Raw genomic sequence first — 60,948 nt, 5'->3', positions numbered from 1 at the left:
GTTGACTAATAAGTAAGTTATAGAAAGATTATTAGGAAGTGCAATTTTTTAAATTAAGGGTAGTGATCTATTAGGAATCCTAAGTATTTAGTAAGTTTTATAATGACTATACTGTTACGATTATTAAGAAGTACTTGTGCGTCCCAGTACTTTTTAATGCAATTACAGTGTTATTTTTGTAATAAAAGTGATTTAATTATAGCTTTATGTAAAAACTACTTATATAAAAACTTTATCTTATCATGCTGCAAAATGGGTAAAGATTATAAATACGTATCAAATTATGTAGAAACTAATAGTTGATATCAAACTAATAAGATACGGGAATTTAAAAAAAAACAAAGTCAATTAACTATTGTATCATCCAAAAATTTCGTTTTTATAGAAGTGAAAGTTTTATGTTTTTATAACAACTGCAAAAAATAAGAATACAATAATGATATTTTTTTGTCATCTAAGAATGAATCGAGATTCTCAAGCAATACCTTAAATTATGATCAATGTTGTACAAAAAATAGCGAAATATTCTCACAATTTCATGAAATTTTACGTGTTATATAATAAAGCGAGTTTATATTTAAGTGAATATTATAGGTAAAAACATATTTCTATGAACGTATCGAACATTTTCTGTAATGTATTTAAATGACATACATTACTTCCAATTTATAAAAAGAAATTGAATTCTTAACTGGCTTTCTTCTAATAACTTCAAGTAATCTAAGCGAACAATAATTTCATTGTCATACTAAACACAAAATGTAGAGAATGCGACATACTTTTTTTTTAGGTTTACTAACTAACATACCTTCTTTGTTCTAGGTTAAGACATACTTAACTATTTTTGAATTTAAAGTAATTAAATTAAATAGGAGTTTAATAAAACAGGACGTATTTCCACAATTCTATATTTTTCAGCTATACTCATCATCGCTATCTTTACTATGAAGATAAACATATAGACCACATCACACCACACTACAGAAAAAAAATCTTAATTGAAAAAAAAAAATTACCTAATCCGTGAAATTTTAAGAAATAAAATTCCATATATCTTTATTACAAACTAAACTGCAGTGTAATGTGAATATGGACAAACAATAAGTAAGTTTACATAATTGCACTTTTTTAGTCACTAAACAAATATATTAAGCGTAGTCAATAAATAATATCTGCTGTCTCATTACAAAATTTTTAACACATTTTTCACAAACACCTTCAGTATATTCTATGTATTTACAATGTACAGTAATGTACTCGTTAATTATAACTATATTTATTATATATTCAAATTGGCGTTTTGTATATATTAATTCAATTACAACTAATTCTACAAACATCCAGTTCAATGAATGAAATTATGTTTTAATTTTAATTAGTTTAATTATATTTCGAAACCGTTCATGATAATTTAATACGGACTAAATATTTGAATCGTTAAAAATAATTCTAGAATTATATTTAATTTCCTCTCTGCACACGAATTCACTATTCATTACAATAAATAAATTCATTCAGAAACATATGAATGCACTCTTAATACATTGCATCTGTTATTGTACATTATTATTTACGGAGTGATAATTATGAACCATAATTTTTAACAGAAATTTTTAATACACGCGAAATTTTTGACAGTTCTGTTTGTTTCACATTTTTTGTCATAGAAAATATACGGAAGTAGACTTGTTATGGACAAAAATACAAAAAAAAAAAAAGGAAATATTATTTTAGTTAAATATTAACGAAATGATTTACGACGTACAGATACGATCATACAAGTAAAAGTGATCAAAAAAGACATCTATTAAGTTCTCCGACTATATCTATCGGAAAATACTTGAAATACGCTATCTATTTAATTTTTTGGGTATAGTCTAACAATATTACTATATAGTATAGAGAATTGCATAAGACTTTAAATATCACTAGATGAATCACATCCAATAGAAATATGAACAATGAATATACACCGAAAAATAAGTTTGGTCCGAAATTCATTTTGAAAAAAAAATTTAACAAAATAATCACATCTGAATACTAGATATAAAAGTGGTTTGAATAATTTTTTACTTAAAATAAATAACCTATGGCTTTGTAATTTTGATTTAAAAACTAAATATTTTCATTATAAATTAAAGATAGTATTTAAATCATGGCTGTGGAAACTAATTTACTTTCACGAAAATAAATACCTTATTCTCCTTAAGTATAAGTAATATATTGTTTTATTTTAAGCACTCGATAATAATATTACAGTAAAGATATTGCTTATATTTGTTATCTTTGAATACATTTTTCTACACATCTTTACCAGTTACGTTAATTATATGACACTTTTTTTTCATGAAAACATACCACAGTTGCGTATTTGCATTGTGGAAATGATTGGAAACAAATATACATATCAAAGATTATGACATATTCCGCTTACTGTAATCGTAATAACAGCAAATTAAAACAAGTAAGAGTTAGTTCAAAGATGATGTTGTTAGTTTAATATGGGAATAGAAAAATCTAAACTAAACTAAACTAAAAACTAGGGTGCAAGATTCTAAGGAAGTGTAAATTTACCTATTTTAACTTATTTGGCAGTATTCAATTACCTTAAACATTCGACTTACTAATATAATTTGTAGTGTTAAATACGTGTTTTTAGTGGTAATGGTTAAAATAATTTTTGTAAGTAGTTTTACAAATATAATAAATTTACTTTTTATACACAAAGTTATATTTTGATATAAAGGAATTTTCTGAATAATAATTACATTTCATTTTTCTTTCACAAATATTCACAAATATTATTTATAATAACTCCATTTACAAACTATTATATTACAAATATTATTATTTATTTGTAGGTTAGACTTTTTCTTTATTTATTGTAACAATAAGCTACGAATTTTGATGAAGCAAAAAATAGTGATTACGAGCTAAAACAGAAGGAAGTTAAAGCACTTCAAATATTATGGTCACATATATATAACTATTAAATCATAATAACAATAAATAAACTGAATCAGTTGATGTTATTTCTAAAATCTTAAATATAAAATATTATGGACGTAAAAATGTCAAAATTCACCTCTTACACACAACTTTCAAATTGTTTGATACGGATCTTTATGAAAAATTTAAAAGTATAAGGCAGCTATCTAAAATACAATAATAACAAGACACTAAAATGAACACTGATTAATTGTTTATATAACTCGCCGGCTTCATCCGCATCAAACACTGAAAGAAAGCATTTCATTGATCATTACAAACATTTCATTTATAAATACCCCTCATTCACGCGATCAACTGCTAAGAGGAATGTAAACTGGTTTCTTTCTAATATTTTTCATTCCATAAAAATGGCCTAGAACTGTGTTCATCCTGGTTCTTGTTTTGGCTCCAGACTCGCTCTTCTCTCTTGTAATGCAGCCAAAAGAGCCTCTCTAACTTCACGTTCAGAACTTCGCCATAATCTAATCAGTTCTTCTTCAGATAATCGAGATAATTCAGATCTTGCACCCATTGGAGACACTCGGTTATAAGGCGGTGCAGATGAAATTTCCGATTCCTGAGTAACCATTATTTCCACACTCGCTCGATGACTTGGAGCGTCTATGGCTAAATAATTAGGAGAAGAATCAGACATGTCTTGATAAGATCTTGTAGAGGATCCTTCGGGTCGTCTAACCATCGGCGATGGTGTACGTAGTCTTGTATTAATATCCGGCGGGGAATTGGTTAGGAAACTGACATCACGACTTAATCTTCGACCAATATTAATACTAGTTTTTTCATATATTGAAGCAGAATCGGACCCTAAGACCGAATCAGTGCTAAATCTACGTACATTAAGACCCGCTAAACTGCACCTTTTTCTTTTGCTTCTTGGAGATCTATATTGTCTTGGTGACCTGCTTCGACGCGGTGAATGACTTGATACGTCGGGTGACGGTGAAAGAAATTTTGTCTCGGTTACATCTTCCGACAATTCTGAAGTTTCCACAACAGCATTTTCTTTAATGGAATCCAATGAAAGATCACGACCTTGTTGGACCCTATGAAAAATTTTAACTAAATATTATTTCTAACCTTAATACTAATAGTCCAAGATTCCAGAACGATGACACATAACTTATGTTCTCGTAGATGACAACTAAGGTTGTCAGGCGTCGTTTTTTTTGCAAACTAGTTTAGTGACACCTGGGCAAGTACCAGATAAGTAATATTATTTAAATATAACAGTAACTTATATTTAAATTTTAACTTTGACTTAGATTTTGTAAAAATGTTTATAAAATTACTTTAAATTTTTTTTTTATCAGATCACTCTGGAATCATACTCCAAAATATTTATAAACTTACCTTCTGATTTCTTGGATCATTTCAAAGAACTGTGCCTTGCTTTTTCTTCTTCTACGCTGTTCGTGTTCCTTCTGAAACAAATGTATCTCCTGTCGTAATCTGATAGTAGAAATAATGCTATTAAAAAGATTTGGCCAGAATTTAAAATTGTGTCTATTTATAAATTTAATTTTATACTAATAATAAGGTTAAATCTTACCCTTTTTACACTTTTTTGGAATAAAGATGTGAAATGACCCTGCCGAATAGTATTAACGAGCTCCCTCGCTGCGTGATGTGGTGATACAAGTTCGACGCAATTTATAAATCTGTACAGTTTCTGAAAGGAAAACTTAATTTCAAACTAATTTAAATAGTGAACATTGGAATCGTGGATAATCAAGCTTTTAGAAAGGCAATTGGAGTAGATTATGTCTAGTCTACAAAGATAAGTGGCTCGTTCCGTGTTAAAAGCTGTTGTTCTTCTCGACTTGCCTGACGTAATCTGAATAAATTCATCTGGCTCTCTAAAGACAAAGGATACATAAAACATCTGTGGATTTTAAACGGAGTAAAAATATCAGACCCTTAGAAACTTTGATGATTGAAGAAGGAAGAGAGTTTGCCTACGAGGCCTAACATTTTCAGTTCATAAATCTAGTCTAGCAACATTCTCATTTATTTTTATATTACAATGTAAAAAGCACGTATAATTATGAATACATTTTGTTTCATTTACCTGACTGAAAAACATTATATTTCGACTCCTCCAAATAGTTCCTTTCGGTTGATGGCGTAAAATAGGAAGCGTGTATTTGTAAAAAAGATGCTCCAAAATCAATATCAAGCATCCTACAATCATTCCTACTCCCAGTAATATAAATACACCCGCTACAGCCGCAACGCCTTAAAGTACAAACAATACAAATAGGTGATTGTATTACCAAAATAGCAATTCATCAAAATACAGTTATGCTATATAAAAACCTTAAATTTAAAAATAAATACATTTGCTATAGAAACTTTTTAAATATGTTACGCAATATTCATGAATTATATCGAATATTGCAAGCACTAATAAGACTGATAGGGAGCAAAATTACTCATAATTATGAAACAATTTCCAAAACACAAACACGATAGATTTGACAAACAACACCAGTTAATACCAAATGTAGTGCGATTGATGGCAGAACCTTTTGATAATTAATGTTTTATCCGATTGGAAGGTTGCCTAATGGACTGATATATAAGGTGACTTACTAATCCAATTGACCTCACCGATTAATCATAGTGTTTGCTTTATTATGTATTTATTATTCTATTTCCAATATTTTAACGAGTGAATTCTAAAAATCTTCTTAAGTTAAATTATTTAATTATAAAAATATATTAAATACTAGGTGAACAAAATACCACAACTTTCATTTTATAAGGACACGTTCTATATACTCCCCACCGGGGTAGATGACAAGCCTTAGTTATAATGTTTATCGTATCTAATTCAAGGAGTCAAACTTTAGACTTATATAGTATTCAAAGTACTTAATTGTTCTTAACCTTAAATTATAAACGTATTAGTATGTTTTAAACTACAATATTTACGTTGTTTCTGAAATTTAAATGCAGATTTCCTATATTATTCTTGTATATAGAAATTTTACTTCCATTTTCGTCTTATGAAATTCCTAAGCAAAAAAAATATATAATTTAGGGTTAAAAAATAATTTTTAAAACTTATTTCACAGCAAATTTGAGTTCAATTATATAATAAAATTTACTTGGAATTAAATTCACAACGCCAGTTCGATATTAAAAAAATATATATATTATAATACTTAACATATGTAAAAATGAACACGTTCATAATAGTGCACGCTTTATAGATTTTCATTTTATTTTTTCATCATACAAGTTTAAAACTCTTATAATAAAACCCAATGTTGCAACAAAAAGTTCGATTGTAGTTACAGTACGTTACGAGCGTCGCAATAACGCTGCTGTTAATATTAGTTCCAAAGGTTTATATCACGGACTCAATGGCAAAATGTCCAATTGTTCCACGCAATCGTGTTCGATAATTTTCATCGCACTCGTCTCGCTGTAGGCAATGCTATTTCAGAATCAATGTTACTTTCATTCTACTACTGAACTGTTACAAATCCAATACAGCACACAATTTAGGTAGGTTTAAATATAAAAGAAAACATTAAAAAGGATTGGTTGATAATAAATAAAAGAGATATGATTTAAACTAGTAACAATCGTACATGATGTTTTATTTCATTTCTAATATTCTTGTCACTGAAAAATATTATTCCAAAATAAGAAATAAATGCGTCTTACTCTCATTTTTTCAGCGATAAATCCCATGTTTAATATTTTAGGTCGTTGGTGGGAAACTTCCCGTCTGAGGGGTTGTATTAACGTCAGAGAGGCGATAAATCCTAATGAAATTTCCGGAGTAAGCGAAACGTCTGACTATCTTGTTATAAACATTATTAGAAATAGTGATAGTCGTTATTGATTATATTATTTTTTAATTTTTTTTAGTTGTTGATTGTTTCTATGTTTAATTTGATAGAGTAAATAAATTATATGTTATCCGAAATGTTTCTTAATCTAAAATATAAAAGTTCTTACCGAGTGGTTTTGGCTGTATTCCATAATCAGGACTTAGTTTGAAGCAAGGTAGAGCACCGTACCATTTCTCAGTTAAAATGTCCATGTAACCGTTTGATGAATATTTGGCTATTACAGCCGATATGCTGTCCTAAAATAATAGTTTGTTGTTATTTTATTTATAATAAATACATAGTTACTTCTAATTAATTAAAATACATATAAATTAAATCCTAATATGTGTATTGTAAAAAGTGTAATGAGTAAGTGAAAATAATAATATTTATTTTAGCAACTTTTTAAATATATAGAGTCAAGATTAAATGCCGAACAGACACTAAAAATATAAAGAACACGATCGATCACGCCATTAGGAAGCCTGTATGAGTCATTCATCAATCTTTCTTTTGCTAAAACCCGAAGTCGTTTCACTGTCACCGAGACCTATCTGCGTCCTTCATGTAAATTTACGTAGGCCTCGCTAATATGAAATCGTTACCGAGAGCACTCTATTACGGTTACCTAAGTTCCATTAAGGCTGTACTTAAACACATCGATGGTAGATGATAATTACATGTCATAAAAAGTTATATAATATAGTTCTTGATTAATTACCTTTAGAGGAAATCCTTTTGACATTCCTATTGCATAAATATCTTTAGTGAGAGCATGGTCTCCTACGCGTTGAAGCTTACAGCCGTGATCTGTGGCGCGATAATAGTCTAAAACAGGTGAGTCGGCTATCAAAAGGTCCAAACTTCCATTCCTATAATACAAGGTTGTTTTAAGGTTAAAGTGTTTGGACATAGATTAACTACAAATAAATAAGTTGGAAAACTATATTTTTGTATAATCTTCATCCATAAGTAATGATAGAATAATGTTTTGTCAATAATATTATGCTATCTTAATACTATTCTGTACACTGTTCACTATATAGTCTAAAAAGGTACAATATTAATTTCCTCACCTCAGCCGCTCAATTCCTTCCTCTATATTATGAAGGGCAAAACGACGCATTTGTTGCGCCCACAGTGGATTATTTCGTTGAATATAATATTCAGCTACTGAAGATTTTGCTGTGCCGACTCGTAAAGACAACCACTATAATACAAATAGCGACCATGATAATAAATAATAACTGCTTATAAAAAAATTAAAAAAAAAATAGATAAAAACCTACATTGCCTCTTCCTTGGTAGTCATCAACAGCATTATGAAAAAATAAACCAGCTATCAGAGCTGCTATATTAGCAGTGTAACTTGCGACAAATATCACAGAAAAGCCACCCCAAACATTGATTAGGAATTTATTAGGCCAGCTTTTTGGGGCTTTGAAAGCAACTAAGTGTCCACAAAGAAGTCCCCACATTACCCACAGTGCACTTGAAATACTAAAGTTTTTTGATCTTTGCCTACCCCACGGATTTAATCCAAATGGAGAAAGCCATTCGTATATTGCTACAGCAATAGCTGTAACATTAAGTGAGGTGAATATTGCAATCCACAATTCTGGAGAAAACGGCAACAAAAATGCTAAAAGTGGTATGTCTGGTCTTTGGTTTGGTGCTGCTAAAATAGATATTCCGCTAAAAAAATAAGGTTGGCTGAAGTCAACTACTTCTGCCCTAGCAGCCGACACGCTAAGGGCAGCAAATGACATGTGTGCAGCTCCAGACACCAAATCTCCAATAATACCATTCCATTTCCATATATCAGAATTGTCATCGGAATCCCCGTCTCCTGTCAAGCTATTTTGTTTATTATACTCATTTTTATCTATATCAATAAAGTCGTCGTCTCGATGCTTGGCCTGCGACTGGTCACTTGATCTGTGTTTTTTATCATTATTTTTATCTTCATTGAAATTACGAAATGGTTTTACTAATTTTCGAGATCCATATAGACCATCATCTACAATATATAAATGAAAATCAAATTCTAATTCTTCTGCGATATTTTCTAACAAATCCATTGCAAATCCATAGCAACAATGAGTGGCCATTTTCCAAATAGTTGACGGTTTAGGTGTTGGGAAAAAAAAATCTGTTGTTGTTTGATCGCCGTCTCTTTCTAATTCATTAAAAACAAGTGTAAGATTATCTCGATCAGACGTTTGTGGACGATGACACGGAAGTCCACGTAGACATTGACCATCTTCATCTAATTCACCTTCCATAACAAAGGGCGGAGCTAGAGCTGTAACTATGCGGAAAATAGTGCGAGCACCTGATGATTGGCCATGAGCAACTAGACGACCTCCTGGCCACACTATTGTATGAAGTCTTACACTGCGACCAAGAATATGGCCAACTTGTCTCCACTTATTACCACCATTGGGGTTTGATACTAAATTTAAAAAAGCGAACTCAGCTAATAAAGACGGCTCTGGGCGTTCAAATCCGCCTGCTAATGCTGCAGTTGCAGAGATTCTTATTTCTCTAAAACAAAAATATTGTTTATTGTTATACATTTAATTATACTACACAAAACAGATATACAAAACACAAAACAGATTTTATTCATTTTATTTTCATCCTCTTACTTTCATTAAAAGTCACTTAAACGTTTATATGTAAAAAAATATATGGATGATATGCATTTTAACAAAGAAGTCATTATAACGTAGTCACCATGAGTATTGTTTGAGAATTTCTATTGACCTACATCGCTGCCCTCATTTTGGGATGAAAAAAGTATCAGTTTCAAGACATGTCAATGGAAGGGCGTTATTTTGTTAAGTCAGCGTGCAAAGTCTGGCCGTCAGCCAAAATTCGCTTCCGTTAGTTTCGTCTGATTTATGATAATGTAATCAAATTGGATGTTACCCAGAAACATATTAAAATTCGTTAAATTATAAGCAACTGTAGATAGGAAAAACATGTTAATTAATTAATGAGATCTAAGATTTTCGCGAGTATTCATTTAAATGAAACTAGTATTATTCGGATTTACTACGCGGATTTTATTATTTAAAAAACTACATAATCCCGACGTTTCGGTTACTTTGCAGCAACCGTGATCACGGGCAGACGAGCCCGTGCCTCGCCAGCATCGCAAGAACCACCTGAAGCCACCCACAGTTGAACGACAACCTGCGATACTACCATATGTGAAGGGAGTTACTGACAGAATAGGCAACATCTTGAAGAAGGTTTCCATTAAAACTATTTACAAACCAAATAAGAAAGTGAGCCAATTCTTGAGACCAATCAAGAGTAACATTCCTTTACAACAAGCGGGTGTATACAAACTCGACTGTAACTGTGGCTTGTCATACATTGGACAGACGAAGAGGAGCATCGGTACAAGGGTTAAGGAACACATCTCGGACATCAAAAACAGGCGCGCGTCGAAGTCAGCAGTGTGTGAACACACAATGGACAAACCAGGCCACTACATTCGTTTTGATAAACCTCAAATCCTCGCTCGGGAAGACAAGTATATACCGAGATTAATTCGCGAGGCTATTGAAATTAAAAAACATCCCAATTTCAATAGAGAAGATGGCTGGAATCTATCAAACACCTGGGACCCCGTTCTTAAAAATATAAAATCCCATGTCCGAAACCTCAGGACCGTCCGCAGGACCTCAAGACACCGTGAGCGCATTCTGCCGGCATCCAGAACGGTACGCCAGAAAATTAAGAAATCGATGGCGGTAGATGATAAATAACAGGACCAACTGACAGACATTCACACCTCGTCTGCCCGTGATCACGGTTGCTGCAAAGTAACCGAAACGTCGGGATTATGTAGTTTTTTAAATAATAAAATCCGCGTAGTAAATCCGAATAATACTAGTTTCATGTTAATTAATTGTCTAAATCTTAGGGTCATCACATACCTAACATATTCTGAAATATTTTGTTATATACAACGTTCAAACTTATTAATTCTATTTAGTTAAAAAAGGTTACTAATAAGTTAACGTAAAGCTATAAATACTATTACATAAATATTTTATAACGATGTTAGTAACAGTCATAAACTTTAAATTCATTTTCAAAATATATTCCATGTAAATTATAAGAAATGTGAAATGAATACTAAATCCTAGATAACAGTGAATAAATTGCATAGAGAAACGTTTCTACAATTTAACCTGCCAGCTCGCAAGAAAGACGCAGTTAGTTGTCTCCAAAACATTACACCCCAAACCGACGAAAAATACTTTATATCATGTCGTTAAATTGCAAGACATGTTTGTATGTATGTATATGTAAACTTATATGTTTATAAATATGTACATAATTAAATGTTATTACGTACCATGAACTAACAAAATTTATTAAAAACCCCGAATAGAAGTCGGCCAAAAGTAAGTCATATCGGAAAACTTACTCTGATAATTTATAAATGTCTAAAACTCTTCCATTTCATGTCATAATATATATATAACAGTCCGATACTATGGGAGCTGAAAGGATACTTAGTTGGCGAGAATGAAAGCCATAAATCAAAGTGAGTGGTTCAGTTTGGTTTCATGCCTATCATAACTTATATTCCCATAAGCTTTAATAACTTAATATCCAAAAATCTTTCTTATATATTAATACTTACATGTTTTTCTGAGATCTTACGTTTATGTTTGGGTACTTTTGGAAGTTTAATTTTAGTTAAAAACAAATAATATTAGAAAAGATGTATTTATTTAAAATAAATTTATATAATGACATCTAAGACTTTCGCGAGTTTTATTCATTTAAATGGAACTAATATTTTTCGGATATACTACGCGTGCTTTATTTTTTGTTAAAACTATACACTCCCGATGTTTCGTGTACTTTTCAGCAACCGTAATCACGGGCAGACGAGATGTGACACAACCGAAACGTCGGGAGTATGTAGTTTTAACAAAAAATAAACCACGCGTAGTATATCCGAAAAATATTAGTTTCATTTAAATAAATTTATATATTTTCCAGTTAACATTAATTATTTTAATTTATTTTATTTTATTTTAGTTATAAATTATATAAATGGCTATTTTCATTGTTTTCCATTTTCTTGGCATGTATTGTTTACAGCATGAATGATTCAACTTTTACTAGACAGCGTTGTGTATCTATTAAATAAAAATAATAAGATAAAATATGCCCCACGTTGGCTTTTAATTTGGTTTACTAGTTACTAAACATCCACATAACAATAGTCACAATGCGGTTACTTGGAACTTTAATATAATTGCTTCATTCGTAAAGTGGAATCATGAATTCTTTATGTGAACATAAATCGGTACATACATAATTCTGTGTAAGGGATCAGGACCATAAAACGGAGAGTGTTGACGTGTAAAAGAGCTTTAAACTTTTTTATTCGAAATGCATCATAAGGATTTTTAGAGCCGAACAGTAAATGCAACAGTTTTAGCGTTACCCATTTTGATATTTATTTAAAAATCTGTGTTCGCGAATAAAGTCTCACTTAAATCGCTTATATCCTAAAAACTTAAACCAAATGGGACATAATATCGGTCTCACTGTATCGGATCTGTCTTTTTACTTTATTCCGATCGGAGACTTTCCGCTGGACTTCCCATCAGGAACTCTGACGTTATTCGGGGTGCTTTAATAAAATACGTGCCCTGAATTATAATGATTTGTTTGTCAAAAAGTAATAACAGCCTAAAACTATTGTTGAGTTGTAACTTAAAATAGCGCCCATGAAATCTGTTACTGCATTTAAAGGTTATATTTTTTTTGTCCTGAAATAAAAAGTCCGCCATTAAATTTACATATAAAAATTATATAAATTACAAGCAGACAATTGTAAATATGTATCATATAAGACGATGTCAACTTAAATTTTACTTGGGAACGATTTTATTATAAGTTTTAATAATGCACAATAAAAACATTTTCGTAACATTTTTCAAATATATACTTTTTTATTACAGTGAATAAAATACAAATGTGTTTAAAAACTATCAATTTTTATCACTGCATGTACATTTTGCAAAATAATCATGATAATGTTTTAGAATGAAATTTTTCTCCCCTAGAAAAAAACATATTTTTAATGAGACTTTTTTTTTAATATTTAAGTTATTTTAGTCTTTCTAATAAGCGAGAAAAGAAGTTTTTTTATATCATTATATTTATAAGACGATACCAGATAACCATATAGGCAAAGCCATAGAGTAATGCTAGTGTATATAGAAAAATCAAAATATTTACGGATAAAACTTTCGGTGTAATAAAAAGTCTATAAATTTTTTAAGAGCCATATAAGATTCAAGGATGATGTCGAAGTTTATATAAAGTTCTAGATTTTACCCACGGCTTCGATTGACCCAGATAAGCTTATATGTATCTAACCAAATGTGTCTAAGATTCAATATGGAAATATTACTTGTGATATCCCTTAGGAACAGCTATTTTATATGAAAGATAGCCTTTGGCCTTTCATAAACTTTAGGTGTATTTATGTAAAAATGTTAAAATAATTCCACAGTTAAAATTTTTGACATTTGAATACAATATTAGAAACTAAAAACATTAACATAGAAAAAATTTCGTAAAGTAACTACGTATATAAAAATATTGATGCAAGTCGAACACAAACAAGTTTAGATGACGATATTGTATTATTGAGATATGTTAAATGTTATTTAATGAAATAACTCAAATTACACTCGCAAGGTACTCTTAATCACCTCGGGAAAAGAATTTATCATAAGCCTCAGCTTGAATAAGCCGCTGTCTTATCTACGAATAATATTAACTAAGCGTAAGATGAAATAAAGAAGATTTAGGAATTTAAATTATGCAATTTCAATAGCAAATTTTTTTTAATTTTCAAAATAAACTTACTTAGAAAATTTTTATTTATTAAAATATAAATTTTATAAATACTTTCAAACGAAAATAACTCAGAAGAAATAAAATTTAAAAAACAAAATAATTTATACTTTTTTAATTCACACTATCAAGCTTTGTAAATATGTAAAAAGATTTTTAAAAAATCCATAAAAAAGCAACAATATATAATCATTACAGTTTTAAAGATATCAAATAACGATCTGTTACTATAAGGGGATTATCGTTTACAGTGTCATTGAAATAAGCTACATTTAGTTAAGCCAAAGTACATAAAAAAATGAGAGTAAAGCAATACTTTGCTTTGACATTTCTGTTTTATTTTATAACTTCCCCTCTCATCCTCCGGTTAGTTATTTCCAACACCAACTTCCTCTATTGGAGTCCACATAAAGTCGGATAGTTCGTACAAACTGTTTATTTACGCTTACGTTCGTTCGACAATCCTGTGTTTAGAGACGATTAAGAATTCGATCTCTGAAAAGACCTTAGCTTCCTTTGTACCTTTGGTGTGTACAATGAGAGGTTTTTGAATAATTACTTAAATTTGACAATAATTAGGATTCTATCATTACACTTGTGGACGAAGTATTGGATATTGTGAATATATATCACTTGGATAAATATAAGTCTAGGCTGCATGTTTCCCTACACAATTTTTCATATCTGTGCAAGGTAAGGAATAGTACTCTATTAAGCCTCTCCCAAAGATAGAGTTAAGATTATTAAAGAAAATAGAAAATTAAGAAAACATGTTTGAAAATCTGGCAATACAACTGGAAGTCCCCACATGTTGACAATGAATGGCGGGAACCAGTTTTCACAAGATGGACCGTTTGTTCATTTGATTTAGTAAAAAGTTAACGGTTAGATTAAATGGAATATTTCAACGTCCACACTTTTAGAGATGAGATTTATAGGAACAAAAAACTTATACCTTCCTATTCACAATATCAAAACTGTTTCTAAAATAAAACTGACGTGTAGGTAAATAGAGTGATAAAACAAACAGAAAGTTAAATAATTTAAGACCAGACAGTAGCAAAGATTATTTATTTAGATACCTTCATAGTTGTAGAAATTGTTATTCTTCTTCAAAAACACATAAATTAAAAAAGTTTTTACCCGAATAAAAACCTATTTCTTGAATTTTAATCCTAGAAAATTTCATTTAATAGAATATCTCGAATATTTTCTTTAAAAAATTTATATAGAACATAGTTTCAGTATGTTTAATGTTCTAATGCAGAAACAATCCGGATGTAACATCACATATAAAACTTGAATACATCAATAACTATGTACCATGAAAGTTATTCTTTATGAAATTCCTCGCTTGATTGTAAAAATTTCAAAAGCTGAGGCAGTTTTCGCTGAGGACAAGACTACGGTATCCTGTGTGTACGTTTAAAGTATAAAGTTGGGTACAGAATAACGAAGAAGTCAGAGGTATTTCTGTACATTATAATAAATTAAGTTTTTCGAAAGTATAAGTACAACTTATGTTACTTTTGAGTTAATTTTTGTAATGAATGAGTAAATGTTTCTTATCAAAAAAAATTCTTGTTCATTGAATAAAACATATTCAATGCCAAAATTAATTTAAATTTTCTAATTTAAAATATAAGGGTGGTATTTTGTTGAGAAAATGTAAGTTTGATAATTTTAATGTTTATCTAGCAAAGTCGAAGTGAATTTCAAAAATTCCAACAACCATCGCTTTTTGCTACCAAAGCAAAATAAAGCCTTTATTTTTTTTTATATTAAAGTATTTAATTCTATTTCTAACCAACAACCAAGCCTTTGAAACCTTAACACTAGCGGTGATAATATCTAACCTTCGCCTTTTAGATAAAGGGTGTAAAAGTAATCTTGGACCGTTGTCGGACTGGCTAGTCAATTTGCTTTTATGATGATGCTCCACACTTCTTACAATTCTATTCCTCAGTTTATGTATAGTCCTGTTATTTTTTAAATGTGACTGTCACTTATTGAAGGATGTTTCTTCGGGTAATACCATTTCACCGATTTTATTAAATATGATTAATACTTTTTTTTTAATATTTGTTAAAGTTCATTTATAATTAAATCTGTGATGTGTTCTATTTTGATTCGAATCATGTGTAAGATTTAAATTGCTAAATAAAATTTATTTTGAGATGTAAAATTTTCGCGAGTATTCATCGAAACTAATATTTTTAATAATTTTAATTACATACTCCGACGTTTCGATTACTTTGCATCAAGGGTAGACGAAATAATTAAAAACACGTAGTAAATCCGAAAACATTAGTTTTATCAAAATGTATTTTTCATGACTTCAACTGTAAATACGTTATATCATGCCTGAACATAAATTTGATTCTGTAAAAAGGTAAGCTAAAGTTTATGAATGTATGTAATTGTGAATAGACCTCTCGTCTTACACATCATAAGGTTTCAATTTCTATGAAACTTAGTTTAAAAAATATAATTAAAAAATTAACATATCTAGAAAAACTTATTACAGTCTGTACTTGTTTGATAAAAAGCAAGTTACAATCAGCATAAGTTGTTATTTGCTAGGTTGTTAAAGTTTACCGCTGCTTTAATTCATTCTGATAAAACTGATTTTCAAGGTAAAAGCAAAACTTAATTAAAAACATTTATCCACTAAATAGTGTGAAAACTTTGGAATTGAACCTCATTTATATGATAAGAGTAAAAGCATTTTCATTCCGAGTATTAAGCAAATGTTAAGTCAAATTTACATGAAGTATCGGTTTTGCTAAAATATTTTAATATAGGCCACTCTAGATAAGAAAAGTTATCCATAATAGCTATGAAACTTGATAAAAGCTAGGCAATAAAAAGTTTAAAAATGAGACTGAAATAATTTAACCAATTCTCAGACTTTTATGTGTTCATTATTATATATATTGTGTTGGTGTATATATTAATTACCTCACAAACTCCATGGAAAAGTCTGATGCAGCATCACTGGGTTCATCCCAACAAGATGCTGCTGCGTCGCTAAAAAATTGTGCTTGAGCAGACCACGCGTCGCATGCGCGAAGTACACGCCTGAGTGCTCCAACCATCATTCTGACAGCAGCCTTTGCAAAGGAGCTATCTAAATAATAGTAAAAAAAATTAATAACAAGGACTTCGTAATTAGGATGAACAAGATATTTGTACAAATATGTAAACAATTATCTTACCTATTCTCATAGACTGCGGATGTAATGCTAGTAACCCAACTGGGAGACTATTAAATACTTTTTTAATATCACTTTCGTCTCTACTAATTGGCTCCTCGTGGTCCATCGCAAATCGATTATTTCGTTTCTCGATTGCACCTCTTATATTACTCGTAGGAGTTTGCACCGTGGGATTCATAATGAAATCACTAATATCACTTGAAAATAATATTCTATCTCTTAGTTCTTGACTATCAATACTACTTACAGTATTCTCTTCTAATACTTCATTTTTATTATAAACTTTGTTTATATTTATACTATTTACATATTTGTTAAAAGATTCACTATTCAATTCATTAGAACTAGTCTGTTTACCCTTATTTATATCGAGCAAGGACAAATTTTCCCTCTCAATTGAGTTCTTTTCAATTTTAGAAGTTTCAACGCCTTTTTTCTTTATATTATAAGTCCTTACACTTTCACTAATATTGCGACTACCATTATACGAATGACTAAAATTTGTATATAATAATTTACTATTCATGTGCGTTTCAATTTTATTTGTATTTCTACTAACACGACGATAAATTGAATTCTTTGAAATATTTCTTACATGTCTACTTCCCATAATACTACTTTTGTTTGAAAATCTATTATTTTTTCTCGTAATTTTAGGACTATTTGCTTCTAATGAATTATTGTCTGAGTGATCTCGTTTGATACGCTCAAAATCATCAAATGTAAATGCTTCGTCTTTGTCTTTCAAGCTCTCCTTGAAATTTTCCTCTGCATATTTAGTACGATTTCCGATATTATGGAAAACATCAATTTCATTAGAAGCGTCGATCCATAACCAGAAAAAATGGCCATCAAGCATATTTAAGCGTTTGGCTTCGTCCATAATAAGCTTCGCATAATTAATATCGCAAATTAGAACAACCACACCCCGTGTCAGTCTCGAGACTTCGGCAAGTCGCCTTAAACAATATAGATTTATTTTAAAGTACAATATCAAATATTATATTAAATTTGCTTTACAAAATAGGTTTTATAAATACATTATTATTAAAATAGTACAAATAAAAAAACAACATTTTGTCTAGAATTGAAATATAATCACTTAACGACCATTATTATGAACTTCATTGAATGTGATAATTTTATTCCAAATATTATTACCATTGGGATAACTTTTTAGGTTAATGGATAGTATAAGAACGTAAAGAAAATCAAGAGGCTTACCTAAAGATGGCACGGCGTGTATAATTCGAAGGAAGCGAGAGCCATTTAGGATTAAGCGGTTGAGTTGTAAGGATTGAAGAGAGATCCTTCCTTAGCGATAGCGTTAAATATATGTTTTCTTCAGCAAGCAAAGTAAAGGTATGCCAATGGGTGTGCAGTAGAGTGGCTCTGTTGGAAAAATTACGAGTTACTTATATTTCTTAAACAATATTACATGTGGAAAAAAAGTTTCTTTATAATTCCGTTTTAAGTATAAACAATAATATTACTATCAACCTGAGTGCATGTAATGTTTCTCTTGCTGTTATCTCCAGTCGAACCTCCAAAGGCAGCAGTTCCTGTGAAGCAACCAAAAAAAAAATCTGAGACATAATAAAACATCTAGATAACTGCTGCTAGTGATAATGGGTGTTTAAAAATAGTCATTATGCTCAAAGACCAACAAACTTAAGGAATAGAAAGAAAAAGGTTGGAGAAAATTCTATAAATTCAAAGAAGAATTCAACAAAGTATTTCTCTTGGTACTTTAGATGGACCCAGACAACTTTATTCACTTCATGCGTTAGCATCTTATTCTGTATTTGAAGAAAGATTCCTTTTGTAGTAACAGTTACCGGCCTTGAATTCTTTACACAGTAAATGCATAATAAAATGTAAAAAATTTCACCAACACAACAAAACTAGCACTTTTTTTATAATTTCAATGCATATATTTTTATCATTGCTAACTTTATGCAATTTGCTAGGAATTGATTTAACATGAGCTAATTTGTGCATGAAGCCGTATCTTTAAAAAATATTTTAAAGTAAAATTGATGATTGGTCTCACACAATGAAGCTTATTAGTTGCAATATTGTAAAATTGCATTATTGCTTTATAGCATTCCTACACCTCACATGTCATTTTAATTCAAAGATAGCAATTGTAAACAGAGAAAAGTCAAAACTTCAGTTATATATAACTACCGTAATAAACTCAAAAGTCAGCTTGTTGTTTATTTACTCACATTAGCGATGGTATAGGCGAACCGCAAGTGAGATGGTGATGCGCGGATAACTGGAACACCTGCGCGGGAGGCTGTTGAAACCAGCGCAGCAGCAGCAGAGCCTCCACCACAAACAAGAAGCGCTGCAACCCTCCGCCCCTCCAGTGCTGCACACGTCTCTTCCAATACCCGCGCACTGAATCTGGTTAAAATTAAAAGAAACTGTTTGCGTATATGAGTTAGATATTATTTACAAATATGTGAAAGATGAAAACTTTATTAACGTAAACCAATATCAAGAAAGTTGCGTTGAGGTTAGCCATAAAAAGTTTAAAAGTACACCTCAATATATCCTCTTGATATCATGAAAATTCAATAAAAAACGCAAACAAAATGGGGTTATTTGAAGATCTCGAAGTACTCATGAGTGTAATACAATAGTGGATTGTACCGATATAACCGCAATTGTATCAGAGGATCATTAACAAGGATTACGATACTTCGCATTGACCTTTTCATGGATTGCAATGATACAGCGAGATTAATTTTCCCCTGTATAAGAGCATTAAAATATTTTTAAAAGCTGTACTGTACTATTTCAATCCACTGTCAGAGTTTAATTTACATTGGGGTTAGATACACTATTAATTTTTAAGGAAAATAGCATTTGGAACCATTAATACTTCATTTTTTATGTTAAAATATACATGCAACTAAATTATTGTAAGCATTAAAAGAACGCAGGTAACTATTTCCTTCGCTTAAAAATTAAAAGAAAGCTACAGATTATTAAATATGAGAAGCTTGTATTTTCAAGTAGAATGCTATATGTGATTACCCTGAAACACTCCTTCGTTAAAAATATTTATTATTATTAATACAAACACCCTGGACACAATTGATATAGAAATAATATCTTCGTATATATACAAGTGTTCGTATATTAGGTGCTACAAAACCGCACTACAAAGATAGCTTAGAGTCATTTGTTATCGTGTCTCAAATCGTTCGAGTTTAACATCTTTAAAGCAATCGCAATATAAAAGAATGACGAGGGAATATCCCAAGGTTTGGTCTTCGTTTCAAAGAGTTGCTAAAAATGGGAAGACTTTGTCATTTGAAATAAAAGATGTTCCGGAAGAGCTATGGATCGAAGCAGTTGAATTTATGTTGGGAAATTATATAAGAGAAGATGTTTGGTGGATTACAGCTGGTAATAAACTTTTTCATAATTAAATATTTATCTGATATATTTATATATAAAAGTGTAAATGCATTGTGTTGAACTTCACAAATTCAAATAAAATAATCTTATATTTGTAGTATTAAAGGCGAATTTTTAAATAAATATTTAACATAACCGAACAAAGCACTGTTCAGGACGTAAAGACTTTTTGCAATTAACTAAATCTCATCTAATGTTGTCGAGTGTTTCACGCAAGAGAATGTACAATTTTATTTTCGCTAAGAACCCTCGTCGCAGATTATTTTCCTACAAGTAAAAATACTTTGTCAGGTTGTTCAAATATCATAAATGCGTATAATATTCATCGTGACACATTAAACTGCTATTTTTCATACCTTATTAACTTGTTATTTTATTTTCCAGAATCTATCATACTCTTTCTGTTTATCTCTTTTGGTTTTTTGATAGTAATTTTATGGAACTTAACTTTTAAAATCATCCGCTTTATAGACATACAAATGTAAAATTAAATAACAAATAGCAATACCTAATAAAAACGATAACTTCTTACAAACAAGAAAATCTTTTGTTCTTTTAATCGAAAGACAAAGTTTCATAAAATATTTCTGTAATTATTTAGATACTAGTTATGTCTTGCGGGTTTGCCTCGGATGTCAAAGTATTCTTTTACGCTTTAAAACAATGATAGAGATCTTCTAAAACCTTAAAATATATCGTTTCCTCTTAAATCTAGGTAATATTAAATGAACACATATTATATCTAATCCGACACACTGACATTAAGCTCAAACATGCCAATCCGAACCAATAGTTACCCAAAGAGATTATAGGATTAAAGAGAATTCAGTGTCTGCTGTATACAAACAACCCTACTTAAATATCGGTTACGGTCAGTTACGTTTAACTTAATAACGTTCTAATATAAATTACAGGCTTTGTGAAATCTAATCTTTGCCAATGAATTATTTAAGATGAGAATTTAATTAAGACCGTATTAACATTACAAATACCTTTGCTTTTCAAATGCTATTACAATTTTTACGGGTGAAATATTTTTTTTTAATAAAAGTAACCTTCCTATTAAAATATGACAGTGTATTTATTTTTTTGTTAATCATACTTAATAACCTGAAATGGAATTGGAAATTCAATATAGGAAAATGATTCACTGCGAGTGACTCTATTATATGAAATTAATATGGCGTGAGGATAATTAATTAATGTCTTTTAAACTGACAGGTACAGCCGGGGACCCACAGGCTATAGAAGAGTATCGTGTGCTATTGACGTCTATTATAAAGTTGAAGATGAGTTTGGGATGCTTTCTTGTCGAGGAATCTGGTGATCGAGTCCTCGTTGGCATGAATATGTGTATGCCACAGGAAAAAGAACGCTTTGTGGAACACAATCCGGTAATATGAAATGTTATGAAAATGCCAAAGATTCTATGTATGTATGTTTCTTTGCTATTTACTCTTGCATCAACAATTTAACTACTTATCTCATGGGCTAATTATATTTAATGTTAGAAAATCAGGTAAAAATAGGGATGCCATACATATATTTATAACAAGTTGCAAACAAACTTGTATACATGCCCATATACATATGTCATTTAAACCCCGTTTCCGATGATTTTGTAGTACATAATTAAATCAACGAACTTATACATATACTAAAATATTTATACTTTATTATAAAGGACACATTATAGCATCCCTTTTAAACACATGCGAAATGTTATACGTTCCCTTATAAATTATAGTAATTCCAAAAACAAGATAACTTGATGGACGATAAAAAATATAAAAAAGATGAAAGTAGGTACGTATCTTTGTTTGTTTTTAAAGGAAATACAAAAGGTAGCAGACAAAATAATGGCAGACATTTCAAATTTCGTTTAGTAGAAATTATGATATGTTACAGCAAAAAGTGTAGTAAAATGCAACTCTTGAATAATAAATTCGTTACATGGAAATTAAAATTTGTACTTTCCATTCACCAATCATTTAAAATATTGATTTATATTCCATGGCTATAATTATAGCACATAAAAGCTCGAAAACAATACATTTTTGATTGAATCCTGCGTCCACTATATTTTACAGATCGCTTTTACTGGGAATTAAATAAAGCGAAAAGCAACAGATAATTATATAGTCCTAAATTTAGAAAAAATATGTTTATTACAATGAAAAGGTTCAACTAAATACGTCAACGTACATAAATATTGAACGAAAATTACGAAAAGCTTTCCTCGCGGATATATCCGTTGCCCTATCTATTCATTGCACGGAAATACCATAAATTCAAAACCTGCTTCACGGTAATAATTGTGAGAATAAAAAACTTTTATACTCTGATATGATGTATAGTATAGAAAATTTATACATATTTGTCCCAACTGAACAATTGTTAGTTTCCTTTTCTATAACGACCTTAACTAAAATTTAATAATTGTCAAGTGGCAAAATTCTTCATAGTTTTTATTTATTGATATAAACTATGTATATATTAATTGTAAAGATGTATGTCGAGATTTGATTTCGTAATTTGAAACAATGAAACTATCCTTAGAAATTTAAACAATTACTGAAAAACCTGTTTAAAACGATATAAGAAACTGCGAACAATACGACTTCATTACAAAGATTCAACAGAGCAGATATTAAAGGAGTAGTACAAAATACGCATTGTAAATATTTATGTAAACAAAGGTAGATAAAAATTCGTTTTCCATCTCATAAAGAACGCAATGATTCTTTATGAGAAACTAATGATTCTTTATGAGATAGGAAACTAAATTTAGCATAAATATTTAGATATATTTTATGTCTTACGAACCCCATTAAGGACAAACATTACAGAAAACCAAGCAGTTTTCTAAAATCATTAAAAATATATTTTTTATGTGACTTATAGTTTAAAGTATGTTTTCACAACAGTTTTTCATTTACAAAAAGAAATTTGATCAGTGATTTTTTTTATAACAATATATACTATGTTGTCAATAATCCTATTCCGTTGATATCGGATATCGTTAAACATGACTCGGGGATAATTTTTCTAAAGATCTGAAAAGAATTCAAATCATATCAAATGGTGTCTAAAGAATAAAATAAATATTTATATGAACGAGCCTTTTTAAATATACAGCTCATTTTTATCGCAAGTTTTATTATTTCACATTTAACTCATGAAATTAAATGTTTGTAGAATGAAACAAAAAACTTGCAGCCTTAAAAATCATGTAATATAAAATAAACTTTTAAGCCAAAAACGAAAGCCGGTCTGCTATCACTGCGTATGTTCAGCGAGGCTGTGAAAGTGCCGGCGATTTACGACAAATACAACGTCGATGTATACCTCATGGGAGCTGGCCTCTCTGTGACTCCTGAATACAGAGGACTGGGATTGGCAGTGGAGTTGCTTAAATCTAGGTAAAGAAAATTGTTTTCGTTTACAAAATATCTACCTAAGTATTCCGTATTTGTTTTATACAAACATTATTATTTAGAAGAACATATTTTCTATGTAGGATAATAAAAGATGTTCGAATATTAATAAAACTCTTTTATAAATATGTTAACCTCAATTTTTTTCATTACAAAAAATTATAAACAGCTTAAAAATATTATTAAAATATAATAAATATCCCTAAAAATTTTTTTTCTAGGACTATTTTTTTTTCAATAAATCGTTAAAACGCTTTTGCGTTCTTTATTTGAAAAAAAAGGAATATTCTATGTTTAGTTGACTTAAAAACATCTATTTATTATCCGTAGAAATAAAGAGAAATTCACGTATACAGTATGAGTATTATTCCATAAGGAACATTTTTTTAACTTAAGTCCAGAAATAGTTTTAAAACGGGTGATATGAATACAAACATGAGAACTTGATAAGGTATTTTATTTTAAGGATGCTCCTTACAAAAGAAGGAGGTTTAAGTGTCACTGGAGGGATATTCACGAGTGCACCGGCGCAGCGCTCGGCGGAAAAAGCTGGCATGGTTTGTGTCTACCAGATTCCATACAAACAATTCGGTGAGCAATGTAATATCGACTTTAACACGACTACGGAAGATTTAAAAATATTTGCCATCAACGTATAAAATAACAATGGTGCCATGGAAATACGCAAGAAATGTCTTTTAAAATTTTTGCCTTATTGAAATTATACGCCTTTTACTACTTAATATAGAAAGATAGTCGAAGTACTTAAAACTTAATGGTTCTATTAAGAGAGACCAAATTCTTTATACATTATGTACCATGAATAATAAACAACGCTTGTGATTTCGCTCACGTCTCATATTCCAATATTTGATAATACACTTTATTACATATTATTCTGACTTTTATTGCCCTTTAAACTTATAAAACTATTAAATAACTGTTATATTATTGGAACTATACTTTAACCGATATAAATATAATCCTTTTAAAAATATCTAATATAACTACAATATTTTACAGAAATCTGTATGTAAATCTACATCAAATATATTCTTATCAGTGAATTAGTAATAAAGCTGAACGTTACGTTATCGTAGGTGCCACATAAAGTATTACAGAGGCCTCTTTAGATTCTCGTATGCCCCATACCACGCCCCTCATAATTCAGTACAAAACTCTAGGGGGCAAACGGAATGTGCTTTATTTAGTGTTATTTGTTGAACATATTTTCTCACTTATATATTTTATTATATCATTAAATATATACAAGAATAAAATCTAAACACGCCAAATCCACTAACAGATGGATGTTGTAATATAAAAATTCGATGCGCTCAACGTTCGAAAGTTACAGTTTTACGAGTGATAGGGGACCGTCCAAAGAAATGATATATCACTGTCGTTTAAAATGTAAGCGATGTTTACTCCCGAGATTTCAGATAAATGTTATAATACATTTCAGCTCTAATCGTTACTCATTTCATATCGAAACAAGTTGTATCTTAAAATATTGAAGATGGTTTCAGTAAGCCAATTTTTATCATTATTTTTTGACGTCATTTATGTCGCACTACTGTCCAGTAATAATAATTAAATTTTGTAATAAACTCATTGTCATTATGATAAGTCATTATTTTATCTCATTCAATGATTATATTGCAAAAATTGTTTTAACTGTATTTAATTCCTAAATTTATTTTATTAAATTACATTCGGAAAAATAATAATCATTTGCTGCGAACGAGAATTAACGTAACTCATATACACATTTTTAACTCGTATTTTACTCTAGGTACGAGAGTAATTTAAAAAGCAAAAATGTAATCTGAATATCGCAAGATAAACCCGAACAAATAGTATCGTTGTAAGGTTTCAATGGCATTAAAATTCATGTTTCTCCCTGCGCAGTAATAAAAGTAGAAAAATAAATATGTTATTTTTAAAAATAGATTCATACAAATATAATAAAGATTATGAAATTTAATTATTTCATTTTATGAAATTACTTTTACCTTTGTTTCGTTTTTTTTTTTAATATTGAATGTTTTTTAACGAGACAAAAATATTTCTTATTCGAAGCCATATTTGAGTCCATAGCGAATATCATTAAAATTTTATTCGTCACAAGGTAAACCAAAATTACTTTCGCGTTAAGCGTTAAAAAAGTCTTATTCTAGACTCGAAACTTTTGAAAAACGTCTTGAAGCATATTTATTTATCATAATGGCTTTACTGTTAGCTTAATCTGTTTGATAAAAATGAAATATGTACATATATTAAAATTGAAAACAAACATTTCTTCCATCTATATATCATCTTCAAGGATTTCACAGCTTATCCCAGCTAATCTAATGATGATATCGCTGGAGTGGATTTTCTTAAAAAAAATTATTGCATTTAATGTGTGTAATACGCTTTTTATAACACAATAATTGTGCCAAATAATAATATATATGAAATTAAATCAGTGATGTTGTGTTATCTTTAAAAGTATTAAGTAAAATATTATTTTTAGTATTGTTTTTAAGTACACTATGTACTTTATACTTTTTACAATATATACTTAGACACTATATATTTAAAATAAATAATTTTAAATTCAAATGGATTTTTCAACATCCCTTAACCATCATAAATATAACTCTTGCTAGGATGTATTTATTTATGACAAATAGGAACAAAACATTAAGCCTTCAGTAAACGCCACACCGCATGCTCCAAAATATGGCTTCATGAGATTACACATGGCTTCCCAATATTATTTATACAACGCCAAGTTTGAAATTTGTTAACTTTATTATATTTGAAATATTATGCTTTGGTTACAGTTAGTGTGTCCTCAACATTTTATTTTTTTTTAATACAATTTATTATACAAGCAAGCGTTTAGATTTAATGCTATCGAGTTTTTCATCCTATAATGTGGCTCGTTTAATAGTCTACATAAAAGAAGATAAAAGTTTTAAACATCTTTTTAGCATTTGATTCTGGTTTTTTATCCTGTTTGAATACCTTGATAGGCAGTTAAGACTACAACTAAGTAACTTAAGCCTACAAAGCAAATTCTTTTGCTAAAGCTGATAACTTCACTCTTGTTTATTAAAATACTCTCAAAGACAAGACAGGACTTTGTCTACTGACTTTGTTTGAAACGCCACTTACTAAGAGAGAGAGAGAGAGAGAGAATTTATTATATTCATTTATATGCTATTAATTTACTTTACACATAACTCCGTAATTCAACAAATTACAAGGCAACTACCGTACCGCTTTGATGCAATGTCATTCCAAAGCGAAAAAAATAATATTGCAAAAATATAATGTGTTAGATAAAATTTTGGCAGTGTAGTTACACATTTCGCAAAGTCCAATTTCAATTTTAAATGTATGGTAAAAGCAGGATTATTACTATTGCCTTCGATATCAAAGTGAAGACTCTTTTTTATGCAAAATTTAGAGTCACTGCATCTTTATTTATGTGAGAGCTAATTTGAATATTATGTAGCCTTCACGGATTAATTTTGAGGGTACATAGTTTTCTTGAACCCATATTAAATTTTTTAGATGTTAATCACACGTAGAAGTTATGTTACAAAAAACCTTTTTCACGTCTTTGGCCTTATATTAAATTTTTTAATGTAAGCAAAGAGTTTTGTTTATTGAAACTCCTAAATAATATTTTGGAACACAATAGTAATAATATGAAATATTTTAAATCAAATAAATGTCATCCACATATCCTCTGTGACAAGAAAGTGTACCTTAAAGGACAAGAATGCTAAAGACGTGTTATTAAAAACTAAAACATTCAGAATATACCTTTCATCTTCTGGCAGCTCGATGTACAGCGGTAACAGCGTGATATTGCGTAAATAGAGGGGATAATCCCCGGCGAGATAGGTTTGGGATAGATCGCTGAGAGTACGATTGAAGGTGCGCACAAAGTCGGAGGCTGAAGACGGTGCGGCGATCGCCAGATAGAACGAGGTCCGTGCGTCCTGTAGTACACGCAACTCTCGCGCTGTTGCCGCCAGCGCCACAGCCAGCGCGAGCAGCAGCGTGCGCGCGCGCATCGCCGCCCCCCACCTCACCGCCTACCCCGCCCCCCATATCCTGCCATGCCCAGCCTAACACCATCCACGCTTAGCACCCCAACCCGTTTATACGATCTGTCAGGCACATTTCTCTCCAAATTCAAATACTATGAGGTTGGTACGTTATTTGTGGTTTATGACATTTGTGGTCCGATTAATGTTGGACAGTCAATCGGTGGACGGTGTTAGAAACATTCGTTGAATTTTGATGTGACTGTGATATCTGAAACAGAAATATTAATTTGATTTGACTTTAACGCAAAGAGATAAAATAATAATGATAATTTTACATTTAACAGATTTGTCTGTTTTAAAATATTACGCCAACATATTTGTTTTATTTCATACACATATGTATTTGAAGATTTAATGAAATATCATACTCTAGTTGTTTTTATGATTTCCGACCAGGGTTATGGCATCGGAGAATAATAAAACTACTAGGGTCTCTTTTTCCTGAACTCGTAGCTGGGAATCCTAATAATATGATTACTATTATTATTCGGACTGTACGTATATTTACTTTAAAAAATAGCAAAAATATTTAAGGATATATATTCTTAAACATTCACTGTTGTTTTAAAGATTTAAGTAAACTAAAATGTTTTTAGGTATTTTCTTAAAAGTGTAGTATAAAAATAGCTAATCTTTGTCATCAATAATTATGTTCACACTCTACTACTGAAAAAAAAACATGAATTTTAATATATTTATATTAATTATATCTAGACCCTATTCATTATAATACAGTTGAACTTTCCGGAAAATAATATCGCGATATTAATATCGGGTAGTTAGAACAATTTGAACCCACCATTATTAAACAAAATTTGACATTGTTTGCAAACACGTATCTGTACCATTTTACCTAAACTCCGCTAATTTCCGACTTAACTCACAATATTAGATTTCAGAGATTATCACTGTTGAAATCGTTAGAATAATCTCGTGTTATGAAAATGTAAAGTTAACTAATCTTACTAAAACAATAAATATTTGAATGTGATGTTATTTAAGACAAGAACTGCTAAAAACATTTGATGAATCTTTACTGTAAAGTAGCTTAGAAATCAGAACAGAAAATATCATTTATCTGGAAATTCCGAGTAGATATCGGAAGCTCGAGCCTAACAGCTGTGCATTGTGGATGAAATCACACGATACAGATTATAAATGTCGCTGTTTACTTTTAACGATATCTATTGTCTTTAATACATTTTTTTATCATTTCTACTGAGCATGATTTCGAAGATAAAGCAAAAACTAGTTTGATTATAGTTGGACTTCGACAAGAGCTGATCAAATAATGAAAAGAAAATATTGTGATTCAGAAATCGTGTACTTAAAATAATTTATAAACGACTATGTCGAATCAGATGTGGACAAAAATTTTTAAAAAGTAGACCTCCGTCATATACTTCCGCAATTTTGGACTATTAGTCTAAATTATGCAGATGAAAAAAAAAATTTTTTTTATTCCCGTAATCTTCTGTAAGAAATTAAAAATAATGAAGCTCGCAAAGAATAAAATGTTTTAGGAAAAAAGGAAAAGTTTCCGTAGCTTTGCTGCAATTAAAATACCATAGAGATCGGATTTAAGTGTCACTCGTGGCTCAAATAATATGCAAGGTTTTTAACACAAACTTAAAAAAAAATGTTTTTATCTTCACAATTTTCGACAACTTTTTTAAGTAGAGGTTAAATATTTTTGTAAACATACAAATCAAGACATTCTTATAAAATCTTAATGTATAGACGCTTCCGTTTGAATTTTATTTCATCTAAATTGTAATACTTTTGAAAGGGAACGTCTTAACTTTATATTGCTCCATATAAATTGCTGCTCAGCTTATCTTTTAATAAAAGGCTCCAATGGGAGTACATAGCGACGTTTAATAGTTTAATTGATTGCATGCTTAAAAGGAAAATCTGATTACAGTGGAAATTGCTGCATTGCAAATTCCTTTATATGCTTTAATTAGTTAATTAAATGAATTATTCGTAAAGAGCCTCTTTGAGAATTTATTCATATCAATGTTTTAAATCCGAAAATAGTTACGTATGTAACATATTTTACCTACTCATGCAAAACGTATTCTTCTAAAATATTTAATGTACTTTTGGTATAAAAAAAAATTCCTCTAGAAGCTCGAAGGGATGAATTCCGGAAAAAAGGAGTAAGATTTTGCGTTCCCTATAAAAAATGCGTGTTTGAAAATTATTTTCTCTGGGCTCATGGATATAAAAACACGGATAGTTTTTCATCTTTTGTTCGATAAATGTCGAACATACAACATGATACATACGAGATCAAAAATTTTCAGAAAAAAATGCTATGTAATTAATTGTTTGTTGTAAAGTTAGACTTTGTGACAAGAAAAAAAAATACGAGTTATTTAAAAAAAAAAAAACAACAGGAAAAATATAGAAATCTGAAGTATAAGTAGAGAGTGATGCCACATGTCATTTTGTTTGATTACGACGTGTCTCTCATGTCATATTCCTCACACATAGATATTACAACACATACAACATTTGATCCAATCAGTTTTTTTAATCAGCGTTTTTTGAAAGATAATGATTCTCCTAGCATTCAACGCAAACATTTAATATTGTTATATCAATCGAATCTCATTAGTCTTGGGTAGAGTATGTGGATGAACTTACACATGGAGGATCAGCAATCTTACGCTTTTGGATTAGAATCAAATTCAGTATATGAGTTTACAAAAAAAATATTGAAATGGTTACTGAATCAATTAAATCAGATGTAGTGAAGAAATGTTCTGGTAATATACATATTTGCTCAGCACAAAGTCAGCCATACAAAGTGGCCATGTTATAATGACTTTATGATAGATTTAAAGAATTGGAATCGGACATCAAAACAGTTTCAACCTTTTTTGGTTTTCTTGGTAAAAATATCTCTTTAAACCATGTCATAAATAAACACTCTCCTCGACATCGACAAAATTTTTAGGTTGGTTCCACTTGCCACCTTTACTTTGGCTCCGGGATATGTCTATGTTTTTTTTTGAGAAACAATTTAAGCTAATGCTGTCCTGCTTCGTCTTGCACCCGTGAAAATTTTAAGGGATACCAAGCTTTTCTTCAAACTGATAAGCCAGTTCATCGAATTATTGTCCAAGTAAATACAAACCCACTTTAAATAGATGTTTCGTATACTTGACTCATCGTAGTTCTTATAATGCTTCCGTACATATTTACTATTTATTTAAAAATATAAAAACATAGTTTAAATTAAACACTAAAACACATATCATACAAACTATGGCATTTCTTCTCATCTTAGGATACAGATACCATGTGGATCAAATATTACTCAATATAAATAAGGGTATAAAATTATTATTTCACTGTGTTAAAAACAAACGCTTTAAAATAATAAAACAGCTAATTTATAACCACTGAACTTATGGTATTCACTTAACTAAAATTCACTCGAAATTTTTACCGTACAAATTACACAAAAAATATATATTTTTCTAAAACGTTTGCTCTACTTATGCGTGATTTAACCATATACCAACTGATATCACTGGCAGCATTGATTTGTACTTATGCTCAGTATAAAATTTAGTACTGGTTCACTTACATGACAAAATAACCAGTATGGCATTACTTTTCTTATGGTAACCATCCCATTTTATCCTAAGTAATCAGAAAAGTAAAAAAAAAATATATTGATAAAAATGAGAAGGGTAATATATTTTATAAATACCAGTTTTTATAAATCCATCTACTTAGCTCCTACTTGTTTATCTAAAATAAAAGAATAAAGATAAGTAACCCGAGGCTCTCGCAAATGAGATCTTGCATGCGAAGTAATGTTTATAATGTAGTAATTTCCTTTTCCTTTGTTCTCTTATTATACCTAAATGATAGTTACATTTAATGAGGTATTTAAGTAGTATTTTTTTTAAAATCTAATACATATAAACGTAAAATTAAAATAAAAATCTTATATTAACAAAGAAACCATTAAAATTTATCTTTAAAAAAATATTTTGTTTGTTATCACATACATATTATTTTAAGCAACATAATTAAAAAGATAAATTAAAATTATATTGGCGGGATGGTAATTTAAAACCAATTAGTTTCATATAAATACCTTTACATGATCCTATAAGGTGGTTAACAACAAGGACTACAATATAATAAAGCTCTACATAACTCGCCATTTATTAGATATAAATAAAAATTAGAAGTAATATTTAGTGTTGCCATAAACATTATTACTAATAATTTCTTTTTCCTTCACTCTTACTTAACATTTATTACTATTTGTTACTCTAATACATTAATAGAACCATAAAAATATATTAGGTTTATTTGAAATAGTCTATATTGTCTGCAATAAGAGTTTTTGAAAATTTTGCACCTGTTATAAATAGAAGTACGCACTGTTTTTGGAGGAAATCCTTGCAACGTTATGAAGTATTTTAGGGAATCTAAATTATCGTGGCGTTTAGGGTACATATTATTCATTAAAACTAATCTTAAATTTTAATAGAATGGAATAAAACTCGCATAAGACAACGACCAGTCTCAGATCTGATTAAGACAGCAATGTTCGTTTCTCACAATGGTTGGGTGGATCGAGATCCATGAGCCAGTACCGTGTCTAGTTAAAAGCAACATTCCTGATTATTGGAAAATGCGTTCCTTCTTAACTACCTTGTCGAAAATTGTAGTTTGATACACTTGTGCCTATTCACCCTGTCAGTGCCCAGATTGTACTCTGTTGACTTATTTAGTGCTTTTTAAGAGCTTTCAACCTAAAAAAGAGCTGTTACATTTCTTATAATATTGCTCTAAATATTAATAGATATTTCAGTTTTTTTATGTGACCTTTCCCTACGTACACCAAAAGTAGTTGTTTTGATATTGTCAGTGTCTTTTCTTAAAAATTAGAAATACCAAGTTATCTTTTAAAAGACGTGACTTGATTCTAGGTGATATCTTTAGAAAAAGTGCTTTATTGAATATATAGTACCAAACAAGAAGGAAATAAGCCGAAAAGAAGACATTCTAAAGAGATAAATTTCGTACCAATTTACAAGATAAATAGTAGGAACTGAGATTTATTTAGGTCAGCTGAGTTTGAGAACATCATATTGAACTTTGTTGCATAATCTGTACAATGGGATGACTTGGAATAGAGATAATGGAGTTTTAAGTAAATTTATTTCAATATTCAGTATATTTAAGTAAAGTCAACCGTTTTGTTCGGCCGTTCTGATGAAAGTTTATATAGTTATTAACTAAGTAAAGATATTGTTTCAGTGTTTGCAGAAATATAGTTTATTGTTTTATGATAATAATTTATTTAGAATCTAATTTATATTTAAACAAAATTTTATGTGGATTTTAAAGTTATTTAAGAAAATTAATACTTATAGATGTATATATTAAATACATATTCTTTGTCTTTCTATATTTAGTTTTTATGAAAGCATAATGTTGGTGCTAATATGTACGTAACATTCAAATCGATAGACAACTCATTAATTAAAATCGTTTTAGCAGCGGCTGCAATAAAGACCAGCATCTATATAAGTATATATGTGCAAAAATAAATGGGGTTTAAAAATACTAGATATAATTGTAAACCAATTTTCTCCTTTAAATAGATAAATTGTAAAAGATAAAAAGAAGTGCTTCTGAGCAAACCTTTACGTAGTGGAACGCCAACTTAATCCAATTTTCAATATCCCACAACGCAGGTGTTAAAACGACTGAACATTTTAAACCAAACAAAAATTGGCTTGTGACCACAACAATGCGTAACGTTGGTTAAAAATTTACACGTTGTAAACTGATTCAAGCCATTAAAATACACATTTAAAGATATCCTCCCAATATACAGAGATACATATATTTTCGCTACATAAAATCAAAACCGTCCCAACCAATATTATTCAAATAAAAGTATCATACTTTTAAGGTGTTTGAGGTATTAAATAAGCGTACAATATAGTCATAAAATAGTCATAGGACAAATTCAAAGACCAAGTCAATTATGTCGAAGGCATTACCTAAAAACCAAATTCACCGGAATTATACAATATACAGTTTAAAACAGTAACCATTCAAACAAAAAGACGGTTAATTTAAAATTGGAGAGCATTTTTGAATAGTTGGAGGTCTTTTGAAATTTTCTCTCAATTATGAATAAAACCATCCAGTTTTTTCTTTTTACGACACAATAGTCGTGAAGTATATATGTATCTGAACTGTATATATATCTTTCAACTGCTTAAGAATTGAAAAGGCTTTAAGGCGTCAGGCAAGAGTTTATTTATCCGACAGGTTTGACTAAGCTTTGTTCTCGCAATAAACATAACTCGTCGTTTGTGTTAAGCTATATATTATTTAAGCTGGTTCTTGGCTATTGTTCTTATAGAACATTGTACAAGTTTTTCATTTACAAAGCTTTGTTCAAACAGAATAGTTACATATATTATTATTAAATCATTATCCTATTTTTTTTTTGGTTTACTTTACTTTCTACAGTTCTGTAGGAATCATAAGGTATAAATTAGTTAATAACAATCACTTTTTAAATATCGACCCATACTTAGCAGTTATTTATTGAAAACTTATTTTAAATTTATGGCGTGAGGTGATAAAGCTTAGCTGTGGGGTGTGGTAGTGGTGTGGTGAAGTTACTACAGCTCTAACATGGGCCGGCTCGACCAGGGAACTTCCACCCTCTCACAGAAGATCGGCGTGAAGTAGCCTCTAGTGGCTGCGTTTCGTCCGATGAGTGCGAGAACCGGTTGCTTTTTCCCTATTACCACCCTTTCCCACCCTTTCCTTATCCACACCCCTCCCTTTTTTTCAAAAATCAAGGCTGGCAACGCATCCGCAACATCTATGTTGCGGATGTCCATGGGCGACTATCACTACTGCCCATCAAGTAGGCCGTCTGCTCGTCTGCCACCTTTCACATAAAAAAAGAAAAAGTAATTTTTTAAACTGAAAATATTTTGCTTTAACATGAAACTCAAATTCCATTTATTTTAACAATGACAGAAATTTTACAGAGAGTCTCACTTAAGAGTGGGAATGCAAGTATTTTACAGAAATTAAAAAAAGCGTCAATCATTTCTTTTGTATTACAAAATAATAAATTATATAAAACAATGATTGTCCAACTTTCTCTACTTACTAGTCCAATTTCAGTAATATAGAATTTATAAGTAACCTCATTTACGCATATTAAGAAAATTAATATATATTTGTAATTTTTTTATGGAAATAAATAATATTAGTTTAGCACAACATCATTGGTGTAGTCCTCTAACTAACACTAATAACTTCGTGCAATGTGTGAGACGGATGAGAACTGACTAAACCGTAACTTGAAGTGCATGAGATATTTGAAGACGAATAAATCTTCGGAAAACGGTATTAAAATCTATATTAATAAATTTAATGGATAAATATTTTTTATTTTATTTTTTATTCTTAACAAAAATAAATTCAAAGCAAAGGTATAAAAGCTATGAAATACGAATTATTTATAAAAAATATTTTAAATGTAATATAATACCCATGTATATATTACAAGTTTTTTATTTATACATAATAATTTAAAATGCAGATCAGTGGATTTCATTATTTTTATTAATTTATTTTTCGTGTCATGTAATTTTTCATACAGTCCTTCCATTCCTCTGTATCGTCTGAAAAAATTCGTATAGATTCTATATCACTTTTTATTAGTTATGGTATTGTGGGATTCACCTTAGGATATTTATGTCTTGTGCTTTAGGAACAAACTGGTCATCGATCCATGTAACCGTCACGATGGTCGACGGCAGAATGAATTAGATTGACATGTGTTTACCTCACCCGTCCTGCTCGAGGACGCTCCCACTATAGACTGTCACTATGATCTTCCGTTAAAGTATTAATAATAGCGTCGCTTTTATTTCATAAGTATTTTTTTTATTATATTCTACTGTTATATTTTATACCAACAAAAATAACAACTACCACTGGCAACTACAATTAACGACAAATCATGTTTAAGCTTCAAAAGTTAATAAAAATTTTAAAGAACAGTTTCCTTAATAACACCTATCAAAGATTAATAGCTACTTTGACATCCAGCATCCAATGTTTAATCAAGGGCGCTTGCTCTAGAGACCTTTGCTGCGTGTATCGTTTTTTTATAGGAAATTCAATTTATCTTTATCCATTTCAATGATACTAGATATTTTTAATAAGTAGGGTCTGAATAGTTAACATAGATTAAGATAACCTTGTGTGTGCTGTTTCAGAAAAATTTGAATAAATAACTCCTTAACTAAATATAAAGTGTTTGAAATAAAAAAAATGAGGTATTTGTTTTTCTTATTGTTTTATAATAAGCAGTTAGACATTAGAAATCAAATACTATACAGAATATATACACACACACACACACACACACATATATTAGTTGATTAGCAACTATCCAATAACTAAACCAAAGATATACAGAAATTACAGAATACTTTATATACCTTTGTATTTTTATGGGTTCATCGAGTTCATCGTCCAATAGCTGTTGTGCTATTGCTTTTGTATTTTATATTTCACTGTTGTATCCTTTGTTAAATAAATACTGACGGTATACAATGTTTTCCGGAATTCTTATTGCGTACAAAATATAATACATAACTTTCGCTTTATAAAACTTAAGTTGTAATGAAACGTTGAGTTACAATATAGGACTGTTCCAAGCCTGTTGTTTATATTCAATAATAATAAGTGACGAGAAAAAATGGGAATACAATTTGCTAATGATCTCGCAATACTGATACGTAGGTCCAAACACTGTTAATTACTATTGGATGAAGTGGACAACTCTATGAGTGGAAGGTGGTCAATGCGTTTCTACGTTTACGGAAAATGCTCCATTTAAAATTTCTCAGTCGTAAGATAGATAATTATATACGTCGTACTAGCTTTTCAAGCGATCTCAACAAAGTAGATAACCAACCGATAAGTAACGTCAAAAAAGATTGGATCCACGATAATTATCTAATATCACGTTTGAATAAACCTCGTCTCTGATTTTAATAAAACCCTTTTTCAAAGTTAGATGCAAGCGTCATAAAGCTGTTTAAGTTGTGATGGCTGATGCGTCAGCTTAATTCAGGAATCGCAATAGTTTTGGGATGAATCTAAAAAAGTATGTCTATAAACACCCAAGAGTTTCCTGGTGACATATCCCGGGGAAATCCGAAGAGGACCTCGTTATATCACTCCTGAAAGACGAAGACGCTTAGCGCCAGAGACAAGACTTCAATTCCATAAACAGTTTATGATAGGAGAACAAAGTAACAGAGCACGGTTAGGATCAAGTGAGAAGGCCCGAGATAAGGACATATTAAATCCTTTTATCAACAAGACGAGAATTATAAATTAAAGATCCATGCAATGAGTTACAAATGCAGAACTAGTAGTTAAACATAGGAAATGTCTGCATTCCATTATCACTAAAACGGTTCACCTTAATTCATAATTGGTCGTCAGCACTACTAAAATTTTATCTCAATGCGTTCCAAATGACTCTACCGGACATGAGAAATTTAGAAATATGGGGTAAAGATACCGAAAATACTTGCTTTATCTGCGAGACGGTAGTTGGAAGCGCTAAGCATTTTCTGGTGGGAGGACTCCTATCCACTCCTGGATAGCGGTACATATTCGCATCATCACGATAGGGTTCTAGAAATTATACGAGAAGCGGTGAGTCTTTCGGTAGTGAGAGTTCAAAGAGAAATAACCGCAAACGAGCCATCAATAGGTGTTGTGAAAGAAGGCACTAAAGTTTAAAAGTCAAACGTATAGTCTTACAATATCCTTAAAGTAGCTCTGGATTTGGCTATAATGATGAATACGTATGAGAAACAATATAAAATCCTTCTATTCGCAAATTTTAAAGCGCGTTGTGATAATAGAGCTTACGGTTCCTTGAGAAACCAACAAGCCCAAAGATCATGCCATCAAGGTCAATAAATATTACGAGCTAAAAAACGAACTCACTCGAAATGGGTTCGTCGTGGATTTGTAAGCGGGAGTGGGAGTGGGAGCGAGAGGTATAGCAGCAAAATCTCTCTACTACCTACTAAAAGACCTGGGCCTTTCCAAACTCACATCAATTCAATTTTAGAACGTACTTCGAAGGCAGCCCTAGTAGGTTCGTTTCAAATTTGGTTAGGTAGAGAGGGGAGCATGGATGGTTGAGGTGAGCGTTCAACGCGCTTTAAATAAGGGCCCCTTAAACCAACCAACCTGCAATGGACGCGGCACGGTCCATGAAATGCTGAAAAGTTTTCGTCATTAAATAGTCTACAAAAGATCAAAACGATTACCAAAGAATTTGATTCAACTAATGTCATACATTATTATAAGTATTCTTTCTGCATTCAATGTTACTGAACAGTGAATTACCATAATTTAAGAATGCAGAAAAAAGCTTCTAAAATAAAAAGTATTTTTTTGTAAACAAATAATTGTTTTATACCCACTTAGACAAAAATATTTTCAAAACTTATAATTCAAATAAAATACTGTTTTCCTATAACATACAAACTATATTTTAATGTAATAGTAATAAAGATATATTCGTGTTATCTTTAAATCATTCCGCAGCAAAAGAAATTGTTGTGAAAATAGCTGCAGAATTCACGTTCAAAAATGGCAATATTTTAAAGCGGTGTATTGTCTAGACAAAATACAAGCTAACGAGGTCGTATCCGAAAGCTGGTTTTGCGATAAAATTTTTGCTTTTCTGCAAAATTTGATGAGCTTTATATTTCTCTCAATTAACTGAAGTGTCACTTAAACTTTAACATAATGATTAAACACAATTAATAAATTATATTACGTCTTATATACCTACTACATTATTTTGTACCTACAGCATTATTCGTGGTATAATTAATATACATATTTAAACACAAAAATCGTAATATTTAACTATTTAAATTGAGTTTCAAGATAATTATGTAAAATATATTGTTTACGTTATGAAATATAGACAAGGGTAGTCTAATAATTAAACATTAAATAGAGACTTCTACGAGTATAAAAATACTTCAAGACACGACTTGTAATTAAATAGTTGATAAAAAATTAAGGATATAAGAAATACAGATGAAAAGTAAGTAAATACTTCTTTAATTAAAGTAAAAGATATAAATAGAAAATCAAATAAAACTAAAATATACATTTCTAGTAATACTATGCTTCAGTCTTTTCTAAGATAAACAAAGGTACGCTTCACTTTACCTTTTAGAAAATATTTTTTATTTTATTTATAGCAGATTTATAGTTTTCTAACAATTATTAGCATAAGCCTATACTAACATAATTAAAAAAAATATGGAAGGAGAGTTATAAATACACATACAGAAAACAATATACAAATGCCTTTCAGATTTGACACCAGTTTTTCTTTCTGAAATATATATAGGTATTTCTCAATAGTTACTTATTTATCTACGAAATATTCTGATAAAACAAGTTTTGATAATATAATCCAATAGATTATAAGTAAGGGGTGCTTAAAGAACAAACTCCAACAAGAAAAATAATAGATTACAAAAACCACCGACAAAATATTCGAACTTGATTACAAGATAAATTGCAGACTGGCACTAAATCACAGATATCTCAAGTCTATGGCCATTTTCTTTGTATAATAAAATTATTACAGAAAATAAGCTAACATTCAAGTTTTCTTTTGCTACTGGCAAAAGAAATCTTGAATTTTATAGAACTATACTTTTAAGTTAAATGATCACATATAACTTTAAAACCGGTAATACTACATTCATATCATATGTATGAATATTTTTTTGGTTTAATGTAAAAATTATGTTCCAGTTAACACGCATCTTTACGCAGTCATGTGTATTTCCTCTAAAGAGACGGTACATACAACCTTATTTCATACAATAATACATATATAAACATACATACGAGGTAGAAGAGTAATAATGTCTATGACACTTTCTTCAACAGATGTCTGCATTTCGCTATTCATACGTGTAAAAAGATGAAACTCTGTGTTTAATGATATGAGAATCTGCGAGAACATAAATAAATGATGTACATACTCGTATGTATTTGTGAGCTGGGAGCGTTGTCTGTTTTCTTGTGGAACGCAAGACTAACCCAATAGCTTAACATATATTATGTATATTACTTAATTCAGAATATTTTGTTATTAGTTATTTTGTAACTAATCGTTCTAGACTTTATCAATATATATTTTTAATCCACAATATTTAATATTAGCTCATTTAATAAAAGTAATAAACAATAAGGCCACGTCAATTATTCTTAAAGCTCTGTGTAAATGGGGTTCTCAGTAATTTATTTATTCCAGATGTACTTTTTTATTACTTCGTATCGGTAGTGACCTGAAAAGAAACGAGAACCTGACAAAGTATATCATTCAATATTTGTTTTCACTTATTAAATTCTATTAAATAAATAAATGAACATAAAGAACAAAATAAAACTTATTCGAAATAATTGGAACCAAAGCCATTGTACAGCATCAATTGATACTCTGTCACCATCCAACTTCTAAGTAGTGTGTTCGTACAATCTGAAACTATTAACACAACGAACCAACCATGAACGTAATTATAACTTAATATTGTTGATCTAAGATTTTTTTTAACAAGCACACATATATTATTGTGTTGTTTATGATTTATTGAAGATAGATTTTATAACAATAACATTCTGATGATGATGAACAATAACATTCCATGAAAATACACAAGAAATCCAAATATAGACCAGAGTCAATGTCGAAGTTTATAATTATATAAGTTGTTTTGAAGTAAAGTTATTACCAGAGATAATAGTTTCCTAATTTAGGGCAGCCTTTAATTTTTACCGGTTTGATTCAAGTATAAAATATTTTGACTTAATAAAAATAAACTATTTAGTAAAAATTATATTAACTACATTGATGTTTGTTAACATTAAATATTTAAACATTTTGTTTGCATGTCCACATAAAACATATAAAAACACACGAAAATCTGTTTGTAACATATATGTTATAAGAAACTTACTATATGTGGACACAGAAATATACTGTTAGTAATAATTATTTATAATAATTTAAAATGTGATGTAGAAGTACTTTATAATTCTAAGCTTAACTTTATATATATTCTGATATTTACTGGGAATTCTAAAGATAGTGAACTAGTGCCATATGGATATTTGTTATAATAGTGTAAATTAATGTTAATGATGTTTCTGTACAGTAATTTGAAGGTCCAAATACTTAAGAATTATATTTATAATTTATAATTAGAGCCTTAGCATGTTTTATGTGATGATTATTTTTTTATTATTTAATGGAAACTCTTACGAGGGAAACTAGCGCCCTCTCTATGATATTGTAAGTTACCCTCACCTAAATGTTACCTTTGAATATTATAAATAGGATGTAAGTGCTAAACTGGGGATTCTGTTACGAGTTGTGGAGTAATAAACATCTAAGTGGAAGTGCTGCCTAATTCAATTCTAGCAATACCTATTAATAATCCTAAGCAAATTATCCAATTTTGATGATTAAAAAACTTGCCACATAATAAGATAAATTCATTTGATTTAAAACAGTATCTACTATAATTATAAGGCACTTAAGAGTCAATAATACATACAAATATTTATATATGTATGATAACTATCACTATCAGAAAGCTAAGCGTATTTTAACGTACATAATTTACCAGTTTAACAGTTAAACCAGCTGCCACAGTTAATATAAGTACTTACTACATCGAGTGAATGAATACTTACTACATCGAGCATTTTAAAAATATGTATGGAATAAATTAAAGCTAGATAGTTTTATGAGAAAACAAGGGAAAATTGCAATTCCCTTTGTTAATCAACATTAATATAGCAACTACCAATGAGAAACATTTTATAATCCACCTCGGATAGCGTTTTTGTAAAATGATACAAATCGATATACAGTCAAAAACCTCTAAGGGCCCTTAGAATATTGCTTTCAAACTAGTGCAAGCTTTGCGCCTTGGATAACAAGCGGTTTATGCAACGTTTTCTAACGTTATATTGTTTCTATGAAAATACTTATATCATAAGTATAGTCTTAAATAAGTTTATATTAAAATTAAATTGAATTAGAAAATTGGAATTCAAAATTTCAAAATCACTTCACGTACGATCTAAATGCTGAAAATTTTCGTGTTGCACAATAATGTTAATTCAAAATTTGGCACACACGTATGTTATCTATATCCTTTGTCTTGTTTGGAATTATTTACCATTCATTAAGTGAGAATATTGTTATTAAAATAATGAAAAGTTCAGGTTGTTTAATATGGTTCAAAAAAATTTTGAACAAAAATATTAAGTGTTAATGAAATTAATAAAAATGTTTACTTTTACATTAAAAATTGTTTGAAATGAACCATCTTAATATCATAAAGTTTTAATGTTTGGTGTTAAATATTAAATAAGGCCGTTAAAACTCCCGTTAAACTATTACAACCAAGTGGTAAACAATTAAAGCAATCGCAACTATAACTGGATAACTTGCTAAAATTATGAAACATTTTTTTTAAGAACATATGTTTTTGTGTGACTATTTAATATTTATCATTATTTGACTATATTAAACATTATCGTAATTTTGATAAAATGACCTCTTTTTTTATTTTGTTATTTTCAAAACCATGTTTTACACAAATATTTTTTATATAAAGTGTAATTATAAATAATCTCTACAACTTTATAATCTTAACAATTAACTCTGTATTCACTAAAACGATGATGGATTTTGATGTAGTAACTACAGTCTATTACCCTCATATCATTCTAGTGACATCAAGTTAAGTTAATTCCTTGCCTACCCAGTAAAATTACACTTCGTATGTAATTTAGAAATGATACATAATTTTATAACATAATGATGATGTCTAAGACTTTCAATGGTGTACATTTATAATGAAAAGATGATTTTAAGATTTTACTTCGTGATTTTATTAGATTACCTTTTACAGTTAACATTTTTTTTTACAGTAAACGTTTTTATTTTTGGTTATCTACAGCCTTTCCCTTATTCTTGTACAACTCTGGATGCACACACTATTGAATGTGCTAACTGTACCTTTGGTCTGATGTGTGGTCATGCTCATGGGATTATATATTTGAGAAGAGGGAATTCCAGATGTTAAGTAATTGACGGCCAACAATACTTTCAGAAATAGTTTTAGTTTAGCTATAACGATAATTCAATTCTGTAATAAGAAAAGCATAATCAATTCCTAACGGTAACGTTCTACAAGCAGACTCTTTCACAATGTCGTTTAAATTTTTAATTTAAATCTTTTATAGCCGTCTATATTACTGATATTAATTATTATAATTTGTAATAAAAACATAGCTATCTCGTTTTTATCAAACTTTAGAATGGATTTAAATTAACCGAAACATTATATATGCTCTTATTTCTCAATTTTTAGACCCATCAAAATATTCTAGATAATTGCATTATCGATATTTTTATAGAAGAACCTTTGAAGGCTAGATAACTTTTGTATGTAAGTTTTATTTCGTTAATAATTATCCATGGCCACAGAAGTTATAGACAAAACATGAAAACATCACATTCAGCAAAACTCTTTAAAAGAAAAGTAGAAATCTTTGAGTTAGATGCGGCAAACGGTTTATTGATAATATCAGACTTATGTTTCCCTGAAAAATAGACGATGTTATTAATAACTGATGAAAAATTATTATGAAATTAATTTAAATTAAAGTTTGAGGTGTAAAGTTCATATTTGCTTTGCGCTAACAACGTATCCAATTTTCGTCAGAGTTCAAATTTCAGCGTTGCTAAGTTTTGCACGTACCTTCCCTCATATAATTGATCTGGATATGTCTTCTTATCTTACGAAGATATTTTAGTTTAAAAACCTTTTTTAGAATATAAATTAGGCGTCCTTCTGAAAGATTAAATAAATTACTTTTATTAAAAATTCATGATAAAATATTGTTTGTCAGAGCATAATAAGTTATACTTCTAATTAAAAGAAGACGTGATATACTATATTAATTTTACATATATTTCAAATGTAGTTAATTATATTTTATTTAACTATATGTCCAATAAATTTTCTTAGTTTTAAAAGCTCAAAAATTCATAAGTGTTTAAGTTATATCCACAGCTTAACCTGAATATTCGATAAATAAAATTCCTTTTAAATTAATTCTTATCAATCATCATCATCACGTCATTTGCTATCAATAATTGTCAAAAAACTAAAGTAAATGTATTAAAATAACGAAATTATTGCTTCCTTAAATCTTCTTCTTCTTCCTTGCAATTATACCGGCTTTAGCCAGGGTCTGCCGTCCTGCTTAAACTCCTCCACTTTGCACGGTCTTTGGCATCGTCGGTGGTAAGTCCATTGGCTCTCTTATCCTTCTTCACAGTGTCCAGCCATCGCTTCCTTGGGTGTCCTGAGGGTCTTGCTCCAGGGACAGACATATCAAGACAAATTTTTCCGACGTAGTTCTCAGGCCTGCGTGCAACGTGGTCATACCATCTCAGGTGACTCTCTTGAAGCTTATCCGCTACGTCACGGACTCCAAGACTACCTATAAATATGTTACGTATGCGATCAGCCCGCGTAACGCCACACATCCACCTCAGCATCTTTGATCTCCGAGACAACTTAATTACTCCGAAATTATTGCTTCCTTAAAATCATATTTAATGTTCTTGATAGACGTTCCCACAAATGTAGTAAAATTTAATATCATAAAATTTATTTACCAATAAAGTTTAATAATTCACGGACGAGACAATTCCATATTAATAGACGAGCTGATTACCCTCTTCAAAGGAAAGACTTCAATAATATGTTTTTAAATACATTCTACCATCCATTCACTAATCCATCCAACCAAATAAAATGGAAGAGTTGGATAAAAAACACTCGAAATATACATCTCCTGACCTAATTCACTTATATAAAATCTGGTCTCAAGTGAATTTAAATAGCAAAACATTATAATTTATATTAAAATTCTGATATAAAATTGTTTCACATGCTTTTCAATTTCTCATAACGATTACCGAGCTAGCTTTGCTCCAACGGAAAAATGATGAAAAAAAACTTATTAACAAGAGAATGTGTGCCACTGCTGACATTATATGAAAAACATTTATTTATTCATAATAAATTAAAAAGTTTAATTTGAAATAAAACTTTATATTTTTCAGGCAAACTAAAAGTAAAGAAAATATAAAGTAATAACACTATTATAATGATATAGTGTAGCCATTGCAATTAATTTTAATTCAGTTAAAAGCAAAACTCAGAAGTCCCAGCACTATTGCACTATTGAAGAAACCAGGCCGTTTGTAACAGATAATCTGTTAGATAATCTTAAAAGAACTTCGTTACTTTGTCTATTTATTCTGCATTTATTTCAATGCCATATTTCAAACTGTATTTTACTTTCTCATCAATGAAGTTGACATAATCCTTTATAGAAGTAAAAAGACTGCTTTTTAAAGAAGATTAAAAGAATCATCTGTCGCAATAGCATTTTTATTTAAATTTTATAACAATACACAATATTTTTTAATGTCCAAAAATTAAGTTAAACTAAAATCTGAATAAGAAAAGCAGACACCCAAAACAAGTAAAATGTTTCTTACCTAACGCATGGGATTTATGTATATAAAACGTGTTACTAGCTGTTATTCACAATAACATAACTCAAAACTTTACGACAGCTTTCGCGTTTGTAAGTCAGAGTTTACTAGCTTTTTATATGAAATACGGTATATAGTTATACGTTATGATTTACGTTACTTTAAGGATTTTCATCTGTGAGTATAAACTTACTTTTCTATAGTCATTCTGTTGAATTAAATGATTTGGAATACAGCAAAACAGAGTATAATGCAATGACAAAATGATACATTTGACATAATTTGAAGTAATTTTTTCTTTTAAGTGGAAATCAAAATATTATTTCACTTACGAGTACATATAATATCGTTATTACTCACTCTAGACCATGCATTTTAGAGTATAGAGTTAATATATAGACTGATTTACTCGTCAATACTACCTTTTGATTATCGAATACCTAAAATATCTTTAAGGATACCTCCAAGTGTGATGATTCTTTAATAAATGTAACAGACACTATATTCAATCTTCTGTACACCCTATAGTACCCCAAAACAACAAAAACTCAGATCCCAGTAGTATCTATTTAGTGCTTCTATTCCATGTTATTCTATATAATATTATATAATTCTATGCCAGAATAAATTATAGACATCCTAGAGAGTATAAAGTCTAAGTAAAGTATAAGTTATAAAACTTAAGAAAATCATTAATCCGCAAACACTAGAAGAATATTATGACAGTTATCGGGCGATGCAAATGACAAATCCAGAAATATTAACAATTAAAATAAAACAAAACAAAACTGAAGAATTTTAAGAAACCTGTGGAAAACATATGGATTTATTTATGAGACTTTAGTTTAGTTTAAAGTAATATTTGACATTTAGATGAAATGATTTCGTTACTGATACCTATCAGAACCGAATTCTCGATTATCAGATGAGACAACTTTTACACGAAGCTTGCGTGAAGGAATAATTTTTATAAATATGAAATATTTTGGACATCAAAACGTGAAATAAAACGTTATGTAATGAGACATGTTTTGTAAATACAGCAAAATTCCACTCGCGTTTCACTTCACTGCAAAAAGATATGAATATTTTTTGTTTCTGAACCTCAATATCAAAGCGAATGATATGTGAAAGAAATATTTAGATTAATTAAAATAAAGTTAACGTTTATTAAATATAATTTGTTGTTCTTCACACCCACCTAATTTTGCCGAATAACCTTAAAGAATTTCACAGTGCTAAACGTCCGAAGCATAAATAAGTGAGGATATGCAAATGAAATAGTCGAAGCGCTTAAGAGGAGTATTATCAAAATAACGAAGCGGACCAAAGTGTGCTTAACTCCTGACACATACATTACAGCGAAAATGCGAAGTAATAAAATACCAACGAACCATTAACAAAACTAAGTTATCATCTATTTATCTCTCTTAAATCCAGAGGTTTATATAGACGACTTTATTTAGTATGCAAGCGACGTAGTCTAAGAGCTTCATTTTACAATCCTTATCTTAAATGTCACGGCATTTTACATAATATTTATTAAGTTAAACAATTTAATATTTAAGCGAAACTGGAAAATGAATAGTATTGACATCACCTGTACCTTGAATAATATTTATATTTTATATTGTAATTTTACATTCCGAACAAATTTAGCAGTGCGTTACTATTTACGCTGTGTTTATAATTTCAGCAATTAAACGACATATAATTAGTAAGAAGACACAACAAGTAACTTTACATTAGAAAACAAAAGATTTTAAAAAGCTCAACCCGATTATGTAACTGAACTAACAAGATTCCACTGAATTGAAAAAACATTGACCTGGTGATAATACTGTGATCCCTATAATAAGCAAATGTTTAAATTGCTTTGTTTATAGGAATAACAGAGAATTACCTCACTTAGATATGTAGATTTTAATTACTGCAATACTATACCAGTTTTATGTTAAAGTAATATTTAGTTAAAAGATAATTGTATCGTGAATTGTTTAGTCAAAAATATATTTTTTCTATTTATTTATTACGTTATTCTATTATGCTACATTTTAAACTCCTTTAAAAATACTTTACAGTAACGTGATTTCGGATGTATTATATGAATGTGTTTGTCAGTTAGTCTTGTTTTTTGTCATCTTCAGCTTAGATTCTTTAAATTTTTCGCGTTCTATTCTGGACACGAGCACATTGAGCAAATCGTGTCTGGACGTCTGGTAAAATGTCTACGAACAAGGGAATTTATATTTTGATGAGGGTCAGATATTTTTACCAGGCATTTTCTACATTGAAATTAGTTATTTTTTATTTTTATTTTTTTTTAAATCAAATTGATCTTGATGAATATCAATTTCCACGAGCGAGGATCTGTAGTTTTCAAAATAGATGAATGTTTTGGCATGTCAACTATTTGTTCACATACTGTTGACTTCAATCCGCGCCTATTTTCAATGTCTAAGATTTGTTCTTCAACGCTTCCAATAATACCCCTTTTTTTAATTTATGAAATGCTACAGACGCAATTAAGTTCATATACACCGGCTGGTTTTAAAGGAATGATGCTGTCACTCAGTGTTGGCTCCCTTTTTATTTTGTTTTAATTGCAACAAGTTGCCTACAAAGGGAATTATGCCTATTGCCATAACACTCCTTATGATGCAAATGAGCAACAGTGACCACCTTCCATCTCCCCTGAATTTCCCTTATAAGAGTAAAATAAAACACTTTCACACTAAAAGTTACTTATATTTTAACCAGGTCGGGAGCTTCACCTGTTTGTAGCGAAGTAATCTAATTAAAGACGGAACTTACTCAAACAGCTACAATTTTTGTACAATTTTAAGATTTAACAGCGCAAAGATTTATTAAATTAATTTCCATGTCATTCACATACCTACTGTTAATATAATAAAAATATTATGCAAGCTTAACAATAAAGGTTTAATTTAGTTACAAGGAAAATTGCATACAAATTTTCGTTTGTGTGTGATTGATATATGTATTACTGTATTTTAAAGTTTGAATGTAAAAATTCTAGGTTTAATTTGGAATAATTCAAATATATATTAACAATAATAGATATTGTTTGTGTAAGATACACAAATATAATATTATTTATTATTTAAACGTACCTGTTTTTATAAAGAGGTTGTAAAATAATTATATTATACTTTCACGGTTTAAATTTTATAACAATTCCTTTTAAATACCAGTCTCTACTTTGGAAAAGCTTGCCATAAAATATTCTTAATTCGATGTTTTTTTTTATTAAGCTCATAAGAAAATATTAAAATGGTGGCTTAAAATTAAAACTTCAAAGGCCCTTTTAACCTACATTTTGTCATGTTAACTTAATCTACATTGAACAGTGGTAAAAGTATCTAGAATGTCCCTAGCGTATAAAACATTGAATCAAAGTTCAAGAGGCCTATAGAAGGCCTCTTGAAGGCTTGATGCTCTCTAGCCAACTTCATATCTAAACATAGACATAGTTATCATTGCAAAATAGTCCCAAAAACATTTGAACGTTCCGAAGTGGCACGTTCTTTTATAGCCGAGAAGCCTTCATTTTTGTTTCTAGGAAGAAGAAAAATATTGTAATAATAAATATACAAGCGTAACTTTTTCAATTGGAAGTTGTATAATCTTGTAAAAATAAAGCCCCAGTAGTTTTACATTGAATTATATACATTTATTTTAGTTAACATTAAATTGACAAGATAACGATTTATTCAAATTAATATATGAACTACATGAGAGTTTCATTTATGAGTGATTTTTTTTCTAATAACTGATATCATAACTTCTATTCATACATGAAGTTATAGACCGTCAATACAACTAAAATATTTAGTTTCTATTAAAGCAAACGTTTAAAATAGTTACACTTTTAAATCGAGACGCTTAAGTTGTTAAAGAGATTTTTCCCAAGTTCCCAGGTTAGTTTAGCAAAGCAAGTACATTGAATCGCGTCATGCATATTCAGAAGCTGTGTTACCTCAGTAAGGTGAATTTAGAATTTCGCTTCGTTAATTTGCACTACGGAACTACTCATTAGCAGAGCACATTCGTCAGACTATAGACAGTTTTAACTGTTTAATAATTTTTAATGTATTATATGGCAAATTTTTAATAATTAGTAATTTTTGAATTTTATACCTTAATGACAAAATAAAAACAATGAAATCTAATCTATCGGCTGGCATTTATTACAAGAAATTACTAAAATAATCGCTACTATTCCTTAGGTAACAAAAGTATATATAACAATCACTAAACAATCACTAATGATAAACCACGTTATATGAATTACTCTATTGTTTCATAATATTTACAATTAAAATTATAAAGGGAAACAGAAATAGATACGAGTGTAGCTTATACCCCGTCATAAGGGCATATTTGAGCAATACGTGTTGCGGTTTCAGACAAGAGCCAATATCAAAATTATTGACGGCCGACAACGTTAAACGTTACTCAAACAATAAATCGAACATCCACAGATATAATATCAGTATTGGAAGATACTAAACATAAATAGGTATTATATTTCAACATAATTTATGCGATATATTTCATTCAAATACCATAAAAAGATTTAGCTTTTCATTTCACTTAATGACAATGAACTTAGTGATAAAAATACATATGTACTATAGACTACATTAACTGTACGCTAAATTACTTTACTGACGACTGAAGATCTCATTCAAAGTTATTTCCAACAGCCCTTTATAAATTCTATTTAGATTAAAGCATAAAATTGGATGCGCTCGCAACCCCATTTCGCATTACTAAGCTTGTATCGGAACAACTCCTCTTCCTTGTTGGAGTTGAAGTCTATTCAGAACTATTTTCTAACCTGAGGCGATAGACCTATTACTTGAAGTTTTCAAATGCTTAGAACATATTTACATTCAACTTTCATTAGACTTGAGCTTATTACAACAAGAATGCTTTTTCCAAAACTTTTTAAATTTGATATAATAAAGCTTACAAGAGATCATAGTCATTACGAACAGATCTGCCATATTATTTGTGCTTTAAATGTTTTTAAAAACTCAATTGTGTAAATACTTTTTATCCTTTTAGGGAAAACTAGCAAATACTGATACTAACCCAGTATTAAATTAAAAAATTCTTAAAATAATTTTCAAATATAAGAATTTAATTCGTATTATTAATATTTCGATTATATAAATATTGTATTGATAAAGATATCAAACACTTAAACGAACCGTAGTTATATGTAAACCACAAATAAACAATTGTTATAAACTATATTAGTAGCTTTATTTCATATCGCACCGCAATGTTTATGGATGTGAATTATAAACAAAAAAATACAGTGAAATGACGGAACAAATTTAATAACCTAATTTTTGATATCGTTTTAATGACGGCGTTATTCTCACCAAGTTACAAAATAACGAGTACAATCAGCTGCATAAATATAACAATTTTTTGATTCTATAACGATAGAGATATTATAATACAACGGAAATTTACTGAATGATTTCTATAGGTTTTCCATTAAGGGCGCTTGATCTTTGAAATGCAAAAAAATACATGTAGGAAAGATATTTGCGAATTTTTTTTTTATTTGGAAGGTCTATCGACCCATTATGTATGGAATATGACATCATTCAAATGACCGCCACGGCTTCGGTTGGTGGCGCGCACACGAAAGGTCCAATTTTCGATGACTCTGGCGCACAAATCGGGCTGTATTTGATCGATGGCGTGGCGTATGTTGACTTTGAGGGCATCGATGGTTTGCGGCTTGTTGGCATAGACCTGCGACTTAAGAACCCCACAAGAAAAAGTCCAGCGGGTCAAATCGCACGATCTCGGTGGCCAGTTCACGTCGCCTCCGCGCGAGATGACCATGTCCAGAAATTGCTCGTGCAGAACTTCCATCGTAGCGTGTGCTGTGTGGCACGTAGCGCGTCCTGTTTGGAACCACATGTTGTCCAGATCCATATTCTCGATTTCAGGCCAAAAGAAGTTGGTTATCATCGACCGGTATCGCTCACCATTGACGGTGACGGCCACACCATTATCGTTTTCGAAAAAATACGGACCAATCACGCCTCCGGCCAAAATCCGCACCAAACAGTCACTTTCTGCGGGTGCATTGCCACTTGGTGAACCTCGTGTGGATTGGTCTCGTCCAAATATGGCAATTTTGCTTGTTGACATAGCCATTCATCCAAAAATGCGCCTCGTCGCTGAAGATGATTTTTTTGCCAAATCGGCGTCAACTTCCAACTGCTCTAATGCCCAGTCAGCGAACACACGGCGCTGTCTATGGTCATTAACCTTGAGCTCTTGGGTCAGCTGGATCTTGTACGGGTGCAGGCTCAAGTCACAACGCAAAATTCGCCAAGTTGTCGTCTGCGAAAGCCGAATTCCTGTGCGCGACGCGGAATTGACTGCCGCGGGTTTTCGAGGACACTGTCGCGCACAGCGGCGATATTCTCGGCAGATCTCGCGTTACGTTGACGCACGGGAACCGGCTGATTGTTAACTGACCCGGTTGACTCGAATTTGTCCACCAATCGACTATAGTCGACTCGGCAGGACGATCATCGCGACCGTAAAACGGGCGAAGTGCGCGGAACGTTGCTCGAACTGAAGAACCCTTTTCATAAAACAATTTTATGATTTGCACGTGCTGCTCGACACTGTAACCTGCCATGGTGGTTTGGGAGGACGGAATGAATATAACACACTGCATTTGACAGCTGTCACTCAAACAACATGGCCGCAATCAGCTGTCAAAGTTCAAGCGTCCCTATTGGAAAACCCCATATAATAATAAATACGTATATTTTTCTGACGAATATTTTCCTTACAACATTATTAACATTCGCGTTCCTTAGACTTTCCTCACTGAGTAATCAAAAACTCAGTAAACTTCAAAATTCTGTAAGATATTATAGAAAGATAAAACAAATAAAAAATGAAAAGAAAATAATCATCGTGCTTTTGGACCGGTATAATAGCAAAGATTATTTCATATAATGACTGGTTTTATTTCCGAGTGACATGAACGAGCAATAACAACGAAAATTTTATTAGTCTTTAACATTAATGACCCGAAGCACCACAACTAATGTCGTTTACTCTGTTTTACATTCAGCCAACTCATATAAGTTCTGTTAATTTTAGCATGAAGGTTGTATACTTTCATGATATAGTGATTAGCGAATAGTTAAGCATTTTTTTTTAAAGTTAAATAATATATAAATCAGCGGTTACAACTATATTTAATAGGAATTTATTTATGTTAAATAACTAAGCTAATTGAATTATGACAATAATTACATTAGCTTATAGTATTTAGAACATCGGATTACCTTCCGAATTACCAGTTAAATAGAAATGGGAGTAAAAACATTTTTGAAAGTTTGAAATTTGATAAACTGTGACTCTCGGTTTCACTTTGTGGTTTTTTGTAAATTTATTTACCATCACAATTTCTGATAAACATCTATAAAGCAAATCTAACTTTTCCGTAAATTAGTAGCACTTTTATTCAACATAATTTTCACAAAATCAATGACTATTGAGAATCTGCTTAAAGCGCTTAAATCTAACACCCAATCGTATAAAATTTTGTATAAAAGACTTTCAATCAAACGAACGATCGCCCTATTTACAACCTCATAAAATAACACTTGGATTGCTTTTGATTTACTTGGAACATTTTTAAAGAATATAGGACGCTACTATTTTAAAGATTTTTTTAACATTCTTTATAATTATGAATGCTTTTGAACACTTATGAATCTCAGCATCTGATTGTGAATTTAAACTCCACCCTAACACTAATGAGAAACACTTCCCTATACTTAGTTTAAAGTGTTCGCGACCTAAAAATGTCTTACTATTTTAGAATCGACAGCACTCAACTAATCTTCATTCCTCTTAGCCTTTTGTTAAAATATTTCCGGTTTTCTCTTTTAAATTGCTGAAGCAAAATTTTTCTGTCCATCTTTTTTAAATAAGTACCTAATAAAAAATAGAATTTGAAATGTTAACATATATTTAATCACATAAAGTATAAGTATAAATAATAAGAGCATAAGGGTATGTATTAAGATAAATCTCTTTAGTTTCTATTGTCTACTAATTTTTCGTCTCAACACCGTGCCGGTCCAGCTATTGATTCTGCCCTTCCAATTTACGCTCTTTTAAAAAGAACCATAATCCTTATTCCTTCATGTGTATTTTTTGGAGAAATTCATCTTAGGATTTTAAAATATACAACTGACACTTTCTTCACATGTAAAACTATTTATCAGGACTAATAGTACTAGAACTTTGTTATACATTACCTTTTAATGAAGTATGTCGTTATGTGTTATTGTCATAGAGTATTTTAACTATAATGAAAGTTACCAAATAATCGTTAAGAAAATCTATAATCAATTTATATACTGTCAATTAACCAATTAATTTATCATGGAAACTATCGTCGAAAATTCCTAGAATACGTACATAATCTTCAATATCCAGTAAGTCAGTAATAACAAAGCTACTCAATAACAATGACAGATAAGGCGAAAATTAGGCCAGAGTAGTAAAACCACATTACAATATCAATTCCGCAAACCTAATAAGTCAGACGGATTTATCGCCTGTGACGATCTTTTGTTACAGAAAAGCTTTACGCATGCCTAAAAATAGATAGAACGACATTCAGCACTAGCATTTAAAATCTTACTTATTTAAATACATTATCGTTACTATATATCACTGCTACAAGGCCATTATTTGCTATAAAACAAATATATATGTTTTGACAACAATACACATGTAACATAATAATTGATTTGTTCATAAAATTTATTAGAACTACTAAAGCAAACATTTTTTGCGAGTATGTAAACGTGCAATGAAAATAATTAATGCTTTTAACAGCATTTATGTATACGGCTAAACAAAAACACGTCGTTTGAGCCTACAATAAATAACACGCTTCCGCAGTAACAGCTTGCCCGAAATATTGTTTTTTACGAAACACGTATATGAATAATTTATACAGATATGTGTTCTCCATGTTGCGTTGAACAATATGGTTGTATTGCCTTCCCATAAATGTTACTTGAATATGTAAATATAAAATAAATTGTTACCCTTCCACATTCAACAGATTCAACAGCCTCTGAAAAAGGAGATTGTAAAAAAAAATCATATACAGCAAAATAAATAGACTAGTACCCACATATTAATATTGTTTGTTTAAATAATTAAATGTTGATCTATTAAAAGTCTAATATGAAAATTAAAATTTTATCCAATTAAAAAATGAGTTGCATTGACATTTTAAATATTTTTTATTTGTTAGTAAATCTGAAGTACGATTGATTTTCATGGAGTTTGATGTACCGGTGAATGAATGATGAATCAACGTCCTTGACACGGGACCAGCCTTTATGATAACTTTTTTCGAACTTACAAAAAAAAATGCTTTTTCAGGAAAAGAGATCTCCGACAAACGTTTCACTGGCGGAACATTCAACCCTTGTTTTCGGCATAACAACAATACTTTGTATGTCAAAAAAATTATGAAGGGGCACGTAAGATAGCTTGTGATCATATTGGTTAATGAAGTTTGTGAAAATGATTTTAAAATATCCAAAACACTTAAACCATTATTCTCATGGCACTGCAATTTATTAAACTTACTAAATCAATGTATAATAATAATGTAATTTTATTTCCGTTGCCGTTATTATGTTCATTTTGAATAGTTTCCTTTCTTTAATTTCCTGTGAATTCAGATGCCACCATTTAATTGGCAATATGCCTATGAATTCTTATAAACGTATTTTCCTCTGAAATAAGCTTCTTTTAAATTACTGTCCCATAAACATTATTTGTTTTAGTTAAGAATAACATCTATACATCTAACTGTGCTGAAAATCATGCATGAACTATTAGAATCTTGAGAACAATCTGTTGCATAAGCACCTTAAAATATTATAAGATACTTTGCGCATTCTTGTATTATACTAACAATAAATAGTTCCGAAGCACCAAAAGCTTCTCTAACAAGAAGATTACAAAATTTAATCTGCAACATTGGTGTGCTGCAAATTGTCAATTTCAAAGTCTTAAGCTTACATTCGACTCAGAATATTTTACTGGAAATAATGCATAAAATATGTCTCTTGACTATAGTAATGCTTTAATGTTTTTTTAATAAATTCTCCCGGTTTTGTTATGGGATTGAACTTAAAACTTCTACTGTGTTGTATGCAGTTGAAAATACTTCTTTGTTAGAACGTATGTAAATACATAAGAGAATTCAATTACCCCTTTCCTTCTTTTCTCCCCTCGTTCGCCGATCCAATTAGAGGCTAGAACGATTGAAGTAGTCACATCTACTAGATTGTGTTAGATTTAGGCTGATTCATCGGGTCGCGTTGTCAATCATCCTTGCCAACCCCAAAATGTTCTAAATGAAAGTGATGAATTAGACAATTTCGATGGATAAGTGATTGATGCTGACCCCGTTATCTAATCACTTAACTTGTAATCGGTTCTACAAAGATATCACCAATGTTAATTTAATTGATTAATTTATTATAATAGACACTTATATCTTTTTATTCCATACTACTCACAAGCGGTTTGTAAAGAAACAAACAATATGAATGTTAAAGAACCATCAATATCCTGGTATATGAATTAATTATAAAGATGTGACCGGTTAGTTGTTAAAGGAATTTAATACCTTTTATTTTACCTTTTGTAAGAAGTTTATTTTTTGTCATCAGTTTATTCTCTACTCGTTTTATAGTTAAAATATTATTTAAGCTTTTTTTAACACAGCCTACTAATACAAATATATTATAAAAATTAAATATTCAAAAAACCTTGAAAAAGTGCTGAATTAGAACCTTCGCTTATCAAATAATAATATTAATGCTAATAGCAACATATTTTTTAAGAAAATAATAATATTTCTAAAAAGAAATTTATTTGTCAGGTGGTATGTGTCACTTCGTCTAATGAGATCAGGCTGCGTTATCTGAAATTCGTTCACTGTTTAACATAAAGTAACCGAAAATTCTGTTGCTATTATTATTTGATAATGCCAGGCATTACTGAGTCAGTAATATATTTGCAACAACTTATACCAGACAGACAAAACGATTCACGATAGATAGAATGTTATTATTATTCACAGGAATGACCTACATTTTATGCTTCAAGTCATCAATCAAAATTTTACACGATACAATATTTATTCGGAACAAAAGATTAATATTTTGTATACCAAATAACTTTTACACTGAACATTTTTCAAAGAACAATATGAAAATAAAACTACGTCGTCCCCGTTATTCCATTCTATAGTATATCTCTGGCCTTTTTCTTAAGAATAAACTTCAGAGACTGAATACACCCGTATTCAGTCCGACTAACATCGAAAAACAATCAACTAAAAACTCTCCGAATTATTCTCGCAAGTTTCCTTAACCATGAAATACAATAGTTTATAACCATGTGCCGTTCTCTATCTCACAAATAACAAAGAAGAGTTGCGTACCGGAAAAGCAATTAATTAAAACAGTATCTCCTCTCCTTTTTCCTGATTTATCGCGAAAAGTATAATAATTGTTTTGCTATATTATTTTATAAATAAACCTAAGAATATAAATTTTTCACATATATTAAATCAAATTACAAATAAGTATCTTTATAAAGGTGGAAATGAAAAGTCCTTTGTAGTATTAATAATTGCTTTCATTTTTAAAGCTGCATGTGGACAACATATATAAGCTATCCATCAACAGGATCGACCATATTTCAATAAGCTTAACTTTAAACGAGAGATGAATACATCTTGTTGTTGTCTAAGTTTCATGCCTCTTTAATAAATTTCTCCATACATAACATTTTTAAATAAACCGCTTTTATGCATATACAGAAAATAAGACATTTTTATACAATTCAGTTAAAGAGTCTCCTTATCTTCCTTTAGCTGTGAATTATTCTTGATAAAATTTTGCTAGCAAACTCTGCTACAAACATTGTAATGAGAACTGAGAGCTGTACAAGTGAGTATTCTGGATATAATCAAAATTATTTGTCGTAACCTCCGCTTTATTTGTATGAAACAAATATGAAGAACATTACAAGGAAACGAACTGTATTTCGGTTTTCAAGTTTGGAATAAATACACTTACATTCACACTATACCATACATATACTCACATATATATATATATATATATATATATATATATATATATATATATATATATATATGTGTATATGTATGTCATATATTTATTATACTTTATAACATTATGACCCGATTGTCGATTGTATCTTAAAAAAAATAAAGTAATAATATTGCATATAAATATGCAAGGGCACATTATCATTTTATAATTAAAAAGCAGCTGACAAGTACTAGACTTCATGCAAACACGTTCATTTAATTTGCCTAGAAAATAACTGTACGAAAATATGTTTAGAATAAACCAATAAACCTTGCAAGAATATAGATACATTTATTTTTATATTGTTATATTGAACCATTCGTGCCAAATCGTAATATACTCTGAATTCCACATTCTACCAATTCCCCTACAATATTTTAACACGTACGAGAGGCTTCCGGAGTTCCAATGAAAGACCGACGGCAAAAACTACATCTCTCAGTAAACGAAGGAAATTGTTCAAGCAATTTTTAACATCCCCCGTTTCAGGAGGGAAGTATCACATAATTTTTTATCACAATAAATAACAACGAAGACCTTTCATTTATACTGCCAACTACCAAGTGACCCTACAAACGATGAAATCTTCTGTAGGCCATTTAATGAGCTATCATAAAAATAAATGTATCACAGAGCAATATTTTCTGAATAACCTATAAACATAGTATTATTTTTGACACTATTATATCAATAAAAATACTTTTATCACCTGTGCTCTTAACAAAAGAGAGGTTTGTGAAGACATTTACGAACATTAGAAATATGGAGTACTTAGAACTTAATAAACTCATTGATGTGAAATATAAAATAATTAAACTAGACCCACAGAGAAACTGCGTTAGAATCTCATTATTCACATAGCTAATTAATAAATGAACAAAGGAATGTCAAAAATTTTTTATTTTAACAAGAGTTTTCTAACTATTTTTTTTTGTAGCAATTTTTAAATAGTACCGATATAAATAACGAACGTTACTTCATCAGGTCTTTTTTAATAATAATATAAATTACACCAAACATTACCAAATAAACAAAGATTGGCAAGAAATAATAATGATAGATATAGTCAGTACGCGTTCCCGCTATTAAATTGAAGTGTTATAGATACGTATATCAGCTGTGATGCGGTTTAAAAAGCAACGAAATTGAATTTGTTATGATCTTTCATATAAATTTTCTTGTCACGTATCGCAAAAGCAATTCACTGATAAACGCATATTACAAACATCTGCTTTATATATCCCAAATCCTGATAATATCTCCGGTACTTCTCCGTTTGATATTGTCGATCAATCTCTGAGATACATATCCCAGGACCAACTGATTGGTATTCTATTATGACGTCTATTTAAATATGAACGGTCGTAAATATATAATGTGAGTTTTCATATCCTATTAGCAAAGGTATACTACTAATGACTACAACGTTAAAGTCGAAGCCTTAATTTAATATGTAAATGTTTATAAGAACAGCAAACTGAACGTACACTTATGGTTCTTACGTTAATTAAAGTAACGTAATTTAGCAGTAAAAAAAATACCTTAATTTATTCTAAAATGTAGTTTTTCATATGATGGAAATAATAAGTATTTGTATACTTAAATTAAACGAATTTTTTCGGATTTACTACACGAGATTTATTATTTTAAAAATTTTGCTGAAAAGTAACCGAAACATCGGAATTTTAGTTTGTAAATATTAAAATTCGCGTAGTAAATACGAAAACTATTGGTTTATTTTATTGAATACTCGCCAAAGTCTGAGACTCATTATTTGTATACTTATGTATTTATAACATTAAGTAATGCCATAGATAGGGTCTTACGTCTCGATATGAAATGTCTAACACCAACAAACACAAAAACTAATATATTTCTTTGAAACGACACGGATTTAATAAATAAAAAATATTTATATTTATATCGTTTACTATTCGAAATTTTATATTCGAAATCCACGGGCGTGTGTATTACCACAGAGTACTGAACCAGTAAATATGAATGAAGAACTGGTGATACGCAATATTCCGGGAATGTTAAGAATTAGAATAACGTAGGGGAGCAACACGGTTAAAAAGCAAATCTACATGCAATATATCTTCCTTCGTTATTTTCTCCTTCAAAACTATATTACACTTGAATAGAAAAGTAACAAAATAAAGAATCCCTATTAGGAAACACAATTTACACTACTGAATTTGTAGGATACCCTTTCGACCCATAGAATTTGATAAGATTACCCGTATAATTTAATACATTTACGTATGAGGGAGATAGCACAATCATAATGTAGATATAACTTAAAATTTATAACACTATTTTATACAAGAACTACAAAATGCTTAAATAACAAGATTTACCCGAGATTAAAGATTAAATGGTGACGGAACGTCTTAGGTCTACGGAGATACAATGAAATTGTTTAACATAAAAATATTATAAAGACTAGAAATAAAACAACTTTTGCGGAGTCTCATAGCACTGTAAATATTTTATTAAGAATTTCGTCTGGCCACTCTTCAAAGTTTATCCATCCTCCTTTAAGCGGGTTGACATAGTTCTCTAAAATAACACATTTATATCTCAAAGTTTTTCTTGTCTTGATGGCAATGAAAACTTTTTGAACTATCCAAGAAAGGACAAACGTTGAATTGGCTATAATGCCTGTTTTCTCATTGTTATGAAAGTAATTTATATTCAATGGGTTTATTTACCTCAACAACACTACGTAATTTACATAACACAAGTTCTCCGAAATAGTTTTGTTATTAACCCAAACTAAACACAAATACAAAAAAAGTCATGACACTAAATAATTTTAATAATGCTAATAAATATATCGAAAAATATCTTTTTACCAATAAAAGTATGTCAAATACTTTTTGGAACAAAAGAGATTGTTATTTGATTATATTATCTTGGAGAATTTAAATATTCTAGAAACGTATCGTTCTTCTAAAAGTTACTTAATGTTTAATAAAGTTGTATATTA

The 60,948-nt window shown here is 29.9% G+C and overlaps 2 protein-coding genes across 2 annotated transcripts; one reads left to right on the top strand and one right to left on the bottom strand.

Moving 5' to 3' along the window:
• Nucleotides 1-892: 892 nt before the first annotated feature.
• Nucleotides 893-27,963, bottom strand: LOC116765580 (uncharacterized). The gene is made up of 14 exons (XM_032655097.2): nucleotides 27,679-27,963; nucleotides 19,216-19,396; nucleotides 18,485-18,546; nucleotides 18,209-18,376; nucleotides 16,985-17,943; nucleotides 16,728-16,896; nucleotides 8,147-9,404; nucleotides 7,934-8,067; nucleotides 7,579-7,729; nucleotides 6,985-7,114; nucleotides 5,081-5,247; nucleotides 4,562-4,681; nucleotides 4,363-4,433; nucleotides 893-4,055 (listed from the first exon to the last, which is right to left on the bottom strand). Exons 1-14 carry the CDS (start codon nucleotides 27,930-27,932, stop codon nucleotides 3,377-3,379), a joined length of 4,503 nt encoding a protein of 1,500 aa, XP_032510988.2. The 5' UTR covers nucleotides 27,933-27,963; the 3' UTR covers nucleotides 893-3,376.
• On the top strand, nucleotides 20,192-24,752 carry LOC116765581 (uncharacterized). Its single transcript, XM_032655099.2, has 4 exons — nucleotides 20,192-20,407; nucleotides 21,641-21,813; nucleotides 23,675-23,841; nucleotides 24,323-24,752. The coding sequence occupies exons 1-4, from the start codon at nucleotides 20,242-20,244 to the stop codon at nucleotides 24,513-24,515; spliced, it is 699 nt and encodes a 232-aa protein (XP_032510990.2). The 5' UTR covers nucleotides 20,192-20,241; the 3' UTR covers nucleotides 24,516-24,752.
• Nucleotides 27,964-60,948: the final 32,985 nt, after the last annotated feature.

The sequence above is a fragment of the Danaus plexippus genome, chromosome 11, assembly GCF_018135715.1.
Source record: "Danaus plexippus chromosome 11, MEX_DaPlex, whole genome shotgun sequence".
In the NCBI taxonomy this organism is placed as follows: domain Eukaryota; kingdom Metazoa; phylum Arthropoda; class Insecta; order Lepidoptera; family Nymphalidae; genus Danaus; species Danaus plexippus.
The sequence above is the reverse complement of the archived record's forward strand: the minus strand, read 5'-3'. Positions and strand labels throughout refer to the sequence as shown.

Excerpts from the sequence above, each read along its gene's own strand:
- LOC116765581 (XM_032655099.2), top strand. The coding sequence starts at position 20,242 with ATGACGAGGGAATATCCCAAGGTTTGGTCTTCGTTTCAAAGAGTTGCT. Across the intron at positions 20,408-21,640 it reads TGTTTGGTGGATTACAGCTG|GTACAGCCGGGGACCCACAG; the intron begins GTAATAAACTTT and ends TTAAACTGACAG. Across the intron at positions 21,814-23,674 it reads GCTTTGTGGAACACAATCCG|CCAAAAACGAAAGCCGGTCT; the intron begins GTAATATGAAAT and ends TAAACTTTTAAG.
- LOC116765580 (XM_032655097.2), bottom strand. The coding sequence starts at position 27,932 with ATGCGCGCGCGCACGCTGCTGCTCGCGCTGGCTGTGGCGCTGGCGGCA. Across the intron at positions 16,897-16,984 it reads TCCGCAGTCTATGAGAATAG|ATAGCTCCTTTGCAAAGGCT; the intron begins GTAAGATAATTG and ends ACTATTATTTAG. Across the intron at positions 4,056-4,362 it reads ATGATCCAAGAAATCAGAAG|GGTCCAACAAGGTCGTGATC; the intron begins GTAAGTTTATAA and ends AATTTTTCATAG.